This window comes from Oncorhynchus masou, chromosome 6, assembly GCF_036934945.1.
Source record: "Oncorhynchus masou masou isolate Uvic2021 chromosome 6, UVic_Omas_1.1, whole genome shotgun sequence".
NCBI classification, from domain to species: domain Eukaryota; kingdom Metazoa; phylum Chordata; class Actinopteri; order Salmoniformes; family Salmonidae; genus Oncorhynchus; species Oncorhynchus masou.
Genome location: NC_088217.1, coordinates 81,368,762 through 81,440,850, shown reverse-complemented (window position 1 = coordinate 81,440,850; position 72,089 = coordinate 81,368,762). Strand labels below are relative to the sequence as shown.

General features: G+C 44.2%; 3 protein-coding genes and 1 pseudogene across 3 annotated transcripts in view; 2 read left to right on the top strand and 2 right to left on the bottom strand.

Moving 5' to 3' along the window:
• Positions 1 to 1,614, top strand: part of LOC135542786 (angio-associated migratory cell protein-like) — a 9,161-nt gene extending 7,547 nt beyond the window's left edge. The window contains exon 11 of the mRNA XM_064969980.1: positions 1 to 1,614. This exon is cut by the window's left edge and continues 2,261 nt beyond it. The gene's annotated coding sequence lies outside the window, so the exon portion shown is untranslated.
• Positions 1,615 to 14,994: 13,380 nt separating this feature from the next.
• Positions 14,995 to 16,446, top strand: LOC135541226 (G-protein coupled bile acid receptor 1-like). Its single transcript, XM_064967326.1, has one exon. The coding sequence runs from the start codon at positions 15,086 to 15,088 to the stop codon at positions 16,157 to 16,159; it is 1,074 nt and encodes a 357-aa protein (XP_064823398.1). The 5' UTR covers positions 14,995 to 15,085; the 3' UTR covers positions 16,160 to 16,446.
• A 544-nt stretch (positions 16,447 to 16,990) lies between these two features.
• Positions 16,991 to 28,585, bottom strand: LOC135541715 (intermediate filament protein ON3-like; annotated as a pseudogene).
• Positions 28,586 to 39,124: 10,539 nt separating this feature from the next.
• Positions 39,125 to 62,359, bottom strand: LOC135542785 (actin-related protein 2/3 complex subunit 2-B). The gene is made up of 10 exons (XM_064969979.1): positions 62,129 to 62,359; positions 61,086 to 61,120; positions 60,850 to 60,962; positions 58,886 to 58,931; positions 57,671 to 57,857; positions 55,962 to 56,055; positions 53,425 to 53,551; positions 52,972 to 53,072; positions 52,442 to 52,542; positions 39,125 to 40,193 (listed from the first exon to the last, which is right to left on the bottom strand). Exons 1-10 carry the CDS (start codon positions 62,200 to 62,202, stop codon positions 40,172 to 40,174), a joined length of 900 nt encoding a protein of 299 aa, XP_064826051.1. The 5' UTR covers positions 62,203 to 62,359; the 3' UTR covers positions 39,125 to 40,171.
• Between the last annotated feature and the right edge of the window lie 9,730 nt (positions 62,360 to 72,089).

Here is a 72,089-nt window from a genome sequence, read left to right as displayed (position 1 = left end):
AGAAAATCACATTGTAGGATTTTTAATGAATTTATTTGCAAATTATGGTGGAAAATAAGTATTTGGTCAATAACAAAAGTTTATCTCAATACCTTTGTTGGCAATGACAGAGGTCAAACGTTTTCTGTAAGTCTTTTCACACACTGTTGCTGGTATTTTGGCCCATTCCTCCATGCAGATCTCCTCTAGAGCAGTGATGTTTTGGGGCTGTTGCTGGGCAACACGGACTTTCAACTCCCTCCAAAGATTTTCTATGGGGTTGAAATCTGGAGACTGGGTAGGTCACTCCAGGACCTTGAAATGCTTCTTACGAAGCCACTCTGTCGTTGCCCTGGTGGTGTGTTTGGGATCATTGTCATGCTGAAAGACCCAGCCAGGTTTTCACTCAAAATCTCACAATACATGGCCCCATACATTCTTTCCTTTACACGGATCAGTCGTCCTGATCCCTTTGCAGAAAAACATGTTTCCATGTTTCCACCCCCATGCTTCACAGTAGGTATGGTGTTCTTGGGATGCAACTCAGCATTCTTTGTCCTCCAAACACGACGAGTTGAGTTTTTACCAAAAAGTTATATTTTCGTTTCATCTGACCATATGACATTCTCCCAATATTCTTCTGGATCATCCAAATGCTCTCTAGCAAACTTCAGACGGGCCTGGACATGTACTGGCTTAAGCAGGGGGACTCGTCTGGCACTGCAGGATTTGAGTCCCTGGCGGCGTAGTGTGTTACTGATGGTAGGCTTTGTTACTTTGGTCCCAGCTTTCTGCAGGTCATTCACTAGGTCCCCCCCGTGTGGTTCTGGGATTTTTGCTCACCGTTCTTGTGATCATTTTGACCCCACGGGGTGAGATCTTGCGTGGAGCCCCAGACCGAGGGAGATTATCAGTGGTCTTGTATGTCTTCCATTTCCTAATAATTGCTCCCACAATTGATTTCTTCAAACCAAGCTGCTTACCTATTGCAGATTCAGTCTTCCCAGCCTGGTGCAGGTCTACAATTTTGTTTCTGGTGTCCTTTGACAGCTCTTTGGTCTTGGCCATAGTGGAGTTTGGAGTGTGACTGTTTGAAGTTGTGGACAGGTGTCTTTTATACTGATAACAAGTTCAAACAGGTGCCATTAATACAGGTAACGAGTGGAGGACAGAGGAGCCTCTTAAAGAAGAAGTTACAGGTCTGTGAGAGCCAAAAATCTTGCTTGTTTGTAGGTGACCAAATACTTATTTTCCACCTACAATGTGATTTTCTGTTTTTTTTTCTTCTTCTAATTTTGTCTGTCATAGTTGAAGTGTACCCATGATGAAAATTACAGGCCTCTCATCTTTTTAAGTGGGAGAACTTGCACAATTGGTGGCTGACTAAATACTTTTCCCCCCCACTGTAAATATATTGGGCGCTGTTGAAATACTTTAGAAATGCATCCGTCCTTCCTTTTCTGAAGTAATCACGAATCTGGATTGGTGGAAATAATGTGATAACTTTGCTTTCCCCTACCCCATCACTGACCTTAAGGAAACATTGAAGGAAGGGTGCATCTCTGAAGTATTGGGACAGAGCCATGGGCTTTGTTCTGCTGTTTGTTGGAACCATTAAAGACGTTTTCAACCCAAGTCTCTAGGTTGTCCTGGTTCATTCCCAGCACCAGCTCTGCCTGAGAAGGCTTTGTGCAGACCGTCATTCAGTCACATATTGTCTCTCAAATGGCACCCTATTCTCTATAGTGGTCTTCTTTTGACTAGGGCTGTGGTCAAAAGTAGTGCGCTATATAGGGAATAGGGTGCGATTTGTTACACACTGTAGGGACCAGAACACTGCTGTGATTAGAGGTATGATAAGCATACTACAAAGTCAACTGCATCATCAAGAGATTACCTAATTTGTTGTAAACTTGGATCTGTGTGCTTGATCTAATGCATTCAGCCACGCGACAGGGTGCCCTAGCCAAAATAGGTTCTAGGCTAATCTAACATTATACAGATATGACTCAGACACAGTGCATTTGGAAAGTATTCAGACCCCTTGACTTTTTCCACATTTTTGTTACAGCCCTTATTCAAAGATGTATTAAATAAAAAATGTTCCTCAATCTACCCACTACCCCATAATGACAAAGCGAAAACAGGTTGTTGTTTTTTTTGTGGAAATGTATTAAAATAAAACTGATACTGTATTTACATAAGTGTTCAGACCCTCTGCTATGAGACTCGTAATTGAGTTCAGGTGCATCCTGTTTCCATTGATCATCCTTGAGATGTTTCTACAACTTGATTGGAGTCCACCTGCGGTAAAATCAATTGATTGGACATGATTTGGAAAGGCACACACCTGTCTATATAAGGTCCCACAGTTGACAGTGCATGTCAGCAAAAACCAAGCCACGAGGTCAAAGGAATTGTTTATAGAGTTCTGAGACAGGATTGTGTCAAGCCACAGATCTGGGGAAGGGAACCAAAAAATGTATGCAGCATTGAAGGTCCCCAAGAGATGCTAAGCTACAGGACTGTCTGTAATACCAACATGTTTCAAGCAGACCACCATAGTCCCTGTGCTCAAGAACACTAAGGTAACATGCCTAAATGACTACCGACCTGAAGCACTCACGTCTGTAGCCATGAAGTGCTTTGATAGGCTGGTCAAGGCTCACATCAACACCATTATTCCAGAAACCCTAGACCCACTCCAATTTGCAAACCGCCCCAACAGATCCACAGATGATGCAATCTCTATTGCACTCCACACTGCCCTTTCCCACCTGGACAAAATGAACACCTATGTGAGAGTGCTATTCATTGACTACAGCTCAGCGTTCAACACCATAGTGCCCTCAAAGCTCATCACTAAGCTAACGACCCTGGGACTAAACACCTCCCTCTGCAACTGGATCCTGGACTTCCTGACGGGCCGCCCCCAGGTGGTAACGCTAGGTAACAACACATCCGCCACGCTGATCTTCAACACGGGAGCCCCTCAGGGGTGCGTGCTCAGTCCCCTCCTGTACTCCCTGTTCACTCATGACTGCACGGCCAGACACGACTCCAATACCATCATTAAGTTTGCCGATGACACAACAGTGGTAGGCCTGATCCCCTACAACGACGAGACAGCCTATAGGGAGGAGGTCAGAGACCTGGCTGTGTGGTGCCAGAACAACAACTTTTCCCTCAACATGATCAAGACAAAGGAGATGATTGTGGACTACAGGAAAAGGAGGACCGAGCACACCCCCATTCTCATCGACAGGGCTGTAGTGGAGCAGGTTGAGAGCTTCAAGTTCCTTGGTGTCCACATCACCAACAAACTAACATGGTCCAAGCACACCAAGACAGTCAGAAGAGGGCACGACAAAACCTATTCCGCCTCAGGAGACTGAAAAGATTTGGCATTGGTCCTCAGATCCTCAAAAGGTTCTACAGCTGCACCATCGAGAGCATCCTGGCTGGTTGCATCACTGCCTGGTATGGCAACAACAGTGTCCTCCATCATTCTTAAATGGAAGAAGTTTGGGAACCACCAAGACACTTCCTAGAGCTTGCCACCTGGCCAAACTGAGCAATCGGGGGAGAAGGGCCTTGGTCAGGTAGGTGACCAAGAACCCGATGATCAGTCTGACAGAGCTCCAGAGTTCTTCTGTAGAGATTGAAGAACCTTCCAGAAGGACAACCATCTCTGCAGCACTCAACCAATCAGGCCTTTATGGTAGTGGCCAGATGGAAGCCACTAAAAGGCACATGACAGCCCGCTTGGAGTTTTCCAAATGGCACCTGAAGGACTCTCAGACCGTAAGAAACAAGATTCTCTGGCCTGAATGCCAATTGCCACGTCTGGAGGAAACCAGGTACCGCTCATCACCTGGCCAATACCATCCCTATGGTGAAGCATGGTGGTTGCAGCATCATGCTGTGGGGATGTTTTGCAGAGACTGGGAGACTAGTCAGGATCGAAGGAAAGATGATCAGAGGAAAGTGCAAGATCTTTGATGAAAACCTGCTCCAGAGCGCTCAGGACCACCGACTGGGGCGGCGGTTCCCCTTCCAACAAGACAATGACCCTAAGCACACAGCCAAGACAACCCAGGATTGGCTTCGGGACAAGTCTCTGAATGTCCTTGAGTGGCCCAGCCAGAACCCAGACTTGAACCTCATCAAACATCTCTGGAGAGACCTGATAATGTGTGCAGCGACGCTCCCCATCCAACCTTACAGAGCTCGAGAGGATCTGAAGAGAAGAATGGGAGTAAAACATGTTTTATGTTTTGGGTTCTAATGGGGGAATGACAGTAGAACTAAGCTGATGGGGCATTTTAATTTATATTCTTCAAGAATCAGTGGCTATATATCTTGATTTTATTCATCAAATGTACTCTAGCTTTAAAAGTGGAAAGCACATAAAGTGTAGGAAAATCTAGGTGAGGATACCCTCCTTTCTAGGAAGAGGCAGTGGCCACTAGTCCAGTGTTTCCCAACTCCATTCCTCCAGTGCCCCCAAGTAACAATATATATTTCTGTTGTAGTAGACCTCATTCAACTTGTCAACTAATCATAAAGCCCTTAATGAGTTGAATCAGGTGATGTTTTTTTTGGGGGGGGGGGGGGCTACAACAAAAATGTGTGCTGCTGGTGGTTCTGGAGGACGAGTTGAGAAAGTTCGGCAACCATATTTTCCTGTGGAGCAGAGGGGATCAAATGATCTCCTGTGTCATGACAAGCCCTTTCCTCTAGGAAAAGCCTCATAAGCAGATGTTTATGTCCTGTAAGAATGTAATGATATTGCTGTTTTATTGCAGTGACCTATATATTCTACCCAGCAGGAAACGCATTAGCCAAGTAGCTACTGTTTTGTTGCTATGCCAATGCTTGTGAAATGTCTACCTCTTTACCAAACTGGTCTTTAGAGAGAGTGTGTGGGAGGGACAGAGCTAGTATAACAGAAAGACCAAGGCATTATCACATTTTATAGGTGGTTTAGTAGTTGTTTGTCGGGATTTGCAAGGGCCCAAGTACAGTAACACTAACTATCCTCATCTAATTCCTATTTAATCATGTGTGGGTTTTAATGTAGCTGAAGGATAGTGCTTTATCCTCTGTTGTAGTTGGTTGCCAGGCTCCAATGAGACAGGGACAATACAGGTCTGGAGAACTCTACAGTCAGATGCACAGGAAGCTACTGGGTATAATGTATGGCTTCCACCACCATCACTCCTCTCCTCTCATCCCTCTATAGTCTATACTACTTCCTCCTACATCATTCCACTCTCCTCCCAATCCTCCAATTTTATCTGTCTTCCTCGCTATTGCTGCCATCACTCCCTCCTCATGTCGGAATTCTCCCCCTCCTCATGTCGGAATTCTCCCCCTCCTCCTTCCATCACTCCATTCCATCCATAGCCTTCCTCCTTCCATCACTCCATTCCATCCATAGCCCTCCTCCTCCCATCACTCCATTCCATCCATAGCCCTCCTCCTTCCATCACTCCATTCCATCCATAGCCCTCCTCCTTCCATCATTCCATCCATAGCCCTCCTCCTTCCATCACTCCATTCCATCCATAGCCCTCCTCCTCCTTCCATCACTCCATTCCATCCATAGCCCTCCTCTTTCCATCGCTCCATTCCATCCATAGCCCTCCTCCTCCCATCACTCCATTCCATTCATAGCCCTCCTCCTCCTTCCATCACTCCATTCCATCCATAGCCCTCCTCCTCCCATCACTCCATTCCATCCATAGTCCTCCTCCTCCCATCACTCCATTCCATCCATAGCCCTCCTCCTCCTCCCATCACTCCATTCCATCCATAGCCCTCCTCCTTCCATCACTCCATTCCATCCATAGCCCTCCTCTTTCCATCACTCCATTCCATCCATAGCCCTCCTCCTCCTTCCATCACTCCATTCCATCCATAGCCCTCCTCCTCCCATCACTCCATTCCATCCATAGCCCTCCTCTTTCCATCACTCCATTCCATCCATAGCCCTCCTCCTCCCATCACTCCATTCCATCCATAGCCCTCCTCCTCCCATCACTCCATTCCATCCATAGCCCTCCTCCTCCTTCCATCACTCCATTCCATCCATAGCCCTCCTCCTCCTTCCATCACTCCATTCCATCCATAGCCCTCCTCCTTCCATCACTCCATTCCATCCATAGCCCTCCTCCTTCCATCATTCCATCCATAGCCCTCCTCCTTCCATCACTCCATTCCATCCATAGCCCTCCTCCTCCTTCCATCACTCCATTCCATCCATAGCCCTCCTCTTTCCATCGCTCCATTCCATCCATAGCCCTCCTCCTTCCATCACTCCATTCCATCCATAGCCCTCCTCCTCCTTCCATCACTCCATTCCATCCATAGCCCTCCTCTTTCCATCGCTCCATTCCATCCATAGCCCTCCTCCTTCCATCACTCCATTCCATCCATAGCCCTCCTCCTCCCATCACTCCATTCCATCCATAGCCCTCCTCCTCCCATCACTCCATTCCATCCATAGCCCTCCTCCTCCTTCCATCACTCCATTCCATCCATAGCCCACCTCCTTCCATCACTCCATTCCATCCATAGCCCTCCTCCTTCCATCATTCCATCCATAGCCCTCCTCCTTCCATCACTCCATTCCATCCATAGCCCTCCTCCTCCTTCCATCACTCCATTCCATCCATAGCCCTCCTCTTTCCATCGCTCCATTCCATCCATAGCCCTCCTCCTTCCATCACTCCATTCCATCCATAGCCCTCCTCCTTCCATCATTCCATCCATAGCCCTCCTCCTTCCATCACTCCATTCCATCCATAGCCCTCCTCCTCCTTCCATCACTCCATTCCATCCATAGCCCTCCTCCTCCCATCACTCCATTCCATCCATAGCCCTCCTCTTTCCATCACTCCATTCCATCCATAGCCCTCCTCTTTCCATCACTCCATTCCATCCATAGCCCTCCTCCTCCCATCACTCCATTCCATCCATAGCCCCCCTCCTCCCATCACTCCATTCCATCCATAGCCCTCCTCCTCCTTCCATCACTCCATTCCATCCAATGCCCTCCTCCTCCTTCCATCACTCCATTCCATCCATAGCCCTCCTCCTTCCATCACTCCATTCCATCCATAGCCCTCCTCCTCCCATCACTCCATTCCATCCATAGTCCTCCTCCTCCCATCACTCCATTCCATCCATAGCCCTCCTCCTCCTTCCATCACTCCATTCCATCCATAGCCCTCCTCCTCCCATCACTCCATTCCATCCATAGCCCTCCTCTTTCCATCACTCCATTCCATCCATAGCCCTCCTCTTTCCATCACTCCATTCCATCCATAGCCCCTCCTCCTTCCATCACTCCATTCCATCCATAGCCCTCCTCCTCCCATCACTCCATTCCATCCATAGCCCTCCTCCTTTCCATCACTCCATTCCATCCATAGCCCTCCTCCTCCTTCCATCACTCCATTCCATCCATAGCCCTCCTCCTCCTCCATCCCATTCCATCACTCCATTCCATCCATTCCTTCCATAGCCCCATCCATCCTCTTTCCATCACTCCATTCCATCCATAGCCCTCCTCCTCCTTCCATCACTCCATTCCATCCATAGCCCTCCTCCTTCCATCCACTCCATTCCATCCATCCATAGCCCTCCTCCTCCCATCACTCCATTCCATCCATAGCCCTCCTCTTTCCATCACTCCATTCCATCCATAGCCCTCCTCCTCCTTCCATCACTCCATTCCATCCATAGCCCTCCTCCTCCCATCACTCCATTCCATCCATAGCCCTCCTCCTCCCATCACTCCATTCCATCCATAGCCCTCCTCTTTCCATCACTCCATTCCATCCATAGCCCTCCTCCTCCTTCCATCACTCCATTCCATCCATAGCCCTCCTCCTTCCATCACTCCATTCCATCCATAGCCCTCCTCCTCCTCCATTCCATCCATCATCTCCATTCCATCCATAGCCCTCCTCCTCCTTCCATCACTCCATTCCATCCATAGCCCTCCTCCATCACTCCATTCCATCCATAGCCATTCCATTCCATCCATAGCCCTCCTCCTCCCATCACTCCATTCCATCCATAGCCCTCCTCCTCCTCCCATCCATCCATCCATTCCATCCATCCAGCCCTCCTCCTTCCATCACTCCATTCCATCCATAGCCCTCCTCCTCCCATCACTCCATTCCATCCATAGCCCTCCTCCTCCTTCCATCACTCCATTCCATCCATAGCCCTCCTCCTTCCATCACTCCATTCCATCCATAGCCCTCCTCCTCCCATCACTCCATTCCATCCATAGCCCTCCTCTCCATTCCATCACTCCATTCCATCCATAGCCCTCCTCCTCCTTCCATCACTCCATTCCATCCATAGCCCTCCTCCTTCCATCACTCCATTCCATCCATAGCCCTCCTCCTTTCCATCACTCCATTCCATCCATAGCCCTCCTCCTCCTTCCATCACTCCATTCCATCCATAGCCCTCCTCCTCCTTCCATCACTCCATTCCATCCATAGCCCTCCTCCTTCCATCACTCCATTCCATCCATCCATAGTCCCTCCTCCCATCACTCCATTCCATCCATAGCCCTCCTCCTCCTCCCATCACTCCATTCCATCCATAGCCCTCCTCCTCCATCCTCCATTCCATCCATAGCCCTCCATCACTCCATTCCATCCCTCCTCCTTCCATCACTCCATTCCATCCATAGCCCTCCTCCTCCTTCCATCACTCCATTCCATCCATAGCCCTCCTCCTTCCTCCATCACTCCATTCCATCCATAGCCCTCCTCTTCCATCACTCCATTCCATCCATAGCCCTCCTCCTTCCATCACTCCATTCCATCCATAGCCCTCCTCTTTCCATCACTCCATTCCATCCATAGCCCTTCTCCTCCTTCCATCACTCCATTCCATCCATAGCCCTCCTCCTTCCATCACTCCATTCCATCCAATGCCCTCCTCCTCCCATCACTCCATTCCATCCATAGCCCTCCTCTTTCCATCACTCCATTCCATCCATAGCCCTCCTCCTCCTTCCATCACTCCATTCCATCCATAGCCCTCCTCCTTCCATCACTCCATTCCATCCATAGTCCTCCTCCTCCTTCCATCACTCCATTCCATCCATAGTCCTCCTCCTCCTTCCATCACTCCATTCCATCCATAGCCCTCCTCCTCCTTCCATCACTCCATTCCATCCATAGCCCTCCTCCTTCCATCACTCCATTCCATCCATAGCCCTCCTCCTTCCATCACTCCATTCCATCCATAGCCCTCCTCCCATCACCTTCCTCCTGTCCTTTCTCTACTCCCCCTCTTCCACACCTCCATTTCTCATCTCCATCAGAGGGGAAACAAAACAACGGACTCCCAGGACAGTTTGCCCAAGCGCTTATTTCCTACATCTGGATATCTCAAACCAGCCCAACTGGGATGCCGTTGACACACTCGTTCTGAGTGCACCTGCACGCGCCGTGTGCCAATGTGCTTTAAATACCCAGTGTGGCATGACCTTCATTTTTCATGTCAGTCACACAACTAAGAGACCCCTTTTGCTACAAACATACAAACGTTCACACAACATCCTCTCAACATTACCTCAGCTTATGGGCATGGCTGGGGTAGGATGGAGCTGGCCTGGCGACCTGGTAAAAGTAACACCTGCGATGAGTGTAATTGGTCTTAGAGCGGTATGAGGATTTTATGTTTGTCTGTCACAGTGCCACTGCTAACATTAGTGTTTTTGGCCTCAAAGGTCAATGTGTGTGTGTATGTTTATCACAGAAGGAGCTGCCCAGGGATTTAGCACCAGCCTGTCTCTAAGGATTTACAGCCTGTGAGAGGTAGTTCGTGGAATTCAATAGGGGTCGACCACAAAGAGAGTATAGGCTACTGTAGCAAACCGATACAGTGAGAAAGAGGTGGTTATACTACATGTAAAAGTCAACACATTTATTATTACAGCATGCTTATTACCCTTTACTAAGTCAGTTGACTGAGAACACGTTGATTCGTGGAAGATGTGGGGAGAGTTGTGGCTGAGATTCTCCAAATAGCTTTGGAGAACCATATTATTTCGAGAAGTTTCTAGAGAACTAGATAAAAGGAGAATCATTTCTACTATTTTAGTTTTTTGCTCTTGTATTTCAGAAATCCTAAAAGACAGAAATCCTAAAAGTGAGGGAGACTTTTGGTTTATGTCTGAGTGTTCTCTGTCATCTTCCTCTTTCAACTGACTGATAAGCCTCCATATTGTGTTATATGTGTGTGTGTGCTTGTGCATGTTTGTATTGTGTGTGTGTGTCGTCCCTGCACAATGTCTTGTTAGCTAGCAGTCTTTGGAGAAGAGTTGTGTTTAAAAGCATTATAACATTGGAAGCTACGGGCCCCCAGTGCTACGGACCAATCCGTCTCATTGCCAAGTCCAAACTATTGCTGAGGGAGTCTGTGTTTATACAGCATAACTGGCAGACTGGAAGCCCAGCCGTCCAACTACAGAGATGTTTAAAGATGACGCTTATTTGACCAGCTCTATGGATTAATATACTGCATATACCATTAGGTGTAAATGTTTGCAAAGGACATATATTCATAGGAATATTGTGTTGGATACAGGAGCATCTGGGGTTGTGTATTGAGAAGTAAGGAATGTGTGCTTGCGTTGGGGGCTTGGTGGAAAAGGAACATACCGAAGAGGATCGTTGTAGACATGTAATTCATCACATGATCTTCATTCATAATGGCCAGTAATTTCTTCATTTAAGATGGCCAATAAGGCATCATTTCATATACACATCCGCAGTCCACACATTTCCCAAATGTATAATGTGAATACTCCCGTTAGCTCTGTTGTGGCACCTGACTGACAGCAACTCACTGCTTACAGGCAGTGCTCCCACTTCCCCTCTCTGAGTGTACTTCCCCTTTAAGACCCAGCATCTGTTAGGAAGCCCCTGCACTCAGCTCCTCTCTGCCTCACCACAAGGGCTTTCTGATGGGCAGCAGGACAGTTCTCTGTAGCGTTGGCTAGATTCACCACAGGGAGTGTGTGTAGTGTGACAAGTCATTTAGAGAGTGTGGAAGGTCACAGAGGAGAAAGGGTGTTATTTGGGATCTACAGGTTGTTGATATAAGCAATACCTGTCTGTGGCATCCACCTGTTCTCTAATCAAATGACGATAAGGCGTTTCTCCTTCACAGGGAACCGACGACTGAATCTCTTGTCCTACAAAGGTGAGCTTTGTCTTCAACACCATTTTCTTGTAATGGACATATGAATCAAGACTTATGAATCACATGAGCATTTAGGGTTCTTCAACCTCAGGAGTTGGAGCTCAGTTAAAAGTAGACTTGACTAAACCTTAATTATAAATCAAATCAAATCACATTTTATTTTAATTATCAAATTACTGTACAAATGAAAATGTACATTTTCCATTTTTACTGTAAAATGATCAAAAGTAAATGAGTATTTTGTTATAGGAGGATTTTCTAATAGGAGAAACACAGTTACATCTGGCTATAACCCAGTGTTTTGTAATCCTGGTCCTGTTTTAGCACTACACACCTGATTCAAATGATCAACTGATCATCGGGCTTTGATGATTTTAATCAGGTGTGTTAGTGCTAGGGCAAACACTAAAATGTGCACTCCTTTGGATCCACAGGACTAGGATTAAGAAACACTCCTCTCTAACCTACCGTTTCTCTGAGTAATGCATCTTATTCAGCGCTGGGCAACTCCAGTCCTCAGGGGTCGGAGTAGTGTCACACTTTATCCACATCCCTAGTAAACACAGCTGATTTAAACTAATTGAATTCTAAACTGAAGATCATGATGAGTTGATTATTGGAGTCAGGTGTGTTAGATGGGGCTGGGGCAAAAGTGTGACACCTATCAGGCCCCTGAGGACTGGAGTTGCCCATCCCTGATGGAAATGAACACTCCATTTTGAAAGAATGGAAGCCATTCATTTCACCCCTTTGTATAGGGTTGACAAGGGAGCACACGTTGTGCTTTAGTCCATTAACCCACTGTCTCTTACAAGGACATCTGTTACCACGCCACTGTCAAACTGCATGGAGCCTTTTCTCTGTCTGTGTTATAAAGCAGTTTTTTACTTGATCCTCTAAGCAGAGGAGTCAAAAGGTTGGCTTTGTACAAATCAAATTGTATTGGTCACATACACATGCAGATGTTATTGTGAGTGTAGCGAAATGCTTCTACATCCGACAGTGCAGCAGTATCTAACAGCTAATATCTAACAATTTCACAACTAAACCTAATACACACAATCTAGTAAAGGAATGGGATGAGAATATGTAAGTATAAAATATATGGATGAGCAGTGACAGAGTGGCTAAGATGCAATAGATAGTAAAGAATAGATAGTGAAGGATACAGTTTCTACATATGAGATGAGTAATGCGAGATATGTAAACATTATTAAAGGGGCGTTATTAAAGTGACTAGTAGTAATGATAATAGTATATGCCATTAAGCAGATGCTTTTATCCAAAGCGACTTGGAGTCATGCGTGTTCCCAGGTGGTCCCGGGAATCAACATATATTCTGGCATGTTGGTTTATTACCTTTAGGCACATTACAGCACATCATAAAGAACAGCTTCAACTCGTAAAATAGGGCTACAGATGTAGGAACTTAATCTGAGCCAATTTTCTACAGCAGGAGGAACAGGAAATGTGAATTATGTGGACTATAATGTAATTTAAAAATTAAATAAATGTAGAGGTTAGTACGTTTTTCGTTAGTATTTTATTAGGGTCCATGTTTGTTACAGCCAAAGCTGCAGCTCCTCTTCCTGGGGTCCAACACAAAACATAAAATATGACATAATACAGAACACCAACAGACAATTACAGCTGAAGGACAGAACTACATAAAATGACAATACATAGCATTAATAGACAGGTACAGAGCTACATTTTTAAAATAAGAATACACACTCATATTATTATGTCTTAGCAATCCATGTACACACAATAGTGGCTACACTGCAGTCATCCATTTTGTTACAGTTGCTTAACGTTACAATTGCAGCTCCTGATCCTGATCTCTCAGAACCAGTTGTTCTGTAAACACTAGCGAGAATCTCACAACATTAGAAACCACCCGTGTACAATATGATTCATAGATGCTACTGAATGCAAGTGCAACGAAAAAACAACAATGGAAAAGCAACGGTTCTTCCAGCTAAGGCTTCAACCACTGTTTTCACCATAGCAGCCGGGCCATTCAGCTCATAAATGAGCTACAAATGAAGTTGTCTCCCCACTAAGGCTTCAACCACTGTTTTCACTATAGCAGCCGGGCCATTCAGCTCATAAATGAGCTACAAATGAAGTTGTCTCACCTCTAAGGCTTCAACCACTATTTTCACCATAGCAGCCGGGCCATTCAGCTCATACATGAGCTATAAATGAAGTTGTCTCCCCGCTAAGGCTTCAATTTAATCCTTCACTTCAGCAATCGTGTTGGAGTTTTGAGGCTAAAGTTTCAATTTATTCCTTCACTTTAGCTGCATATGTGGTCTTTTTAGAGAGCCATCTGTTCAAATCAAGTCTGGCATTTTAAAGTGGAAATTACATACTTTAGAAGCCTTTTAAAACTTTGAATACACTACAGGTTTGCATTTCCTGCTTTGCAAGAAAATTCTCAGCTACAAATGCGTGATCAAATGAAGATCCAACATCTGTACATGAGGGTGTTACTGTATGTGAGACAATGCATCTCACATAGAAATGTGTCTAGGAACGCTTAGCTTTTTCCAGTGTGGTGTCACTTTCTACAACCCTGCATTAGTTGTGCTTGTCTAGATACTGGACCCTCAGCCAGCTCGGTCCAGAAATGACAGAAGCCTAAAGAAGGTGTTTAATAACTAACCACAGAGTCTGACCTGATGGGGTCTGTTCAGTACACTCTTGGAAAAAAGGGTTCCAAAAGGGTTCTTTGGTTGTCCTCATAGGAGAACCCTTTTTGGTTCCAGGTAGAACCCTTTTTGGTTCCATGTAGAACCCTCTGTGGAAAGGGTCTTACCTGGAAGCAAATGGGTTCTTCAAAGGGTTCGCCTATGGGGACAGTCCAATAACCCTTTTAGGTTCTAGATAGCACATTTCTTTCTAAGAGTGAAGTGTGCAAGCTTACAAAACAAATACATTTAGATAGACTATATGCAATTGCTTGTCATATAGAATATATCCATTATATTTTTATAAAAACATTCAGATAGAAATGTATAGCATATACAGTAATATAGGGCTTTCATTGTGTCAACTCCACCCCCCCAAATTATTACCTGTCATATACAGTAATATAGGGCTTTCATTTTGTCAACCCCCCCCCCCCCCCCAGTTGTTGTCCTTCTCTCTTCCTGCCTATTCAGACCAAAGGCTTGATATTACATTTCCTTTGGGATCAATCTACGTGAACCGCAGCAGTCTGCAGGAAGAAAACAAGGACACTCGTCTTTTAAACATTCCTCTCTCTTACGCTGGGGCAATGGAGAAGAAACAGCAATCCTGCGGCCATGATGACTGTTGTAATTGTGTTTAAAGAGATAACATCTACGTACATCTATCTACAAGTGGAGAGACAGAACACGAAGACACTGTGTTTTACCTAAATAGGCCATTTAACCAATAAACTGGGGTTATTCAATTACAGACCCTCAAGCCCTGATGTACTGCTGGGAATCTCTTCTGCCTGATTTGTTGATCAATTAATACCATTGATACGTGATGCAAGAGACAGAGGCTATTTCAGGGGTCCAAGGCTGTCTTCTTGACAAACTGGGTTTACAGCATCATATGGTCTCTAGACCAGAGAGCAGTTTGAGTTTACATTAACATGTCGGTCATTTAGCCAACATTCTTATCCAGATCGACTAACAGGCAGTTCGTTTTTGAGCTCTGAATATATCATGCTCCATGACCTCTGGTCTCACTGTATTCTGTCTATTTTCACCCAGGCTTCCTGCAGTTTAATGGGAGCTGTGGAAGTCTCCGTAGCAGTGGGGGCAAAGGTCTGGCACACTAAGGACAACTGTGGAGGAACACAACCACCACAAGCGCAGCCATGGATGACCTGGCCAATGACTCTGCTGTGCGGCCGCTGCTGTCGGAGGCACGTCTCATCTACGCCATCACCGTGCCCCTGTCCACCGCCATCATCCTGGCCAACCTGGTCATCATCCTGGGCATCTCCTGTAACCGTCAGCTCTACAACACCCCAAACTACTTCTTCCTGAGCCTGCTAGTGGCTGACCTGTGTACGGGCGTGGCCCTGCCGTTCATCCCCTGGATGGGACTCAACCGTCCGCTGAGTTTTAGCTCCTGTCTCCTGGTTCATATTTTTCCTAATTTCTTGTTCCTGGCGTTCCTGTTTAACCTGGTGATAGTTCATTATGAGAGGTACATGTGCATCATGAGTCCGTTACATTATAGTAGCTTCTGGGTTCACCGCCACTTCCCGCTGGTGCTGCTCGCCGTGTGGGCGCCGCCACTGCTCTACGCCTCCCTGCCCGCCTTCGGCTGGAACAACCGGGCCGGCCCAGGGTGGAACGGCTGCTGCTCGTTTAACGACACAGGCGCGCCGGGTGCGCCGGTGAACTGTTCCACCGTGGTGGCAGCGGTAGCGGCGCCGGTCGGCTCCGAGTGCTGCTCTTACAGACGGGTCTTCCCCAACGCCTTCATCTACCTCGAGGTGTACGGGCTGCTGGCGCCGGCCATCATGTCCATCGCGGGCATGACGGGGCGTGTGCTGTGGATCACCCGGGGCCAGATGAAGGACATCTGCCGGCTGCACCGCTCTGTGGCGACCAGGGGGGGCGGTCAGGCCTCGGAACGGGAGCAGCGGCTCAACCTCCGCTACACGCGGTGCGTGGCCGCCGTGTCACTGACCTTCCTGGCCTGCTGGGTGCCCTACATCATCTACATACACGTCTGCGTGGCGTTTCTGCTCAGCAAGGAGACGCGTGGGAACTCCACCACACACATCGTGCTGTCGTGCACGGGGATCGGGAGCATGGCAGTGATGCCGCTGGTCCTGGGGCTGGCCAACAGGCAATACACGGACCCGGTGAGGAAACTCCTCCATAAACTCCGAGACAGATGGAGGAGGAGACAGGACACTGAGGATATGGCTCTCTGAGTAGCCAGGACAGGACTGCTCTCACTTTGGGGATGGACGTGTGGGATTATAAATGGGGATTGTAGCATATGGATGATGAAGCATCCTCTGCTCCTGGATGAGGGCAGTGGCGCCCCGAGTCTGTGGACTCTAGCTGTAAGGGAGTAGCAGAAAGACCCCATTCGAGGTGCAGGACTGGTAGGGTTGTCCCACCTCTCCCATGTCTGTCAATTTATAGTCACAGCATTGAAAGCATGTGTGACTCTTGCCATTGGGGCCATTGAGTGCGTTATGTTTAAAGCCATCAGTATACATGTGTACACTACTTGGGTAGTCATAATAAATTCAAAACAATCACTGTAGAAGTCACCAATCTTTCTATTTTTCAAGTTGATTGAATCCATTAGAGAGAAACATAATGTTATGAATTATCAACAGAGACCTCTATGATGATGAACTGGTCTAATTTGGATATGAAATAGCAGATGGGACAAATTAAGATGGATCTAATTGACTACTCCATCAATCACTACAGCATCTCATCTCCTCACCCTCTCTTTCTCGCTCGCTCTCTCTTTCTCTCTATCTCCCTCTCTCTCTCTCTCTCCTCTCTCTCTCTTTCCCATCTCTCTCTCCCCCTCCCTCCCTCCCTCCCTCCCTCCCTCCCTCCCTCCCTCCCTCCCTCCCTCCCCCTCCCTCCCTCCCCCTCCCTCCCTCCCTCCCTCCCTCCCTCCCTCCCTCCCTCCCTCCCCTCCCTCCCTCCCTCCCTCCATCCCTCCCTCCCTCCCTCCCCCTCCCTCCCTCCCTCTATCTTTCTCTCTCTCTCACACACTTTCTCTCCCTCCATATTCTTCATCTGGTGTTGGTATGTGCTCTGAACAAGGGAGAGAGGGGTGTGCTCTGTGCTCCTCCGCAGTCCAAAATACATCTGGAACACAGGGGAGTGATTAGAACTCTGAGATTCTAACATTTAGATCACATTTGAAAAGAGCCAGACAGGAACTAAAGTTCTTTAGGTTACACCATATCTGGGAAGATAATCATCTTTCCAAAATTGAAGTGAAAACAAGAATGGTTCTTTCATTGTCTGCCTATTTGTAAGTCTGTATCAGTGTGCTAAGAATCCTTGAAGGAAGACTGTTTTATCTACTGATTTCTAATAGCCCTCAAACAGGGTTGGTCATATTCACAGTTTAATGTGCAAAGTTTATAACACTACTTTATTGCCTACTCGGCAAATCAAGTATACATTTTCTATGTTTTTGTTGAAACTATAACTCGTGCATATGGGGAAAACAAGAGAACTTTAGTGTGACTATTCACACTAACTATTTGACGTGTAAACATCTTTTCAAATAGACTAGAGCGTGAGAGAGAGTTAAGGGTAAGAGCCAGCCATGTGTAACTATAAAAGGTCTGAATTTTTACATGATGTTGAGAGAGACAGATTATTAACATGGGGTCAAAAAAATGTATGTACAATACTGTGTGTGTGCGTGTGTGTGTGTTGCATTTGTCTGAGTGTGTGTGCGAGAGAGGGAGGAGTGATGGAGTGAAATATGGTAAGAGACCGGGCAGTCTCCCAGACATCCTGCTATCCATCATATCCCTATCTCATCATCAGCTGGTATTCCCAACAAGCCTCTCTCTCTTTCTTTCTTTGTCTCTCTGTGTCTGTCTCTCTCTCTCTGTGTGTGTGTCTCCCACTCTGTGTCGCTCTCTCTCTCTCTGTGTCTCTCTCTCTGTGATGCTCTCTCTCTGTGTGTCTCTCTCTCTCTGTGTCTCTCTCTGTGTGTGTGTCTCTCTCTCGGTCGCTCTCTCTCTGTGTGTCTCTCTCTCTCTCTCTCTCTCTCTCTCTGTGTCTCTCTCTCTCTCTCTCTGTGTCTCTCTCTGTGTGTGTCTCTCTCTCTCGGTCGCTCTCTCTCTCTGTGTCTCTCTCTCTCTCGGTCGCTCTCTCTCTCTGTGTCTCTCTCTCTCTCTCTGTGTCTCTCTCTGTCTCTCTCTCTCTCTCTCTGTGTCTCTCTCTCTGTCTCTCTCTCTCTCTCTCTCTCTGTCTCTCTCTCTGTCTCTCTCTCTCTGTGTCTCTCTCTGCATGTGTCTCTCTCTCGGTCGCTCTCTTATCTCCATCCACCCAGAACAGTCTGTATACCACATGGAACTACAGTCTTTACTTTGAACACTAAATGAGAAAGGGTCCTCATGCTAGTGTTTAACATGACCATTGTCAAATTAGACAGTTGTGTTTAACATGACAGTTGTGTTTATCATGGCTGTTGTCAAATTAGACAGTTGTGTTTATCATGACAGTTGTGTTTATCATGGCTGTTGTCAAATTAGACAGTTGTGTTTATCATGACAGTTGTGTTTACCATGGCCGTTGTCAAATTAGACAGTTGTGTTTATCATGACAGTTGTGTTTATCATGGCTGTTGTCAAATTAGACAGTTGTGTTTATCATGACAGTTGTGTTTACCATGGCCGTTGTCAAATTAGACAGTTGTGTTTATCATGACAGTTGTGTTTATCATGGCTGTTGTCAAATTAGACAGTTGTGTTTAACATGACCATTGTCAAATTAGACAGTTGTGTTTAACATGACAGTTGTGTTTAACATGGCTGTTGTCAAATTAGACAGTTGTGTTTATCATGGCTGTTGTCAAATTAGACAGTTGTGTTTAACATGACAGTTGTGTTTATCATGGCAGTTGTCAAATTAGACAGTTGTGTTTAACATGACAGTTGTGTTTAACATGGCTGTTGTCAAATTAGACAGTTGTGTTTATCATGGCTGTTGTCAAATTAGACAGTTGTGTTTATCATGGCTGTTGTCAAATTAGACAGTTGTGTTTATCATGGCTGTTGTCAAATTCGACAGTTATGTTTAACATGACCGTTGTCAAATTCGACAGTTGTGTTTAACATGACCATTGTCAAATTAGACAGTTGTGTTTAACATGACTGTTGTGTTTAACATGGCTGTTGTCAAATTAGACAGTTGTGTTTATCATGGCTGTTGTCAGATTAGACAGTTGTGTTTATCATTTAACATGACCATTGTCAAATTAGACAGTTGTGTTTAACATGACCGTTGTCAAATTAGACAGTTGTGTTTAACATGACTGTTGTCAAATTAGACAGATGTGTTTAACATGGCTGTTGTCAAATTAGACAGTTGTGTTTAACATGACCATTGTCAAATTAGACAGTTGTGTTTAACATGACTGTTGTCAAATTAGACAGATGTGTTTAACATGGCTGTTGTCAAATTAGACAGTTGTGTTTAACATGACCATTGTCAAATTAGACAGTTGTGTTTAACATGACCGTTGTCAAATTAGACAGTTGTGTTTAACATGGCTGTTGTCAAATTAGACAGTTGTGTTTAACATGACCATTGTCAAATTAGACAGTTGTGTTTAACATGACTGTTGTCAAATTAGACAGATGTGTTTAACATGGCTGTTGTCAAATTAGACAGTTGTGTTTAACATGACCATTGTCAAATTAGACAGTTGTGTTTAACATGACTGTTGTCAAATTAGACAGATGTGTTTAACATGGCTGTTGTCAAATTAGACAGTTGTGTTTAACATGACCATTGTCAAATTAGACAGTTGTGTTTAACATGACCGTTGTCAAATTAGACAGTTGTGTTTAACATGGCTGTTGTCAAATTAGACAGTTGTGTTTAACATGACCATTGTCAAATTAGACAGTTGTGTTTAACATGGCTGTTGTCAAATTAGACAGTTGTGTTTAACATGACCATTGTCAAATTAGACAGTTATGTTTAACATGGCTGTTGTCAAATTAGACAGTTGTGTTTAACATGACCATTGTCAAATTAGACAGTTGTGTTTAACATGACCATTGTCAAATTAGACAGTTATGTTTAACATGACCATTGTCAAATTAGACAGTTATGTTTAACATGGCTGTTGTCAAATTAGACAGTTGTGTTTAACATGACCATTGTCAAATTAGACAGTTATGTTTAACATGACCATTGTCAAATTAGACAGTTATGTTTAACATGACCAATGTCAAATTAGACAGTTGTGTTTAACATGGCTGTTGTCAAATTAGACAGTTGTGTTTAACATGACCATTGTCAAATTAGACAGTTATGTTTAACATGACCATTGTCAAATTAGACAGTTGTGTTTAACATGGCTGTTGTCAAATTAGACAGTTGTGTTTAACATGACCATTGTCAAATTAGACAGTTGTGTTTAACATGACCATTGTCAAATTAGACAGTTGTGTTTAACATGGCTGTTGTCAAATTAGACAGTTGTGTTTAACATGACCATTGTCAAATTAGACAGTTGTGTTTAACATGACCATTGTCAAATTAGACAGTTGTGTTTAACATGACCGTTGTCAAATTAGACAGTTGTGTTTAACATGACAGTTGTCAAATTAGACAGTTGTGTTTAACATGGCTGTTGTCAAATTAGACAGTTGTGTTTAACATGACCATTGTCAAATTAGACAGTTGTGTTTAACATGACCATTGTCAAATTAGACAGTTGTGTTTAACATGACCGTTGTCAAATTAGACAGTTATGTTTAACATGACCGTTGTCAAATTAGACAGTTGTGTTTAACATGGCTGTTGTCAAATTAGACAGTTGTGTTTAACATGACCATTGTCAAATTAGACAGTTGTGTTTAACATGACCGTTGTCAAATTAGACAGTTATGTTTAACATGACCATTGTCAAATTAGACAGTTGTGTTTAACATGGCTGTTGTCAAATTAGACAGTTGTGTTTAACATGACCATTGTCAAATTAGACAGTTGTGTTTAACATGACCGTTGTCAAATTAGACAGTTATGTTTAAGGTCATGACCGTTGTCAAATTAGACAGTTGTGACCATTGTCAAATTAGACAGTTCAGACCATTGTCAAATTGTAGACAGTTGTGTTTCTCTGTCTGTGTGGTGACAATAGGTCATGACCATTGTTCAAATCTCTGTCTGTGTGGTGACAATAGGTCCATGTATACCTTGAGTTCAGGGGTTGTAGGAGGTCTATCTCTGTCTGTGTGGTGACAATAGGTCCATGTATACCTTGAGTTCAGGGGGTTGTAGGAGGTCTATCTCTGTCTGTGTGGTGACAATAGGTCCATGTATACAGTTGTATACCTTGAGTTCAGGGGGTTGTAGGAGGTCTATCTCTGTCTGTGTGGTGACAATAGGCCCATGTATACCTTGAGTTCAGGGGGTTGTAGGAGGTCTATCTCTGTCTGTGTGGTGACAATAGGTCCATGTATACCTTGAGTTCATGGGGTTGTAGGAGGTCTATCTCTGTCTGTTCAGGGGGTTGTAGGAGGTCTATCTCTGTCTGTGTGGTGACAATAGGTCCATGTATACCTTGAGTTCAGGGGGTTGTAGGAGGTCTATCTCTGTCTGTGTGGTGACAATAGGTCCATGTATACCTTGAGTTCAGGGGGTTGTAGGAGGTCTATCTCTGTCTGTGTGGTGACAATAGGTCCATGTATACCTTGAGTTCAGGGGTTGTAGGAGGTCTATCTCTGTCTGTGTGGTGACAATAGGTCCATGTATACCTTGAGTTCAGGGGGTTGTAGGAGGTCTATCTCTGTCTGTGTGGTGACAATAGGTCCATGTATACCTTGAGTTCAGGGGGTTGTAGGAGGTCTATCTCTGTCTGTGTGGTGACAATAGGCCCATGTATACCTTGAGTTCAGGGGTTGTAGGAGGTCTATCTCTGTCTGTGTGGTGACAATAGGTCCATGTATACCTTGAGTTCAGGGGGTTGTAGGAGGTCTATCTCTGTCTGTGTGGTGACAATAGGTCCATGTAGGGGGTTGTAGGAGGTCTATCTCTGTCTGTGTGGTGACAATAGGTCCAGTTCCTTGAGGGGGGTTGTAGGAGGTCTATCTCTGTCTGTGTGGTGACAATAGGTCCATGTATACCTTGAGTTCAGGGGGTTGTAGGAGGTCTATCTCTGTCTGTGTGGTGACAATAGGTCCATGTATACCTTGAGTTCTGTAGGAGGTGTCTGTGACAATAGGTCCATGTATACCTTGAGTTCAGGGGGTTGTAGGAGGTCTATCTCTGTCTGTGTGGTGACAATAGGCCCATGTATACCTTGAGTTCAGGGGGTTGTAGGAGGTCTATCTCTGTCTGTGTGGTGACAATAGGCCCATGTATACCTTGAGTTCAGGGGGTTGTAGGAGGCCTATCTCTGTCTGTGTGGTGACAATAGGTCCATGTATACCTTGAGTTCAGGGTTGAGTTGTATCTGGTGACAGACATACTCCTGAAACAAACCATACACATATTTGGTTCCTTAATATTTTCTCTTTTTATTTTGGACCTGGTTCAGTGACATTCAAGCTTTGGAGGACATGGCCTTCCCAGTCACACGAGCACAAGAGAGCACAGATAAATTCTCCCACCACAAGCGTAATGAAAAAGAGCACAGGACACATTTTGTAAGAGTTCCTGTTACTGTTGCACATGGTCTTCGAACTTCAGTTGAAAACAAAGTTTGTAAGTTTAACACCGTAGCTTATTAAACGATGACCTTAACGTAAAACAAAAGACTCAGCAATGTTTTTTAGATGGTAAAGAGAGAGAGAAAGTGGTACAACACCGTGTTACTATAGCAACAGCAGAGTGACGGTGGACTTGGACTCGCCTCCACCTCAATTCTGATCAGCAGACGCTTCCTGGGGCTGGTTGGGGGGCCACCGGCATCTAATGGGAGGGGCTTCAGAGTCAGGAGGGGCTTCGATGGCAAATCAATGTCTACATGCAAGCAAGGACTGGTATTAGTCGGTTTGTTTTAGTAATCTGAGCAAAAGAGATATGATTTGATTATAGTTGGACACACAGACCATGACACAACACAGGTCACAGTTCCTTCCTATCGGATCTTTCTCTTCTTACCCACCCTTCTACACATGTACTCAGTGGTGGGCCGTCAGGGCCAGCAAGGCCTTCTCTGCTGTCCTAAACATCATCAGAATATAATTTTTTTTTAAATATATTTTCCCACAAATATGTATTAAATTATTCCCCAGAGTAAGAGTTACACTCTTCATTTCATAGCGTTCCTCTTGGTTGCACTGCTTCCAGCCCCAGGTTGAGATTTGGAGGGCTGGTCTTTATGTTAGATATTTTATCCAATCATATTCAGCCATCATGTGTTGCCAGGGGTCTAAAATCTGCCCTCAGGCCTTCAGAATCAACAGTGCGGGCGTTTGTAGCTTAAAGTGAATGGAAATTAAAATTTAGTGTCAACCAATCAGCTTTAGAGTTGGCTATTGTACGCCTGCTGGCTGGCTCCAGTGTTACACAGGAGCCATGCTAGCAGGCATAGTGCCTGCACGTCTTTTGATTGGATTACCAATATTGAGAGGCAGGTCCTATATGGGCAGGTCTCAGAACTAGGAAACTGAAATTGGTCAACAAATTAATTTGCGCACTACTAAACTGTTTTTTCAACACACAATGGCGGAAGGAGAAGATATTGATTTGGTCGAGGATATAATTATAACGCCATTCTCAAGACAAACTTTTCAAGAAAAGTTAGACATTGTCAGGAGAGGTAGACGCCGACGCTACAAAGCCGACGCTACAAAGACAGGCTCCGAGAAGCACTGCAAACTGTACTGCTGGGAATGCCTATTATTTGCATGTGAGCGATTTGGTGTTTGGAGCCACACTGGCTTTGCAAACCTGAGTTGTCTAACCAAGGCAGCATCGAGACACCAAAGTACGGCTGGGCACTTACAAACAATGGTGCTTTTGAAAACTTTTGGGGACACCCGAATGGATCTACAGCTCAACGAACAAGAGCGCAGGGCAGCGAAGCTGCACAATGAAAAGGTATTGTACTCTTCCCCTGCAATTCTCTGAATAAAAAGGTCAATTTCAAGGTGACGTTATCCTGCGTTTCTGTCTAAATGTATAGTGTCTAGAGCCATGGCATCATAATGATGGTAATAAGAGGTGGATTAATTCGGGTGGGACTGTGTAGGACTTCACTGAAGGCCCAGGCCCCAGAACCACGGCACGCTACTGGATTTACTGAGGATGGGAAAGAACTACTCAGCAGTGGTGTAAAGTACTTAAGTAAAAATACTTTTAAGTACTACTTAATTAGTTGTTTGGGGTATCTGTACTTTACTATTTCTATTTTTTTTACAACTTTTACATTTACTCAACTACATTCCTAATGAAAATAATGTACTTTTTACTCCTTACATTTACCTTGACACCCAAAAGTACTTGTTACGTGTTTAATGCTTAGCAGGACAGGAAAATTGTCTAATTCACGGATTTAACAAGAGGACATCCCAGGTCATCCCTACTGCATCTGATCTGGCAAACTCACTAAACACAAATGCTTTGTTTGTAAATTATGTCTGAGTGTTGGAGTGTGTGTCTGGCTATCCGTACATTTTAAAAACAAGAAAATCGTGTTGTCTGGTTTGCTTAATATAAGGAATTTTAAATGATATATACTTTTACTATTGATACTTAAGTACATTTAAAACCAAATACTTTAAAATTTTTACTCAAGTAGTGTTTTACTGGGGGACCTTTACTTTTACTTTAGTTATTTTCTTTTAAGGTATCTTTACTTTGACTCAAGTATGAAAATGTGGAACTTTTTCCACCACTGCTACTCTGAAGAGGAAAGTATCATGAAGATGCTACCTAGAGGTTCGAAGGTTAAATAAACTAATGAAGAAGATAGTGAATCACTGGAGGGAATAAGAAGAGCTCCTTCCTTGCTGACATATATGGTCATTCATTCTGAAATGACAGAGAGAATACGGGCTAAGTATAAGCAGGATACTACAGTAATCTCTCTCTCTCTCTCTCTCTCTCTCTCTCTCTCTCTCTCTCTCTCAGACACAAACACACCCCTGACCCCACCCAATTACACATAACCCACCTACATCCCCCATCACCACACACACTTCTCTCCCCCGGTCCCACCGCTCCACTGTGCCACTCACCTAATCTCCTCTCCCTCCAGTAGCTTCCAGTAGGTGGCGATCTCGATGTCCAGGGTTCATCAGTTCCAGGTAGTCCCTGACGGGTCATGTCCTGCTTGGCCCTGCGGAGAGCGTCTTCCAGCGCAACAATATTATCCCTGGCCTGCTCCAACGCATTCTGCTCATCCACCTCCACATCCTCAATGTCCATCTCAACAACTATTTTCTGAACAGGGGACGAGAGGGAGTGAGGGAGGGAGGGAGGGTCAGAGGGAGAGGGAGGGGGAGGGTTAGAGGGAGAGGGGGAGAGAGAGGGGTAAAGGGAGGAGGGGAGGGTCAAAGGGAGAGTATCAGGGAGGGAGAGGGTCAGAGGGAGAGGGTCAAAGGGGAGGGAGAGGGATAGGGTCAAATGGGAGAGAGCACGTCAGAGGGGGGGGGGAGAGGGTCAAAGGGAGGTGGGGAGAGGGTCAGAGGGATAACGAAAGTAGAGAAGGATATAGAAATATAGGAAACATTGTGTGTGTGTATGCGTGCAAGAGCGTTTCACCTGCTTCTTGAGGGTCTCCAGCTCGGCCTTCAGTCTCTGTATTAGACGAAGCATGTCAGCAATCTCCTTCTTCACATCACGTACATCCTGCTCATACTGCTCTGCTGTCAGCACTATGTCATCCATCTGAGAGGGGGAAGAAAGGGAGGGAGAAAGAGAGAGGGAGGAGAGGGGAGGGAGGGAGAAAGAAAGAGAGAGAGAGGGAGGGAGAAAGAGAAAGGGAAGAGAGGGGAGGGAGGGAGTCAGGGAGGGAGAAAGGATAGAGAGGGAATCAGTGACCACTCACCACCACCACCACTCACCACTCACCATTCCCACCACCTCCGCCACCCTTCACCCCCACCACTCACCACCACTCACCACCACCCACTCCTCACCACCACACCACTCATCCCCACCACTCACCCCCAGCACTCACCACAACCACTCCTCACCACTCACCACTCACCACCACCGCTCACCCTCACCACCACCACCACTCACCCCCACTCGCCACTCACCCCCACCACAACCACCAGTCACCCCCACCACTCCTCACCACTCACCCCACCACTCCTCACCACTCACCACTCACCCCACCACCCCTCACCCCTCACCACTCACCCCCACCACCACTCACCACCACTCATCACCGGTTGAGAGCGTTGGGCCAGTTACCGAAAGGTTGCTGGTTCAAATCCCAGAGCCGACCAGGTGAAAAAATCTGCCAATGTGCCCTTGAGCAAGGCATTTAACCTTAATTGCTCCTGTAAGTCTCTCTGAATTAGAGTGTCTGCTAAATGACCTAAAATATAAAAAATCCTCACCTTTTTCTGGTTCCACAGCTCTGCCTCCTCTCTGGCACGGGAGGCCATGTCCGCGTACTGTTTCTTGACGCTGTCGATGATCACGTCCATGTCTAGAGATCTCTTGTTGCTCTCCTTCATGACCACCGTCTCATTCTGGATATGAGACTCCAGTTCCTCCAGCTCCTGTCACACCACAGCCAGGACAACAATACTACATTAGACAAGGAGATCAGGAGACACATTAGACAAGGAGATCTGGGCATCCGACTTCTTCTGGATCTCATCCTGGTACCTGGAGAACCACAGATTGGATAATGAAGAGGATGTTGTTTTGATATTTGACATTTTAGTCATTTAGCAGATGCTCTTATCCAGAGCGACTTACAGGAGAAATTAGGGTTAAGTGCCTTGCTCAAGGGCACAGACAGATTTTTCACCTAATTGTCTTGGAGATTCAAACCAGCAACCTTTTGGTTACAGGCCCAATGCTCTTCACCTCTAGGCTACCTGCCGCCCAGGTATGATATGACTGAGATGGGAGCTCAGGTGAGCGCACACACCTGCGCGCACGACACACCACGACACGACACACCATACCAACACACACCACACCACGACACACCACGACACTCCACACGCATCCCCAAACCCTTTTGACTGACATGTCAATTTATCATCCTACTGTCAGACCATCTGCAGCTTTGTTTCCCTCTCACACCCTAGCATAGCATGCCTGTGTTGAGCTGATCCAGACTGGGTAAGAGCCCAGGATGGATGGGATGAATGGGCCCAGGTCCCTAAAGGTTCCACATTTTCTCCACTCTCAGAGCCATGTCTGTGGGTACTGTGTAACACAGAGGTCCATGGTTAGGGGGTAGAGTGGAGTAGAGGGGCTGAGGAGTGTACACTGACTACAGTACATTTACCTCTCCCCACAGACATAGTGCAGGGCACACCAGAGCTCCCCTGTATATACTTAACTCAAACCAGTGGACAGAGGCTTATGTAAGGATAAAGAATTAGCACCTCTGACTCTTGAGGCCTGGGGACCCAGGTGGAAAAATGCTCCGTAGCCTAGCGTGAGAAAACACTGTTTGTCACTTTAGACTGATGAGGTTCCTGTTGTGGACTGTGGCATTTCCTGGAGGCCTGGTGACCTGTACAATATCTAAACTCTGATGGATATTCTACCATTGACTGTCCTAGTTGTCTCCCTAGGTCTGCTTCACAGGAATCAGGTGTGGGGTGGTTTGTTAAGGCTTTCTGAAATGGTCGATACATTCATCATTTAGATCTATCTCTTGCAGTGCATGTTGTCCAATTCAATGCCATCCTATTGTATTGCACTGTATTATTTTCTATTGCATTCCATTCTATTCTGTTCTATTTGATTCTATTAACTCTTAACTACGAAAGACTCTGTGAAGGCTCTGTGAAGTCACTGTGAAGGCTCTGTGAAGTCACTGTGAAGGCTCTTTGAAGTCACTGACTTGTTGTGTGTCTGGTCCACTTTGTCCTGGCAGCGGGCCAGCTCCTCCTTCAGTTTCTGTTTGTCCCTGGCCAGTTTCTGTTTGTCCCGGGCCAGTTTCTGGATCTGCTGCTGCAACTCATTGGCCAGCTGTGGGACCAGTGCGTCCACGTTGCCTTGGTAGTCCTCCTGCTCCTTCAGGATCTTCAGACTCGTGTCCAGGACCTTGTTCTGCTGCTCCAGGATTTGCACCTAAAGGGAGAGGGAGAGAGAGGATATTGGATCAGAAACTCAATCAAGGTTGTTGCATCTGAAACCAGTCAGAGTAAACTACAATGAGTTATAGAAGGAAAAAACTATACATTTTTATTCATGTCACTGGGGGATTGTGGGTTAAGATTTGTAAGCCTCCACTTCTCTGCTAGCAGGAATTGAACAGATATTGAAAAAGTGACTCTACAAACTGTTGGTCTTGTGGGCTGCCATTGTGTGTGTGTGTGTGCGTGTGCGTGCGTGTGCACATATGTGGAGCCTCAGTGATAAAGGGTCTCATTACACTAACTGGGCAACACCAGATCTGCCCACAGCTATAATTCCACTGTGTGGGTTTGTGTGTGTGTGTGTGGCAAGCACACCTTCTGGCTGCTTGGTGGCAGCAACATGCATTAGGTTTACACCCAGACTCTCATGGCTGTTAAATATAGAACCTATGTGTGATTCACTACAACACACAACATATGTCTGTTAACAACAAATAGGCCCCCACACTCACAAATGTAACCCAACAAAAATATGATATAATATTGACTAAATCCAAGTCCAAAAATCTATATAAGAAAATAGGATAATCTCTGGAGGGGCTACAGAACGCCATGCGTTCTGACCCGGAGAATTCGAAGGAGGTCTCTCCTGCCCCCGGGCCCGCCCCGGATGATAAGAAGACCATGAAGGGTCTCAACGACTGTCTGTCCGGCTACCTGGGCAGGGTCAGGAACCTGGAGGAAGCTAACAAAGATCTGCAGGACCAGATCCCACCCTGAAGCACTACTTGTGTACTAATTAAAACTCTAAACAATCACAACACAGTCACTATTGGTCACTCTATTATGGATTATTATTGTACTATGTATTCATTATAGAAGGTTGTCAGTTACAGTTCCTTGCGAAAGTATTCGGCCCCCTTGAACTTTGCAACCTTTTGCCACATTTAATGTTTCAAACATAAAGCTATAAAACTGTATTTTTTTGTGAAGAATCAACAACAAGTGGGACACAATCATGAAGTGGAACGACATTTATTGGATATTTCAAACTTTTTTAACAAATCAAAAACTGAAAAATTGGGCGTGCAAAATTATTCAGCCCCCTTAAGTTAATACATTGTAGCGCCACCTTTTGCTGCGATTACAGCTGTAAGTTGCTTGGGGTATGTCTCTATCAGTTTTGCACATCGAGAGACTGACATTTTTTCCCATTCCTCCTTGCAAAACAGCTCGAGCTCAGTGAGGTTGGATGGAGAGCATTTGTGAACAGCAGTTTTCAGTTCTTTCCACAGATTCTTGATTGGATTCATTTTCAAGTCTTGCCATAGATTTTCAAGTAGATTTACAGTACCAGTCAAAAGTTTGGACACACCTACTTATTCAAGGGTTTTCTTTAATTTGACTATTTCCTACATTGTAGAATAATAGTATAGACATCAAAACTATGAAATAACACATATGGAATCATGTAGTAACAAAAAAAAAGTTAAAGAAATCAAAATATATTTTATATTTGAGAATCTTCAAAGTAGCCACCCTTTGCCTTGATGACAGCTTTGCACACTCTTGGAATTTCTATTAACCAGGAACTATTTGTCTGGTCGGGCAAACATACAGGGCCTTCGGAAAGCATTCAGAACCCTGGACTTTTTCCACATTTTGTTAGGTTACAGTCTTCTTCTAAAATGTATTCAATTGTTTTATTCCTCATTAATCTACACACAATACCCCATTATGAAAAAAGCAGAAGCGGGTTTTAAGAAATTTCTGCGAATTTACATATTTTTTTTTTAAACGGAAGTATCACATTTAGTTAAGTATTCAGACCCTTTACTCAGTACTTTGTTGTAGTACCTTTGTCAGTGATGACAGCATCGAGACTTCTTGGGTATGACGCTACAAGCTTGGCACACCTATATTTGGGGAGTTTCTCCCATTCTTCTCTGCAGATCCTCTCAAGCTCTGTCAGGTTGGGTGGGGAGCATGGCTGCACATCAATTTTCAGGTCTCTCCAGAGATGTTTAATCAGGTTCAAGTCCATGCTCTGGCTGGGCCACTCAAAGACAGACTTGTCCCGAAGCCACTCCTGCATTGTCTTGGCTGTGTGCTAAGGTTTGTTGTCCTGTTGGAAGGTTGAACTTTCACCCCAGTCTGAGGTCATCAAGGATCTCTCTGTACTCCATTCATCTTTGTCTCAATGCTGACTAGTCTCCAGTTCCTGCCTTTGAAAAACATTCCCACAGCATGATGCTGCCACCACCATGCTTCACCGTAAGGATGGTGCCAGGTTTCCTCCAAACGTGACGCTTAGCATTCAGGCCAAATAGATCATTCTTGGTTTCATCAGACCAAAGAATCCTGTTTCTCGTGGTCAGAGTCTTTCGGTGCCTTATGGCAAATGCCAAGCAGGCTGCCATGTACCTTTTACTGAGGATTGGCCACTCTACCGTAAAGGCCTGATTGGTGGAGTGCTGCAGAGATAGTTGTCCTTCTGGAAGATTCTCCCATCTCCACAGAGGAACTCTTGAGTTCTGTCAGATTGACCATCGGGTACTTGGTCACCTTCCTGACCAAGACCCTTCCCCCAATTGCTCAGTTTGGTTGGGCGGCCAGCTCTAGGAAGAGTCTTGGTGGTTCCAAACTTCTTCCATTTAAGAATGATGGAGGCCACTGTGTTCTTGGGGACCTTCAATGATGCATAAATGTCTTGGTATCCTTCCCCAGATCTGTGCCTCGACACAATCCTGTCTCGGTGCTTCACGGACAATTCCTTTGACCTCATGGCTTGGTTTTTGCTCTGACATGCACTGTCAACTGTGGGACCTTATATAGACAGGTTCCTTTCCAAATCATGTCCAATCAATTGAATTTACCACAGGTGGAATCCAATCAAGTTGTTGACACATCTTAAGGATGATCAATGGAAACAGGATGCACCTGAGGTCAATTTTGAGTCTCATAGCAAAGGGTCTGAATACTTATGTAAATAAGGTATTTATGTTTTTATACACATTTTCAAAAATGTAAAAGTTTTTTTTGTTGCTTTTTCATTATGTGGTATTGTGTGTAGATTTAATCCATTTTTGAATAAGGCTGTAACATATAAACAAATGTGGAAAAAGTCAAGGGGTCTGAATACTTTTAGCTTTCTGGCCAGCAGGCTGGACCTAGCTATCATGTTTTCTCTTCATCATAACTAATGACGTTATGTATGGTTTGAAGTAGATTTGGTGGTGTTATTCCACTGCATTCTTCCTCAGATGTTTATCTACAAAATAAATACTTTCAACACACTATTCTTGACTCTGTATTCATCAATGCCTTCCAGTTGTCTTGTTCAAGACATTGAAAATGTTTTTTCTTACCAATAAGTTGTGTAATATTCCCTGGGTAGTTAGCGTATTGTTGTAGTGGTGGGCCTAAAACTGTTGGACTGAAAATAGTGACTGTGTGTTTACTGTTCACCCACAGAAACATTGACACTGATCTGAGGAAGTGAGGGCTGGAGTTCTGAGGAATTGGATCTAAGGGTGATTCTGCAACTTCGGGCAATTTGACAGTGCAAACTTTCAGAAATTAAAACACCATTTTACCAGTACTGTATTTGTCTTTGATTTTTCTAGAAACTATATTTGATAATGGCTGTGATCATACTATTCAGGAATGTATATATTTTTTGTCATTTTTCCCAGACAGCCATAGACAAATGTCATTTCCATCACATCATTAAACATCAATTTTAGTTGAAAATTTCTTATACATTTGTACTTGACCTACAGTGCCTTGCGAAAGTATTCGGCCCCCTTGAACTTTGCGAACTTTGGCCACATTTCAGGCTTTAAAGATAAAGATATAAAACTGTATTTTTTTGTGAAGAATCAACAACAAGTGGGACACAATCATGAAGTGGAACGACATTTATTGGATATTTCAAACTTTTTTAACAAATCAAAAACTGAAAAATTGGGCGTGCAAAATTATTCAGCCCCCTTAAGTTAATACTTTGTAGCGCCACCTTTTGCTGCGATTACAGCTGTAAGTCGCTTGGGATATGTCTCTATCAGTTTTGCACATCGAGAGACTGAAATGTTTTCCCATTCCTCCTTGCAAAACAGCTCGAGCTCAGTGAGGTTGGATGGAGAGCATTTGTGAACAGCAGTTTTCAGTTCTTTCCACAGATTCTCGATTGGATTCAGGTCTGGACTTTGACTTGGCCATTCTAACACCTGGATATGTTTATTTTTGAACCATTCCATTGTAGATTTTGCTTTATGTTTTGGATCATTGTCTTGTTGGAAGACAAATCTCCGTCCCAGTCTCAGGTCTTTTGCAGACTCCATCAGGTTTTCTTCCAGAATGGTCCTGTATTTGGCTCCATCCATCTTCCCATCAATTTTAACCATCTTCCCTGTCCCTGCTGAAGAAAAGCAGGCCCAAACCATGATGCTGCCACCACCATGTTTGACAGTGGGGATGGTGTGGTCAGGGTGATGTGCTGTGTTGCTTTTACACCAAACATAACATTTTGCATTGTTGCCAAAAAGTTCAATTTTGGTTTCATCTGACCAGAGCACCTTCTTCCACGTTTGGTGTGTCTCCCAGGTGGCTTGTGGCAAACTTTAAACGACACCTTTTATGGATATCTTTAAGAAATGGCTTTCTTCTTGCCACTCTTCCATAAAGGCCAGATTTGTGCAATATACGACTGTTTGTTGTCCTATGGACAGAGTCTCCCACCTCAGCTGTAGATCTCTGCAGTTCATCTAGAGTGATCATGGACCTCTTGGCTGCATCTCTGATCAGTCTTCTCCTTGTATGAGCTGAAAGTTCAGAGGGACGGCCAGGTCTTGGTAGATTTGCAGTGGTCTGATACTCCTTCCATTTCAATATTATCGCTTGCACAGTGCTCCTTGGGATGTTTAAAGCTTGGGAAATCTTTTTGTATCCAAATCCGACTTTAAAATTCTTCACAACATTATCTCGGACCTGCCTGGTGTGTTCCTTGTTCTTCATGATGCTCTCTGCGCTTTTAACGGACCTCTGAGACTATCACAGTGCAGGTGCATTTATACAGAGACTTGATTACACACAGGTGGATTGTATTTATCATCATTAGTCATTTAGGTCAACATTGGATCATTCAGAGATCCTCACTGAACTTCTGGAGAGAGTTTGCTGCACTGAAAGTAAAGGGGCTGAATAATTTTGCACGCCCAATTTTTCAGTTTTTGATTTGTTAAAAAAGTTTGAAATATCCAATAAATGTCGTTCCACTTCATGATTGTGTCCCACTTGTTGTTGATTCTTCACAAAAAAATACAGTTTTATATCTTTATGTTTGAAGCCTGAAATGTGGCAAAAGGTCGCAAAGTTCAAGGTGGCCAAATACTTTCGCAAGGCACTGTATTTGAAGTGATTTTTAATATTAATAATTCAACATGACACCTGAATGTATAAACTTGCCTGGTGACAGCTGAAAACATTTATCATGAAAAATAAGAGATTTCCACCCAACCTTTTTGTGAGATTATGATAACAACCATATGATTTCCATATCAAAAACAAATAAATGTATGTAAATTATACATATACTCATTTACCTCAAATATGGGTTGAGATGGAAATGACAAGGTGTGGTAGAAATTACATATATGTAAAAGACAAACATGAAAACAATATTTTATTGCAAACATTTTGAACAACAATCATTGTTAAACATTTCATTACTATAAGACAAAGATTCCAAAACACTGGAACTTGCACCTTTCAACATGAAAATAATGTGTTGTCCTTGACTAGACTTAGATGTTACAAATAGAAATTTAACACATACAATTGAAATTGGAAGTTTACATACACCTTAGCCAAATACATTTAAACTCAGTTTTTCACAATTCCTGACATTTAATCCTAGTAAAAAGTCCCTGTCTTAGGTCAGTTAGAATCACCACTTTATTTTAAGAATGTGAAATAATAGTAGAGAGAATTATTTATTTCAGCTTTTATTTCTTTCATCACATTCCCAATGGGTCAGAAGTTTACATACACTCAATTAGTACTTGGTAGCATTGCCTTTACATTGTTTAACCTGGGTCAAACGTTTCGGGTAGCCTTCCACAAGCTTCCTACAATAAGTTAGGTGAATTTTGGCCCATTCCTCCTGACAGAGCTGGTGTAACGGAGTCAGGTTTGTAGGCCTCCTTGCTCGCACACACTTTTTCAGTTCTGCCCACACATTTTCTATGGGATTGAGGTCAGGGCTGTGTGATGGCCACTCCAATACCTTGACTTTGTTTTCCAAGCCATTTTGCCACAACTTTGGAAGTATGCTTGGGGTCATTATCCATTTGGAAGACCCATTTGCGACCAAACTTTAACTTCCTGACTGATGTCCTGAGATGTTGCTTCAATATATCCACATAATTTTCCTACCTCATGATGCCATCTATTTTGTTAAGTGCACCAGTCCCTCCTGCAGCAAAGCATTCCCACAACATGATGCTGCCACCCCTGTGCTTCACAGTTGGAATGGTGCTCTTCGGCTTGCAAACATCCCCGTTTTTCGTCCAAAAATAACGATGGTCATTATGCCAAACAGTTCCCTTTTTGTTTCATCAGACCAGAGGACATTTCTCCAAAAAGTACGATCTTTGTCCCCATGTGCAGTTGCAAACCGTAGTCTGGCTTTTTTATGGAGGTTTTGGAGCAGTGGCTTCTTCCTTGTTGAGCGGCCTTTCAGGTTATGTCGATATAGGACTCATTTTACTGTGGATATAGATACTTTTGTACCTGTTTCCTCCAGCCTCTTCACAAGATCCTTTGCTGTTGTTCTGGGATTGATTTGCACATTTCGCACCAAAGTACATTCATCTCTCGGAGACAGAACGCGTCTCCTTCCTGAGCGGTATGGCGGCTGCGTGGTCCCATGGTGTTTATACTTGCGTACTATTGTTTGTACAGATGAATGTGGTACCTTCAGGCGTTTGGAAATGTCTCCCAATGATGAACCAGACTTGAGGTCTACAATTATTTTCTGAGGTCTTGGCTGATTTCCCCATGATGTCAAGCAAAAAGGCACTGAGTTTGAAGGTAGGCCTTGAGATACATTCACAGGTACACCTCCAATTGACTCAAATGATGTCAATTAGCATATCAGAAGCTTCTAAAGCCATGACATGGTTGAGGCCAACACAACTCAGGGTTTTCACAAAAGCACCACTCTCTGCGTGAACGTCTCGCACGTGTCGTGGAGAATTGTCTCAGAAATATAATACTCTTACAAGAACTTGTGAATTCAATATACACTTTAATACAAAGTAGCAAAACTGAGCCCTTCCATGGAAGGACCCTATCACAAACACAACAGAGCTGAGCCCCTCCATGGAAGGACCCTATCACAAACATAACAGGGCCGAGCCCCTCCATGGAAGGACCCCATCACAAACACAACAGGGCCGAGCCCCTCCATGGAAGGACACTATACAAACACAACAGGGCTGAGCCCCTCCATGGAAGGACCCTATCACAAACACAACAGGGCCGAGCCCCTCCATGGAAGGACCCTATCACAAACACAACAGGGCTGAGCCCCTCCATGGAAGGACCCTATCACAAACATAACAGGGCCGAGCCCCTCCATGGAAGGACCCCATCACAAACACAACAGGGCCGAGCCCCTCCATGGAAGGACCCTATCACAAACACAACAGGGCTGAGCCCCTCCATGGAAGGACCCTATCACAAACATAACAGGGCTGAGCCCCTCCATGGAAGGACCCCATCACAAACACAACAGGGCCGAGCCCCTCCATGGAAGGACCCTAACACAAACACAACAGGGCTGAGCCCCTCCATGGAAGGACCCTATCACAAACACAACAGAGCTGAGCCCCTCCATGGAAGGACCCTATCACAAACACAACAGGGCCGAGCCCCTCCATGGAAGGACCCTATCACAAACACAACAAGGCTGAGCCCCTCCATGGAAGGACCCTATCACAAGCACAACAGAGCTGAGCCCCTCCATGGAAGGACCCCATCACAAACATAACAGGGCCGAGCCCCTCCATGGAAGGACCCTATCACAAACACAACAGGGCCGAGCCCCTCCATGGAAGGACCCTATCACAAACACAACAGGGCCGAGCCCCTCCATGGAAGGACCCTATCACAAACACAACAGGGCCTCCATGGAAGGACCCTATCACAAACACAACAGGGCCAAGCCCCTCCATGGAAGGACCCTATCACAAACACAACAGGGCTGAGCCCCTCCATGGAAGGACCCTATCACAAACATAACAGGGCCTCCATGGAAGGACCCTATCACAAACACAACAGGGCCAAGCCCCTCCATGGAAGGACCCTATCACAAACATAACAGGGCCTCCATGGAAGGACCCTATCACAAACACAACAGGGCCAAGCCCCTCCATGGAAGGACCCTATCACAAACACAACAGGGCTGAGCCCCTCCATGGAAGGACCCCCTCACAAACATAACAGGGCCGAGCCCCTCCATGGAAGGACCCTATCACAAACACAACAGGGCCGAGCCCCTCCATGGAAGGACCCCATCACAAACACAACAGGGCCGAGCCCCTCCATGGAAGGACCCCATCACAAACACAACAGGGCCGAGCCCCTCCATGGAAGGACCCTATCACAAACACAACAGGGCCGAGCCCCTCCATGGAAGGACCCCATCACAAACACAACAGGGCCGAGCCCCTCCATGGAAGGACCCTATCACAAACACAACAGGGCCGAGCCCCTCCATGGAAGGACCCTATCACAAACACAACAGGGCCGAGCCCCTCCATGGAAGGACCCCATCACAAACACAACAGGGCCGAGCCCCTCCATGGAAGGACCCCATCACAAACACAACAGGGCCGAGCCCCTCCATGGAAGGACCCTATCACAAACACAACAGGGCCGAGCCCCTCCATGGAAGGACCCCATCACAAACATAACAGGGCTGAGCCCCTCCATGGAAGGACCCTATCACAAACACAACAGGGCCGAGCCCCCCCATGGAAAGACCCTATCACAAACACAACCGGGCCGAGCCCCTCCATGGAAGGACCCCATCACAAACATAACAGGGCTGAGCCCCTCCATGGAAGAACCCTATCACAAACACAACAGGGCCGAGCCCCCCCATGGAAGGACCCTATCACAAACACAACAGGGCCGAGCCCCCCCATGGAAGGACCCTATCACAAACACAACAGGGCCGAGCCCCCCCATGGAAAGACCCTATCACAAACACAACAGGGCCGAGCCCCCCCATGGAAAGACCCTATCACAAACACAACAGGGCCGAGCCCCCCCATGGAAAGACCCTATCACAAACATAACAGGGCCGAGCCCCCATGGAAAGACCCTATCACAAACATAACAGGGCCGAGCCCCCCCATGGAAAGACCCTATCACAAACATAACAGGGCCGAGCCCCTCCATGGAAAGACCCTATCACAAACATAACAGGGCCGAGCCCCTCCATGGAAAGACCCTATCACAAACATAACAGGGCCGAGCCCCTCCATGGAGAGACTAAATTCTCATATTACAGAGTCCTGCCTTCATAGGATTCGGTCTTTGCATAACATAGAGTCCCCTCCCTCTATATGAAAATAGCTTCCCTTGACCTTTCTCCATTATTTTCGTCTCATCTCAGAGCTAGTTCACGCCCACTAACGCTCATATCTGCTTTTGGTTAGGTTATAACGATGGTAGAACCCTTTCCACATCCTAAAAATAATGTATGCATTGCATGCTTATATTTCACGTGTTAGTCATCAGTTATCTTGCTTCCATCCTTCTTCCTGTATCATTCTGACCATAGTTCATCCAGTTGTCATAAATTTACATATGGTCTTGGTTATTGTACTGTTTCAAAAATAGAGTATAGCCTGGGTGTCATCTTTTCTTAATGTGCATGTCCTTGCTACTTCAGCCTGGCAACTAGACCTATTTAATGCTCAGCTCTCTAATGGTTCGCTCCAACACACGATAACAGGGCAAACGTCCTGATCATACTCCCCCACACACCACTGGATAAACAGAGCTGTTTTCAGTGAAGCTAAAGTGAAATCAAAGACAACAGTAAAAATGTCGTCTCCCATGAATGACAACTTCAGTTGAAGTGTAAGACGTGTAGCATGACAGTTGGCAAGAGCACAAGCAAACAGATGTACCGTTTCTGCTGTACTGATAAAATAAAGTAGGCAGGCCTCTCCACAGTATTACTCCACACCAGTTTGACAGATCTACATAACATTCCACCAATCCCTCAGTGGTGCCAACTTGTAATGAGTGCAACTTGACTGAACTCTCTCAAATCTCCACCATTGTCATGTTCCCTAGCAACAGGTAAAATGTCATGTTTTTGTTATCGCAAGATAATGGGTTGTCAAAGGAGATGCAGCTACCCCTGGAAAAGAAAGTCATGGCTGACAATGATCTAAGGAAACAAGGTCTGGAGTTCTAAGGAACGTGATCTAGATGAAACGGCAAAAAAGAAAACAACTTTGGTTAATGTGAGATGAATTTGTCAAACAAGGACTGAAGTTGTAAAGAATTGTGACTAGGACATGGCAGGTATCGACAGGTAGCCTAGCGGTTAGAGAAGCCAGCAACCGAAGGGTTGCCAGTTCGAATCCCGGGTCTTAAGGGAAAAATCATGCAGGACGTTAGCTGGCAATGGGAGGATTGCAGGTATCAAATCCTAGATGCCATCGCCTGCTGTTGCGCCCTTGAACAGGGCACTTAACCCCCACAATTGCGCCGTAGTATGGCAGCCACCTTCTCCAACCTGTATGTGTACCTTTTTGTCTTTCGGAGGAGTTGGGATAAAGTGCAAGTCACATTTCCGTGGACAAATAAAGTAATGTTAATGTGAGATTAAGGACTGTGAAACCACAACACAGAAAATAAGGATTTTTATAAGACTGGTTTATTTTTCCAATGACAATGGTACAGACAACATGGCAGCATAGAGAGGAAGGAAGGAGAAAGAGAGGGGTTCTGAAGTCATGGACACCCCCAGGGAGGGAGGGAGCAAGGAGGGGTTCTGAAGTTATGGACACCCCCGGGGAGAGAGGGAGCAAGGAGGGGTTCTGAAGTTATGGACACCACCAGGGAGGGAGGGAGCAAGGAGGGGTTCTGAAGTTATGGACACCCCCAGGGAGAGAGGGAGCAAGGAGGGGTTCTGAAGTTATGGACACCACCAGGGAGGGAGGGAGCAAGGAAGGGTTCTGAAGTTATGGACACCACCAGGGAGGAAGGAAGGAGAAAGAGAGGGGTTCTGAAGTTATGGACACCACCAGGGAGGAAGGAAGGAGAAAGAGAGGGGTTCTGAAGTTATGGACACCACCAGGGAGGGAGGAAGGAGAAAGAGAGGGGTTCTGAAGTTATGGACACCCCCAGGGAGGGAGGAAGGAGAAAGAGAGGGGTTCTGAAGTTATGGACACCACCAGGGAGGAAGGAAGGAGAAAGAGAGGGGTTCTGAAGTTATGGACACCCCCAGGGAGGGAGGGAGCAAGGAGGGCTTCTGAAGTTATGGACACCCCCAGGGAGGGAGGGAACAAGGAGGGCTTCTGAAGTTATGGACACCCCCAGGGAGGGAGGGAGCAAGGAGGGGTTCTGAAGTTATGGACACCACCAGGGAGGGAGGGAGCAAGGTAAAGAGTACCAAATGGAGTAAAAGATATCGTATCAAAACATCATATTTTTTTAATATATATATATATATATTTATATAGGACTAATAATTATCTTTTAACTATGCAAAGCAAGGAATGCCCTTTTTATTTGTTTAAGCCTCGATTTCTACTAAGAGACAACTTTATTTAAAAAAGACAGGATGTACACGCGCTGGGCGGGGCTTTCGGGGCCTGTGAATCTGTCCAATGTGGAGTCGAGTCTCAGTGTGGCACGATTGGGCATGTCCAGGGGTCAGAGTGCGCGTGTGGACCAGCCTCAGCGGGAGAACGTCTTGCCCCTGAAAACAGACATAAAAAACAGTTAGCCAGAAATCAATTAAAACGTCTTGCCACACAGACACTTTATTGGCAGCTCGCCCTGAAGCCTTTTCTACAGAGGGCTTGGCATTACTGCTTCTAGGTTTTATTCCGTCAACGTTTGACAGGAAAACCCTCTTGCCACGAGGTCCAAGGTAGGCTCCTCGCTGGCGCTGACTAGGTGACAAACTTGTTGAAATGTTGCAGTTGAAAGATATAGTTGATAGCTGAAGGTACATACAGTGCCTTCATAAGGTATTTATACCCCTCAACTTGTTCCACATTTGTTGTGGTGCAGCCTGAATTCCAAATATAATTCCCCCCCTCGATCTACACACAATACCCCATAATGTCAAAGTGAAAACATGCTTATTTTACACATGTATTGAAAATGAAATACATGGGGCCTCCCGAGTTGCGCAGTGGTCTAAGGCACTTCATTGCAGTGTTTGAAGCGTCACTACAGACCCGGGTTCAATCCCAGGCTGTGTTACAACCAGCCGTGACTCGGAGTCCCAAAGGGTGGCACACAATTGGCCCAGTGTTGGGGAGGGTTTGGCCGGGGGAGCTTTACTTGGCTCATTGCGCTCTATAGCGACTCCTTGTGGCGGACCGGGCACCTGCAGGCTGACTGTCAGTTAACCTTTTGCGTGTAGGGGACAGTATTTTCGTTTTTGGCTAAAAAAACGTACCCATTTAAAACTGCCTATTTCTCAGCCCCAGAAACTAGAATATGCATATAATTGTCAGATTAGGATAGAAAACTCTAAAGATACTGTCTGTGAGTATAACAGAACTGATATTGCAGGCAAAAGCCTGAGGAAAATCCAATCAGGAAGTGCCTCTTATTTTGAAACCTCTCTGTTCCTATGCATGCCTGTCCTCCATTTAAAGGGATATCAACCAGATTCCTTTTTCTATGGCTTCAGTCTTTAGACAGTTTCAGGCTTTTATTTTGAAAGATGAGCGTGAAGGATCACATTGCGTAAGTGGATAGGTAGGGGCTCTGAGTGAGTTTTTGCACAACTGAGTAAAGCCGCCATCGTTCCTCCCGCTGTTCTTAAAAAACCTACACAGTCGGTTGATATATTATCGAATATATATTTTAAGAACATTGAACATTGATTATAAAAAAGTTTGACATGTTTCTGTGGACATTATGGATATTATTTGGAATATACATCTGCATGGTCGTGACCGCTCTTTCCTGTGGATTTCTGAACATAGCGCGACAAACAAACGTCGGTATTTTGGGTATAAAAATAACCTTTATGGAACAAAAGGAACATTTGCTGTGTAACTGGGAGTCTCGTGAGTGAAAACATCCGAAGATCAAAGGTAAACGATTCATTTGATTGCTTTTCTGATTTTCGTGACCAAGCTTCCTGATGCTAAGTGTACATGATGTTATGCTATCGATAAACTTACAAACACTTGGATTGCTTTCACTGTAAAGCATAATTTCAAAATCTGAGGCGACAGGTGGATTAATAAAAGGCTAAGCTGTGTTTTGCAATATTGCACTTGTGATTTCATGAATATTTTTTAGTAATATTATTTGACTGTTGCGCTATGCTATTTGCTGACAAAAATGATCCCGCTAATGGGATGGGTAGCACCAAGAAGTTAGTGTGTTTCCTCCAACACATTGATGCAGCTGGCTTCCGGGTTAAGCGGGCGGGTGGAAGCGTGGTTTGGCGGGTCATGTTTTGGAGGACGCATGACTCGACCTTCGCCTCTCCCGAGACCATTGGTGAGAAAAGGGGGGTAAAATAAAGAAAAAAACATATACAGTACCAGTCAAAAGTTGGGACACCTACTCATTCCAGTTTTTAAAAAAACAAAATTTTTCTAAAAAGGTACTATTTTCTACATTATGGAATAATAGTTTAGACATCAAAACTATGAAATAACATAGAATCATGTAGTAACCAAAAAAAAAAGTTTATATATATATATATCAAAATATATTTTATATTTGAGATTCTTCAAAGTAGCCACCATTTGGCCTTGACAGTCTTTGCACATTCTTGGCATTCTCTCAACCAGCTTCATGAGGTAGTCACCTGGAATGATTTTCAATAAACAGGTGTGCCTTGTTAAAAGTAAATTTGTGGAATTTCTTTCCTTCTTAACCCTCCTGCTCGAATTGGACTGTTTTACAAATTCTCTCTGAAAAATGTTGTTCATTTAACCTGATTCTCATAAGGTTCCATGACTTCGTCCATATAGGGCATCTGAACACACAAAATACTTGTTGACCCAGAGTTACCTTTGCTGCAGAGGATAAGTTCATTAGAGTTACCAGCCTAGGAGCATTGTGGGTGTTTAATTGAACTTTTGTACACCTATGGCGTTTCCCGGTCAAATTTGACCAGTCATTACACCATAGTACCCTCCAAGCTCGTCATCAAGCTCGAGACCCTGGGTCTCGACCCCGCCCTGTGCAACTGGGTACTAGACTTCCTGACGGGCCGCCCCCAGGTGGTGAGGGTAGGTAACAACATCTCCTCCCCGCTGATCCTCAACACTGGGGCCCCACAAGGGTGCGTTCTGAGCCCTGTCCTGTACTCCCTGTTCACCCACGACTGCGTGGCCACGCACGCCTCCAACTCAATCATCAAGTTTGCGGACGACACAACAGTGGTAGGCTTGATTACCAACAACGACGAGACGGCCTACAGGGAGGAGGTGAGGGCCCTCGGAGTGTGGTGTCAGGAAAATAACCTCACACTCAACGTCAACAAAACTAAGGAGATGATTGTGGACTTCAGGAAACAGCAGAGGGAACACCCCCCTATCCACATCGATGGAACAGTAGTGGAGAGAGTAGCAAGTTTTAAGTTCCTTGGCATACACATCACAGACAAACTGAATTGGTCCACTCACACAGACAGCATCGTGAAGAAGGCGCAGCAGCGCCTCTTCAACCTCAGGAGGCTGAAGAAATTTGGCTTGTCACCAAAAGCACTCAAACTTCTACAGATGCACAATCGAGAGCATCCTGGCGGGCTGTATCACCGCCTGGTACGGCAACTGCTCCGCCCTCATCCGTAAGGCTCTCCAGAGGGTAGTGAGGTCTGCACAATGCTTCCCCGGGGGCAAACTACCTGCCCTCCAGGACACCTACACCACCCGATGTCACAGGAAGGCCATAAAGATCATCAAGAACAACAACCACCCGAGCCACTGCCTGTTCACCCCGCTATCATCCAGAAGGCGAGGTCAGTACAGGTGCATCAAAGCTGGGACCGAGAGACTGAAAAACAGCTTCTATCTCAAGGCCATCAGACTGTTAAACAGCCACCACTAACATTGAGTGGCTGCTGCCAACACACTGACACTGACTCAACTCCAGCCACTTTAATAATGGGAAATGATGTAAATATATCACTAGCCACTTTAAACAATGCTACCTTATATAATGTTACTTACCCTACATTATTCATCTCATATGCATACGTATGTACTCTACTCTATATCATCGACTGCATCCTTATGTAATACATGCATCACTAGCCACTTTAACTATGCCACTTTGTTTACATACTCATCTCATATGTATATACTGTACTTGATACCATCTACTGTATCTTGCCTATGCTGCTCTGTACCATCACTCATTCATATATCCTTATGTACATATTCTTTATCCCCTTACACTGTGTATAAGACAGTAGTTTAGGAATTGTTAGTTAGATTACTTGTTGGTTATTACTGCATTGCCGGAACTAGAAGCACAAGCATTTCGCTACACTCGCATTAACATCTGCTAACCATGTGTATGTGACAAATAAAATTTGATTTGAAAAAAGAAATGAATGGGTGAGACTACAATTAGTGTATAAAATTGAGTTCAGGCACATGCCCATTCATCAGATGGACACACTTCCTATCCCAGAACCCCACATGCATGTATGTTTGAGCACACACACACACCTCACTCCCCTTCTTGGCTTCCATGGCAACCCCCACAGGAACCTTTCCCCAACAGATATCTTTCTCCCATGGGAACCACACTTGTTGGCATTCTCACAAACAATCGCAACATTGTTTCAATAATGTATAGAACTTCTCACAGCTCTGGTATATAAAGCTTTTGAGGCCTTGCTCACAATCCATTCTGTGGCAGCACAATGACCAAACGATATACTATGTGAGGTTCTTGATCATAGCTTTCATCATGACACTGGTGAGGAGAGTCCTTGTTAAAGTTTGACACAAAGTAGTCTGTGATAAATAGCACAATATGTTTCATCTGAATATTTGTTAGTCAAAATAATCCATACATTATGCTTTTTTTTAAACTCAAATGAGTTGTATGAGCTCAGGTCAATGAGGCCTTACAGGCCATAAATTGCAAATAGAAGTTCAAAACGTGTAATGTTCACAAGAACTTTAGTTGATAAAAAGATCCAACAACATCAGGTGATAATAAATGTATTATTATTGATTCATAATCCACTATAAATGGGGACGGTTGTTTTGGACTGGGAAAACAGAATTAATTAACATGAAATGAACACAACAGGAGGGTTAAGGCCCTTGAGCCAATCAGTTGTGTTGTGACAAGGTAGGGGGATATACAGAAGATAGACCTATTATGGCAAGAACAGTTCACATAAGCAAAGAGAAATGACAGTCCATCACTACTTTAAGACATGAAGGTCAGTCAATGCGGAACATTACAAGAACTTTGAACGTTTATTCAAGTGCAGCCGAAAAAAAACATCAAGCACTATGATGATACTGGCTCATGAGGACCGCCACAGGAAAGGAAGACCCAGAGTTCTCTGCTGCAGAGGATAAATTCATTACAGTTACCCGCCTCAGATTGCAACCCAAATAAATGCTACAGAGTTCAAGTAACAGACATCAACTGTTCAGAGGCGACTGAGTGAACATGGTTGAATTGTTGCAAAGAACCCACTACTAAAGGACACCAATAAGAAGAGACTTGCTTGGGCCAAGAAACACAAGCAACGGAAATCTGTCCAAATGTGAGTTTCTTTTTTCCAACCACCGCGTCTTTGTGAGACGCAGAGTAGGTGAATGGATGATCGCCGCAATGACTGACCTTCATGTCTTATAGTAATGAACTGTCATTTCTCTTTGCTTATATGAGCTGTTGTATTGCCCCAAACATAACACTTTTTTTGTATTCAGGACAAAAATGGAATTGCTTTGCCACATTTAAGCATTACTTTAGTGCCTTGTTACAAACAGGATGCATGTTTTAGAATATTCTTATTCTGTACAGGCTTCTTTCTTTTCACTCTGTCATTTAGGTTAGTATTGTGGAGTAACGACAATGTTTTGATCCATCCTCACTTTACTCCCATCACAGCCATTAAACTCTGTTTTAAAGGCACCATTGGACTCACTGTCATATCCCTGAGCAGTTTCCTTCCTCTCTGGCAACTGAGTTAGGAAGAACAGCTGTATCTTTGTAGTGACTGGGTGTATTGATACGCCATCCAAAGTGTAATTAATAACTTCACCATGCTCAAAGGGATATTCAATGTCTGCTCTGTACATTTAAAGCCATCTACCAATAGGTGTCCTTTGCAAGGCATTGGAAAACCTCCCTGGTCTTTGTGGGTGAACCTACGACTGAGGGACCTTACAGAATTAATTGTATGTGGGAAGTACAGAGATTAGGTAGTTATTTTAAAAAATCATGGACTAAGCACATTTCTACTCATGAACTTTTAGGCTTGCCATAACAAAGGGGTTGAATCCTTATTGACTCATGACATTTCAGCTTTTCATTTTTTATTGTAAAATAATAATTAAAAACATAATTCCACTTTGACATTATTGGGTATTGTGTGTAGGCCAGTGACATTTAAAAATATATATATTTTTGCAATTTAATCCATTTTAAATTCAGGCTGTAACAGAAGATAGGGGCGGCAGGGTAGCCTAGTGGTTAGAGCGTTGGACTAGTAACCGGAAGGTTGCAAGTTCAAAACCCCGAGCTGACAGGGTACAAATCTGTCGTTCTGCTCCTGACCAGGCAGTTTATTTATTTTTTATTTCACCTTTATTTAACCAGGTAGGCTAGTTGAGAACAAGTTCTCATTTACAACTGCGACCTGGCCAAGATAAAGCATAGCAGTGTGAACAGACAACACAGAGTTACACATGGAGTAAACAAGTCAATAACACAGTAGAAAAAAAAGTCTATATACATTGTGTGCAAAAGGCATGAGGAGGTAGGCAAATAATTACAATTTTGCAGATTAACACTGGAGTGATAAATGATCAGATGGTCATGTACAGGTAGAGATATTGGTGTGCAAAAGAGCAGAAAAGTAAATAAAAACAGTATGGGGATGGGGTAGGTAAATTGGGTGGCTATTTACCGATAGACTATGTACAGCTGCAGCAATCGGTTAGCTGCTCAGATAGAAGATGTTTGAAGTTGGTGAGGGAGATAAATGTCTCCAACTTCAGCGATTTTTGCAATTCGTTCCAGTCACAGGCAGCAGAGAACTGGAACGAAAGGCGGCCAAATGAGGTGTTGGCTTTAGGGATGATCAGTGAGATACACCTGCTGGAGCGCGTGCTACGGGTGGGTGTTGCCATCGTGACCAGTGAACTGAGATAAGGCAGAGCTTTACCTAGCATGGACTTGTAGATGACCTGGAACCAGAGGGTCTGGCGACGAATTAGTAGCGAGCCCCAGCCGACTAGAGCATACAGGTCGCAGTGGTGGGTGGTATAAGGTGCTTTAGTGACAAAACGGATGGCACTGTGATAAACTGCATCCAGTTTGCTGAGTAGAGTGTTGGAAGCTATTTTGTAGATGACGTTGCCGAAGTCGAGGATCGGTAGGATAGTCAGTTTTACTAGGGTAAGTTTGGCGGCGTGAGTGAAGGAGGCTTTGTTGCGGAACAGAAAGCCAACTCTTGATTTGATTTTCTATTGGAGATGTTTGATATGAGTCTGGAAGGAGAGTTTACAGTCTAGCCAGACACCTAGGTACTTATAGATGTCCACATATTCAAGGTCGGAACCATCCAGGGTGGTGATACTAGTCAGGCGTGCGGGTGCAGGCAGCGAACCGTTGAAAAGCATGCATTTGGTTTTACTAGCGTTTAAGAGCAGTTGGAGGCCACGGAAGGAGTGTTGTATGGCATTTAAGCTCGTTTGGAGGTTAGATAGCACAGTGTCCAAGGACGGGCTGGAAGTATATAGAATGGTGTCGTCTGCGTAGAGGTGGATCAGGGAATCGCCCACAGCAAGAGCAACATCATTGATATATACAGAGAAAAGAGTCGGCCCAAGAATTGAACCCTGTGGCACCCCCATAGAGACTGCCAGAGGACCGGACAACATGCTCTCCGATTTGACACACTGAACTCTGTCTGCAAAGTAGTTTGTGAACCAGGCAAGGCAGTCATCAGAAAAACCGAGGCTACTGAGTCTGCCAATAAGAATATGGTGATTGACAGAGTCGAAAGCCTTGGCAAGGGCGATGAAGACGGCTGCACAGTACTGTCTTTTATCGATGGCCGTTATGATATCGTTTAGTACCTTGAGCGTGGCTGAGTTAACCCACTGTTCCTAGGCCGTCATTGAAAATAAGAATTTGTTCTTAACTGACTTGCCTGGTTAAATAAAAGGTTAAAAAAAATAATATAAAGAAAGGTGGAAAAAGTGAAGGGAATACTTTCAGAAGGCACTATAGATTAGGGCCGACAATAGTCGACTGGTCAATTGTTTGGTTGATAGTATTGAAATACAGGCCTAAGTAAGTTACGGTATTAAGACTAAACAGGATGGGCTGTTAGTCGACCTTGATTTCTTTAGTCGAGCAGTAGTAAAACATTATTTTAAATCATGGTGTACAAGACACCCGTCTGATTGGTGCCTGTCTGGGTGGACTGATCCATTGTGGAGGCCTTGGGGATGGCACAGTCCAGGACGTGCTACTGGAATTGTATATGGTTACATTATGTAAGAACGGTGCAACAGAAAATAAAAAGATCATTTTATAACAAATGTGCTTTCTCCCGTGTTGGATAGTGGTCATGGTTGTGAAACACAGTGTGCTGTATCTACAGAAATATGACAATAAGACAGAAATAAAATAAATACTTATGTTGCCTGTGAGTGTAAAAACCGACTGACACCGTGAGCACCAAGCCTCACATAACAATTTCACAAATTCAGCTGTTTTTAATCTTTGCTATGCTGAAATAAAGGCTATACACTTTTCATTTACACCAGCCTCTAGTATTACTTAGGGTTGTTTACACGGTTACAAATTGCCTGAAATTATATTTCCAATAACCCTCCTTTCTCTTATTGTTATTATAATAATTTATGTCTATCATTAGTAGGCTTAGGATAGCAGCCTTGTATAACCACCATCAGACCTGTAGGCCTAAGAGCTTATCCTGTTTAGTCTTAATACCGTAACTTGCCTGTATTTCAATACTTGAATAGGCTACTGTATCAATCATTTATTCTTTCATGTCATGACACAGCAAACCATTCCATTTCGGAAATTGCATTCACGAATACAACTGTTTAGTCCTTGCTGCAATAAAGACTTTACAAAAAAAAAGTTGGCACACAGATCTAATATGGACGCAGAGCTTCCTAACCACCATCCAATAGGTCCCCTCTCCAACCCTGTTCCCGGAGAACTACCATCCTATAGGTCCTCACTCCAACCCTGTTCCCGGAGAACTACCATCCTATAGGTCCTCACTCCAACCCTGTTCCCGGAGAACTACCATCCTATAGGTCCTCTCTCCAACCCTGTTCCCGGAGAACTAGCATCCTAAAGGTCCTCTCTCCAACCCTGTTCCCGGAGAACTAGCATCCTAAAGGTCCTCTCTCCAACCCTGTTCCCGGAGAAATACCATCCTATAGGTCCTCACTCCAACCCTGTTCCCGGAGAACTAGCATCCTATAGGTCCTCACTCCAACCCTGTTCCCGGAGAACTAGCATCCTATAGGTCCTCACTCCAACCCTGTTCCCGGAGAACTAGCATCCTATAGGTCCTCACTCCAACCCTGTTCCCGGAGAACTAGCATCCTATAGGTCCTCACTCCAACCCTGTTCCCGGAGAACTAGCATCCTATAGGTCCTCACTCCAACCCTGTTCCCGGAGAACTAGCATCCTATAGGTCCTCACTCCAACCCTGTTCCCGGAGAACTAGCATCCTATAGGTCCTCACTCCAACCCTGTTCCCGGAGAACTAGCATCCTATAGGTCCTCACTCCAACCCTGTTCCCGGAGAACTAGCATCCTATAGGTCCTCACTCCAACCCTGTTCCCGGAGAACTAGCATCCTATAGGTCCTCACTCCAACCCTGTTCCCGGAGAACTAGCATCCTATAGGTCCTCACTCCAACCCTGTTCCCGGAGAACTAGCATCCTATAGGTCCTCACTCCAACCCTGTTCCCGGAGAACTAGCATCCTATAGGTCCTCACTCCAACCCTGTTCCCGGAGAACTAGCATCCTATAGGTCCTCACTCCAACCCTGTTCCCGGAGAACTAGCATCCTATAGGTCCTCACTCCAACCCTGTTCCCGGAGAACTAGCATCCTATAGGTCCTCACTCCAACCCTGTTCCCGGAGAACTAGCATCCTATAGGTCCTCACTCCAACCCTGTTCCCGGAGAACTAGCATCCTATAGGTCCCCACTCCAACCCTGTTCCCGGAGAACTAGCATCCTATAGGTCCTCACTCCAACCCTGTTCCCGGAGAACTAGCATCCTATAGGTCCTCACTCCAACCCTGTTCCCGGAGAACTAGCATCCTATAGGTCCTCACTCCAACCCTGTTCCCGGAGAACTAGCATCCTATAGGTCCTCACTCCAACCCTGTTCCCGGAGAACTAGCATCCTATAGGTCCTCACTCCAACCCTGTTCCCCGGAGAACTAGCATCCTATAGGTCCTCACTCCAACCCTGTTCCCGGAGAACTAGCATCCTATAGGTCCTCACTCCAACCCTGTTCCCGGAGAACTAGCATCCTATAGGTCCTCACTCCAACCCTGTTCCCGGAGAACTAGCATCCTATAGGTCCTCACTCCAACCCTGTTCCCGGAGAACTAGCATCCTATAGGTCCTCACTCCAACCCTGTTCCCGGAGAACTAGCATCCTATAGGTCCTCACTCCAACCCTGTTCCCGGAGAACTAGCATCCTATAGGTCCTCACTCCAACCCTGTTCCCGGAGAACTACCATCCTATAGGTCCTCTCTCCAACCCTGTTCCCGGAGAACTACCATCCTATAGGTCCTCTCTCCAACCCTGTTCCCGGAGAACTACCATCCTATAGGTCCTCTCTCCAACCCTGTTCCCGGAGAACTACCATCCCAGCGCTCCATAACATTTCTTGATCTCCAGTATTTACTACAACTAGTCAAATTTATTCCAGACATCTGACTTCCCTTTTATCTCCTGCACAACCAGTAAACATTCCCATTTCCAGTTTGTCACATCCTCGGCATCCATTTTGCTGTCAAGTGTGTTATGGTGTTCAGAGTTTGTTAGAACCAATTTATTGATGTGGTTATGATATGCTATAGGTCAGGCCCTATTGGTCACGTGCATGCAAAGCATACATGTGTCACGTAAAGAGAGCAAGGGTTGAGGGAATAAGCAATATACACAGTGTTGATGTGTGGTGGTTGCTGCAGTAGAGAGGATAGAGAGAGAGAGACAAAGGGTGTTCGTCAGTTGCTCAATGTTTTTTGTTTTTTTAACAGAGCAAGTCTGAACCAGGCCCGGCACAATCAAATCAATTGCGGTCGGACTCCCTCTAGTCATTTGTGTCTTAATTATTTAATCAAACAGTTTGCGTAAAGCATTAGACAAGCTCAATATATATAGTTGATTTGATTAAGACATTTGATGAGTCTATATGGAAAAATACACGTTTAAAAATGTTGACCAATAGATTGGTCAAAAGAACAGACAACTCTTGGTCAACACACAAAAAGGTCAGCACATATGGCCTCCATGCAGGAGTAAAAAATACAGATACCACACCTTCCAACTAAATGTTGACCCAACTATGTCAACTACCGCTGACTAAATCCCAGATTGTGAAACAAGAGTACACCCCTGCTTCCTTCCACCCAAAGCGGAGCTCCCTGAGGAACAGTGGCATAGAATTCCCCGGAGTCACAGTTAAATATTCACATTTAGACAAGGCCTCTTCTGTTTCAGACAGAGAGGGGGAGTGCTGGTCAGATCCACAGATCCCACACAGCAATAGGGACCAAACTGAGTGTGTGAGTGAAGGGAGCTTGTAAAAATTCCACCTGAGCCCACTTCAAAAACAGCACTGCTCGTGTCAAAGCAGTTCTAGTAGTACACACACAATGAACACAACTGTTGAAACAAGACAGCCCTCACAAACACCGTAGCCTACAGACAAGAACATTACTGGAGGGTTCTAAGGAATCTGTAGAAGCTATTATTTTATCAGCTTCTAAGGAATCTCTACAATCCATTATCAGTTGTGGTTTGGGTGAAGGCTGCAACTTGGTACCAGAGACATAGAGAGAGTACACACTTCCACCCTGGCTCTCTCTCTTCATCTGACTGCTGTTCACCACACAGGCGCTGCTGAGTGTGTTCGGTGTTGGTATTTAATTAAGAAAGGAATGTCGAGGTGGGCGAGGGACGTGAAAACATTTCACACAAACTAAAATAATGCATTATCAGGGACAATAAGATCTGGGGACATGGTGAAAGTAGCCAGTGTGCTTCAATAAATGATAACAGATTAACTGATCTCTGAGAACAGGCTACACTCACAGGCACACACAGCAGGGTGAACTTCCCATATGACTTGTTTTTAAGGACAGAAGTGTCCTACAGGCAGTGCTGCTCGAGTCAACGTTAGGTCACCCACATCCCAGTGAACCCAATGGCTGGCAGTGGAATAAGTCAGACCTGGGTCCAATTAGTATGTTAATTTTTTCAAATACTTTGAGCGTTTTGTTCGAGCATTGGCTGGAGTGCCAGGTGGGCGGGGCATGCACTTTTGGGACTATTCCATTTGTTCCAGACAAGCTCAATTAAGCACAGTCCAGGTATGGGACCATATTCTAAAAGCATCCGAGAGCAGGTGTGCCGATCTAGGATCCCCTCCCACATAAACATGTAATACCATTCATAGTGAGCTAAAAGGCTAAACTGATCCTAGATCAGCACTCCAACGCTGGAGTGCAGAGCAGCAGTAACTTACGACATGGTCTTCATCTCCTTCTTCTCAGCGTCGGGTCGAGCCCTGTTCAACACCTTGAGGAAGTCAGAAGTCTTAGCCCTCATACGTGTGTGGATGTAGGCCTGGAAGGGGGGGGGGGGGTGGACGACACAGGGACATACCTTAATACACACCTACTGAACCAACAGCTCACTGACATGCACACTAATTGACCTCAACTCATACCGTGCAGGAATCTGAAAAGCACATATTTACACGCCCGTAACTGTTTACGATGGAAAGCCCATCAGATACCTTTATGATCACAGACTGCAGGGTTTTACCATGCTAGTGCCCGTAAAGTTATTCCCTCAACCGTTGCTTCATCTATGTCCAGAAAACTGGTCCTTTACTACCATGTAAAGGTATGGTAGGGCCCTAGTAAGGGCAATAGTTAGTGCTCATCAAGGAGCACTATATTGGGTAGTGCAGGTATAGTAGTGTCCTAGTTAGGGCAGTGCAGAAGTTGGGACTAATAGGGTCCTAGTTAGTATACTAGTTAGGGAAGTCACCTTGGAGCACTTTATGTGGTAGTGCAGGTAGTCCCTGAAGGTGTGGATGAGGTTGATGGTGTTGTCTCTGGCGTTGGCGTTGGTGTGACGTGGGAACAGGACTGAGAGGACAGGATAAATAACACACATTACCACACAGACATTGGAATTAGGCTGATGACTGACCTGATATTCAAGCTAATGTTTGTGTATGATCATCCACTGACTACTTTCTATCATGTCACTAGCGTTGGAAAACAACTAATTAATTGCATGTCTAGTTTAAGTTAAAATATATATATATTTAACAGTCACAATTCAGCTCTAGGCACCTTCTTGTACAGTAAACCCATGTAACCACAGGAAGGCCCAACATCCCATTTGGAAGATTCCAGGAATCAGAATAGAATAAGCAGAAAATGCAGAATCCTCCAACCAGGATTTCTGGAAAACCTGGGAATGGTTGGTACAGACCGAAGGTGATGTAGCCGATGTTGTCTCCAACGGCGGCGTCAGTGTCCTTCAGCTCCAGGGGCGGCTCCCGGTGGCTGAATAGAACCTGGGGGGCAGTGTGACTGGCTCGCCGACCCTCCTTAAACTCCTACACACAGAGACCGAGAGCGCAACACAGACAGACAGTGAGACACATACAGAGTGTGACACAGACTAAGGTTGTCCATGACAAATACCTAATAGTGTAGAAAGTAAATAAGGTATTTCATAAATCATTTGCACAGACATGGAGGTGATGGGGTTTCTGCATTACTGTAGTGAACTACCTTTAGGCAACAGTGCAAAGATACTTTGGCAACCTTTCTCCTTTCCACAACCATATGGACAACTACATACTGTATTGTAATTACATCACTTTGTACCGTACATAGTAGAGGTCGACGGATTATGATTTTTCAATGGCGATACCGATTATTGGAGGATCAAAAAAGCCGATACCGATTAATCGGCTCATTTTTTTTACATGTATTTGTAATAATGACAATTATAACAATACTGAATGAACATTTATTTTAACTTAATACATCAATAAAATCAATTTAGCCTCAAGTAAATAATGAAACATGTTCAATTTGGTTTAAATAATGCAAAAACAAAGTGTTGGAGAAGGAAGTAAAAGTGCAATATGTGCCATGTAAGAAAGCTAACGTTTAAGTTCCTTGCTCAGAACATGAGAACATATGAAAGCTGGTGGTTCCTTTTAACATGAGTCTTCAATATTCCCAGGTAAGAAGTTAAGTTTGAGTTATTATAGGAATTATAGGACTATTTCCCCCTATACCATTTGTATTTCATTAACCTTTGACTATTGGATGTTCTAAAAGGCACATTAGAATTGCCAGTGTAACAGTATAGCTTCCGTCCCTCTACTCGCTCCTCCCTGGGCTCGAACCAGCAACACAACGACAATTAGAGCGTGTTAACTAGCTAGCCATTTCACTTACACAAGCCTCATCTCGGGAGTTGATAGGCTTGAAGTCAAAAACAGCGCAATGCTTGACGCACAACGAAGAGCTGCTGTCAAAACACACGAAAGTGCAGTTTGAATGAATGTTTACGCGCCTGCTTCTGCCTACCACCACTCAGTCAGATACTTGTATGCTCAGTCAGATATGCAACACAGGTTACGCTAGATAATATCTAGTAATATCATCAACCATGTGTAGTTAACTAGTGATTATGATTGATTGTTTTTTATAAAGAAGTTTAATGCTGTAAGGTTGCAAAATTAGATCCCCTGAGCTGACAAGATGAAAATCTGTTGTTCTGCCTCTGAACAAGGCAGTTAACCCACCGTTCCTAGGCCATCATTGAAAATGTGTGGATCGAGCACTCAACAAGACGAGCAGTCATTTGAAAGAGTAACAACATTTCAGCGAGACAACTCAATGGCCAAATCCATTAACGCCAAGATAATGGAATTCGTTGTCCTTGACAACCATTCTCTGTCGTAGGTGATGCTTTCGCCGACTGGTCGAGCACCGATACACACTACTAAGTGTGCTATTTTTCAGATGTTGCCCTACAGGAGTTACACAGTAATCGCGTCACTGCTATTAGCTTCACGACTGACATTTGGACCAGCGATATCAGCATATTGAGTCTGACAGCACAGTGGGTCGACGAGGATTTCAGCATGAGGAAGGTCATATTTCATGCTCATGAATGTGCTGGTTGTCATACTGCTGCTGCCATTTCAATGGCATTGAGAACATGTTTGAAACATGGAAACATGAACACACTAGCTAGCTCCATTCAAAACAACTGACTGGAGAAATAAGCTGATCAACTGCAGCCGTGAAACCCTCTGTCACGGCATTGAAACGCCTGCTCAACAAAACTGCCGACACAGGCTGTGAACAAGCGAGTCGTGGCATTCTCTCTTTACTGTGTCGCCACCATGCTCGATGCCATGTACAAGGATCACTACTTCCATGCAGACAAGAGACAGGGTTTATGTGAAATGTTACACAGCTGGACAAGATAGAGACAGTGACAGTGCGCACCGAGGAAGAGAGGCCACAGACAGAGCTGAAACTTCACTGCTTGACATGTATTATGAAATCATGGTTGAGAATGAAACGACTGAACAAATGAACAACGAAACAGCACAGCAAGTAAGTGAAATAAATTAGTTTTGATTATGTTTTACTGGTAATGGGGACATAAGTACAAATCGTTATTTACAATGACGGCCTATACCGGATAACGCTGGGCCAATTGTGCACCGCCCTATGGGACTCCCAATCACGGCCAGATGTGATACAGCCTGGATTCGAACCAGGTACTGTAGTGACGCCTCCTGAACTGAGATGCATTGCCTTAAAAACACACATGGATGCAGCATTCTAACTAATTAATTAACTGTACTAGAATGCTTAAAAGGCCACTAAAATGTTAAATATCGGTATTGGTTTTTTTTGGCAAGGAAAATATAGGATATCAGCCAAAAATGTCATATTGGTGCATCACTACTTGAGAGAGAAATATTGTTTCACCTGCATGAACACTTTCCCAAGGATGACATCATCGTCGTCTTTGAACACAGTGCTGAACACCACCGTCACTCTGTCCTTCTTGGCCTCCAGATACCTGAGGACAAACACAGAAACATGTCAACAACCAGTAGTCAACTTGGTGACATGGAATACTGGCAGTAAAAAAAGGTTTCTTGGATTTAAAAATATATACAGTACCAGTCAAAGGTTTAGACACCTACTCATTTAAAGGTTTTTCTTCTCTTTTTACTATTTTCTACATTATAGAATAATAGTGAAGACATCAAAAATATTACATAACACATATGGAATCATGAAGCAAAAAAATCAAAATATATTTATATTTGAGATTCTTCAAAGTAGCCACCTTTTGCTTTGAGGACAGCTTTGCACACTCTTGGCATTCTCTCAACCAGCTTCATGAGGTAGTCACCTGGAATGCATTTCAATTAACAGGTGTACCTTGTTAAAAGTTCATTTGTGGAATTTCTTTCCTTCTTAATGCTTTTGAGCCAATCAGTTATGTTGTCACATGGTACGGGTGGTATACAGAAGATAGCCCTATTTGGTAAAAGACCAGGCCCATATTATGGCGAGAATAGCTCAAATAAGCAAAGAGAAATGACAGTCCATCATTACTTCAAGACATGAAGGTCAGTCAACACGGACATTTAAACTTTGGAAGTTTCTTCAAGTGCAGTCGCAAAAACTATCAAGAGCTATGATGAAACTGGCTCTCACGAGAACCGCCACAGGACAGGAAGACCCAGAGTTACCTCTGCTGTAGAGGATAAGTTCATTAGAGTTACCAGCCTCAGATTGCAGCCAAAATAAATGCTTCAGCGTTCAAGTAACAGACATTTCAACATCAACTGTTTAGAGGAGACTGTGTGAATCAGGCCTTCATGGTCGAATTGCTGCAAAGAAACCAACTAAAGGACACCAATAAGAAGAGACTTGCTTGGGCCAAGAAACACGAGCAATAGACTGACCTTCATGTCTTAAAGTAATGATGGACTGTCATTTCTCTTTGCTTATTTGAGCTGTTCTTGCCAAATATGGCCATCTTTTGTATACCCCCCCCCACTCACTACCTTGTCACAACACAACTGATTGGCTCAAATGCATTATGGAATGAAATTTCGCAAATTAACTTAAATAGGCACACCTGTTAATTGAAATGCATTCCAGGTGACTACCTCATGAAGCTGGTTGAGAAAATGCCAAGAGTGTGCATAGCTGTCATCAAGGCATAGGGTGGCTATTTGAAGAATCTCAAATATAACATTTGTTTAATACCTTTTTGGTTACTACACGATTCCATAGGTGCTTTTCATAGTTTTGATGTCTCCACTATTATTCTGCAATGTAGAATATAGTACAAATAAAAACCCTTGATTGAGTAGGTGTTTCTAAAACTTGACCGGTATGTTTTATGTGTTACTCAGTGTTTTCATGGGCTATAGCAGTAAAGGCAAAATTATATATTTCAACAAGTAATTGTTTTGATACCCTACAGGGGTCCTAAAATTCCAAATCAAATAGCTAAATGATCTATGTCATGACCACCTTAAAACAATTCCATGTTTTAGTAGAACCCCCCCACCCAAAGCCTCAGACTTTTTTAGTAGTCAACAACAAATAGCATCCTTGTTTTGTCTATGGTTACTTCTATACATTTTCACCCAGGCAGTGCAGCGGCCACCTACATGGACTCGTCGTCTCTGTAGTGGACCACGGCCCTCGTCTCTCCCTCCTTGCCCTCCTCCTGGAACTTGAAGTACTTCTCAAACACCGAAGCGAAGCAGTTCCTCTTCAGCATGCCCGCCTGGTGGATCACTTCCTCCTTGTTGGCCGGGACCGCATCCAGGTCAAAGAGCAGGGACACGTTGTAGCCTAGGAGACAGCCAATTACAGACAAGATCAGCTATTGTTCGATAGAATTATTAAAACGCTAGAAAACTTCTTAGTAGGAGGTTTACTAACTATGACATGGTGTCAATCTCTGAGGGGAATGGGGGTCAAAACCAGCCTATAGCAAATGACAATAAATACTAATAAAACCCCAATTCTGCATAGACTTTCCAACAAAGTAAACTAAGCAACAAAAAAAAAACAACGTTTTGGCCTAAATGCAAAGTGTTAGACCTGGTGCCAACCAAAGACAGCGTATCTATAGTTTCAATCATGGAGGAGGATATGGGTGCATGATGTTATTTTAATTGAATGTGTCTAAACTTCAGGCTGTGGAAAAAACTAAAGCAGGAAAACAAGAAGCAGTTTCTTATTTACACAGTGATTTACAGTCCCAGCTAGGTGGTGGGACAACCACATATGCTGTATCTCAGTCCCAGCTAGGTGGTGGGACAACCACATATGCTGTATCTCAGTCCCAGCTAGGTGGTGGGACAACCACATATGCTGTATCTCAGTCCCAGCTAGGTGGTGGGACAACCACATATGCTGTATCTCAGTCCCAGCTAGGTGGTGGGACAACCACATATGCTGTATCTCAGTCCCAGCTAGGTGGTGGGACAACCACATATGCTGTATCTCAGTCCCAGCTAGGTGGTGGGACAACCACATATGCTGTATCTCAGTCCCAGCTAGGTGGTGGGACAACCACATATGCTGTATCTCAGTCCCAGCTAGGTGGTGGGACAACCACATATGCTGTATCTCAGTCCCAGCTAGGTGGTGGGACAACCACATATGCTGTATCTCAGTAATAGTTAGCTACATTATTCAGGAAAAATGTACTATCAGCGAAGTCAGTGGTAGTAATACAAGTGTGGGTGTTGGACCTCCGTAAGGGATAGGCTATATGACGCGCTGTCGATAATTCTCTGAGTAGTTGGAGTCATTAACATGGTGACAGTGGAAACTTACATAGGGAGAGTGGACCGTAGTTACATAATACTTACACGCCTCGGGTGAAACCAGGAAGTTCCCATAGACCCGCTTCAGCAGCTGAAAGGAGGGAGGGATTTGGTGTGTTATTATGGACAGTAACAGATAAATGCCCCGACGGAGTCCGACACCAGCTATGCAACATCAGAGAGCCAGAGTGGACTGGTAGAGGTGGATGTCTCAGTGTAGATAATGGTAAGAGGAGATCATAATCCGTCCCCTAAAACAACCCGTCAATGTGGAATCACTGGAACGCAGCCCGAGTTCTGAACAAAAAAGGCAATAATATGCAAATCCAGCGTACACATGTCAAAACAGAGATTACACAACTTCTATTATAAGAAGATGTACTGCAACTCAGTTTCCTCTACAGTAAAACTGCAAGAGTGCACCATTGTGACATGTATTGTGTAAATCTATTATGTAACACGTAAAGCGGAACATTTCTACACGAAAATGTGTTTTGTGGGTTAGTGAAGAAAGGTGACAAGGTGTACCAAATTTACATTGAGTGACTGAAAAGGACAAGGCTTGATTACTTGAACATGTTCTCATAAGGCCACTGTTTTTGCAGTAGTTAAACTAGCTTTCTATACCACTACAATGAAGAACGGAGCTGGAAGTAGGACACAAGGCAATGAAGGTAGACATTCATTTTCTATGGTCAGGTGACAGGACTGGGACATGATTTGGTCCTTTAAAAACACGCCACTGTGCAGCAAGTGATATAGGTGTTCCTTTCCACAGCTCTTTCCCTCCATGATCTTCAAGTGCTTGACAGGTAAAAGCAATACTGTTAAAACCTATCCAGTCCTTTGATTCAGTAGTGCTCACAGAGTGTAAGAAAACAAGGACTGGTAGACTACAGGAAAGCAGTCATGGTGTTCATTAGGCAACATTTAGCTGTCTCAGTCAGCACTTCCTCCTTATAGGGTGAGTCAGAAAGCACTTCCTGTTTCTATAAGAAACCACTGCTGCTGCTTTCTTCTATACATGGTGAGGATGTACAAAGCCCTGACATCCTGTTTTACAGACATTCTCCTTTTCAACAACATCTACTCTGACACATTTTAAACCACAATTGAAGCTATGAGTGCCATGGGTTAGTTTACAAGCATCACATTTTTGTAATTTAGCAGACGCTCTTATACAGAGCAACTTACAGTAGTGAATGTATACATTTTCATCCTTATATATAACTCGTTTCAGGAAACTAGCTGTATGTCGCACGTCACTACTTCACAAGACCGCCATTTGAACATAAAAAAATAATGTATTTTTAGCAAGAAATGCATTCTGGAAGAATGCCTTAATAACAAACTTGTATGCCATATATAAAAACAAATAAAGTTGTTAAATTACGAGCCTTGTTGGTTTAGTCATGGAAAGATACAGCATCCTTCCTGCTAGCAATGATTGGCTGAGAAAAGGAGTGGGCTGGACATGCTGCGAGACGAGTTCGGATTGGTCTGGCATTTGATTGCAAATATGCAGAGGGAGTCCAAAAGTTAAATCTTTGGTTATTTAGTACATAGCCTCACATGTGAATCATTAAAGAGATGGGTGGGGCTAAAGCTTAAAAGGGTGTGAACGATGCTGAATGGGTCTAGACAAAGAAAAGCTCTCTGGTAGGTACCAAAATATTCAAGAGCCATTTTCTCAAAAGTGAGGTTACATGTTTATCAACTTTCAAAGCAGAATTACTTTCCCAATGCTCCTCAGCTGTAGTGTATGATATACCATTTTCTAGCGCCGAGTCTCTACCTTTATCCAATGTAAAAAATGTAAAAAAATCAAATTTTGCTACATAAGACCGAATCGAGCCAGTCGGTCACAAACTGCCCCCCCCCCCCCCTTGGGAATCGAACCCACAACCCTGGCGTTGCAAGCACCATGCTCTAACTGAGCTACACAGGACATATCCATAGGTTGAATGAAGGGCAAGGGAGGTACAGATGCTGGTGTGTGTGTGTGTCACCTCATCAGCTCCGTGCTCCTGCAGCTCCTTGTAGAACTTAAGGGAGATGCTGACCATCAGCTTAGTCTTGTCCCCATCGGGGTTGGAGATGTGGTAGAGGACACCATCGAAATCTACAGTTCAGAGAAAAGCCATCAGTTACAAACAAGCACCCACCTGGACACCTGAAAATAGCATAATATTGTTAAAACTGCATGGTACGGCACAGAAATATTAACCACTAGTCCTTAACTCACCTGCAAATGTCACCTCCACTGCCTCTGGTTTAGTCCTACAAATAGAGGATTATATGTCAAATATGTATAAAACTGAATGCATGATAATATAACAAATTCGGCCATGTTTTGTTGAGTAGGCTTAACTATAGACAACGCTTAATTTGCTGCCAGTATAATAATATTCTGTAGCAGCAGTTACCATGTTGGCATATTTGTGTAAAACCATTTTGGTTTTCGTGAAACTTGCAATTGTATTTCAAGAAACCACTCCTTGGGGTTTAGAAGTTGTCTATAACAGCAGTTCCTCTCCCCAGAGAGTTGCACTGACATGACCCAACTTGGGGATGCTGGAATGCGGAAGAGGCCAGCAACGCGATGGCTAATATATTGCTAGCTATACTCGTTAGCAGCTATCTAGTCTGATTATTCTCTATTCATTTCATTGAACGACTCTAGCTAATACAAGGTTAACCCATAACGATACGTTCACTTTCTCAATTCAAAGCGAGGAGAGATGAAAGCAAACTAGTTAGCTAGCTACTATACTATGAACTAGAAAAGCAGGTTCCCTTTTACTGCGGTGATTAGCATAGCAGCCAGTGATGGGTATAGTTAGCTAGCTAACAATACGGCTGTACATATTTTATGTGAAAGCCACCATCATAATTTAAACATTGGCAGTTCATTGGGACAATAAATGAGAGGATGCCGACAAGCACACGTAAACTATAGTTCGCTTAGCGTTACCCCCTTATTGGGGCTAGACAGTTATTAGATTGGCTTCACCTGCCCAACTAGCCAAAGCTAACCAGTGACAAGACACACCCCATTATTCCGGCTAAGCGATGCCTCTTGCAGAGGCGCGTGCCACTTTATTCAATTACCAGAATATTACTGTACGTGTCAAATATATAGTCCCTGTTCTGTCAATTCCACCAGCCACACATTTTCCATCCATAATTCATTCATTGTCGAGCAAATAATACTGGCCAGACATTAAGATACGGCTACTGTTAGCTATTCGGAAGCTAGCAAGCTAGTCTGGAACAATGATTTCTCACCCATTGGATGCGCCGTCAAATTTCAACGTCAGCGTCTCTTCTATAATCCGGTTGTTGATTTCTAGCAGAATCATTGCAGCGGACTGGGGAATACGTTTTTATCGAAATATAAAATGTTTTAGATCCTTAGGCTTCTTTGTGTCAAATTCTGCAAATGTTTCTTCCCTGACAGACCGCTTCCGCCGAGTCTTCCGTCTGTCGGCTCTTCCGCTTATTTCATTCCGGACCCCAAAGCAAGGTTGCTCACAGCACAGCCTGTAAAATTGTGGCTGATATTGGTCTAGATATAAAATGTGCACAGTGATTGCTTCAATTTTTTTATTATGAACTGGGTGGTTCAAGCCCTGAATGCTGATCGACTGAAAGCCGTGGTATATCACACCGTATACAACGAGTATGACAAAACATTTTTTTTACGCTCTCATGACATTGGTAACCAGTTTATAATAGCAATAAGGCACCTCGGGTGTGTGTGTGGTATATGGCCAATATATCACAGCTAAGGACTGTATCCAGAAACTCCACGTTGCATTGTGCATAAGAACAGCCATATCCCACACCACCTCGGGCCTTATTGCTTAAATAACTGCTCACCTTCATTGTGTGTTTTTGTCAGATAACAAAACACATTTAAATCGTTCATGGTTCCTTCTTACTCCTAGTAATAGACCAACCACATGTTTGTAATGTAGTAGGCTATGTAATGCATATATGAAATATACTGTATATATACAGTATATTTCAAACTTTTGGAAACAGCTACTCATTCAATGGTTTTTCTTTATATTTACTATTTTCTACATTGTATAATAATAGTGAAGACATCAACACTATTAAATAACACATATGGAATCATGTAGTAACCAAAAAATTGTTAAACAAATCAAAATATATTTTATATTTGAGATTCTTCAAAGTAGCCACCCTTAGCCTTGATGACAGCTTTGCACACTCTTGGCATTCTCTCAACCAGCTTCATGAGATAGTCACCTGGAATGCATTTAAATTATTTTGTGTAATTACTGAGCCAATCAGTTGTGTTGTGACAAGGTAGGGGTGGTTTACAGAAGATAGCCCTGTTTGGTAAAAGACCAAGTCCATATTTTGGCAAGAACAGCTCAAATAAGCAAAGAGAAATGACAGTCCATCATTACTTTAAGACATGAAGGTCAGTCAATGCAAAACATTTCAAGAACTTTGAACGTTTCTTCAAGTGCAGTTGCAAAAACCATCAAGCGCTATGATGAAATTAGCTCTCATGAGGGCCTCCACAGGAAAGGAAGATTTACCTCTGCTGCAGAGGATAAGTTCATTAGAGTTAACTGCACCTCAGATTGCAGCCCAAATAAATGCTTCACAGAGTTCTAGTAACAGACACATCTCAACATCAACTGTTCAGAGGAGACTGCATGAATCAGGCCTTCATGGTCGAATTGCTGCAAAGAAACCACTACTAAAGGACACCAATAAGAAGAGACTTGCTTGGGCCAAGAAACACGAGCAATGGACATTAGACTGGTGGAAATCTGGTCCGATGAGTCCAAATTTGCGATTTTTGGTTCCAACTGCTGTGTCTTTGTGAGATGCAGAGTTGGTGAACGGATGATCTCCGCATGTATGGTTCCCATCGTGAAGCATGGATGGGGAGGTGTGATGGTGTGGGGGTGCTTTGCTGGTGACCCTTTACTTGCTTAAATAGCCGACCAATCAGCATGTTACCAACCCGTAGTCAACTTCTGGAAAAAATGGTGTTTGACCAGATACAATGCTATTTCACAGTAAACAAATTGACAACAGACTTTCAGCATGCTTATAGGGAAGGACACTCAACAAGCACAGCACTTACACAAATGACTGATGATTGGCTGAGAGAAATTGATGATGAAATTATCATGGGGGCTGTCTAGTTAGAGTTCAGTGCAGCTTTTGACATAATCAATCATAGTTTGCTGCTGGAAAAACATATGTGTTTTGGCTCTACACTCCCTGCTATAATGTGGAGAAAGAGTTACTTGTCTAACAGAACACAGAGGGTGTTCTTTAATGTAAGCCTCTCAAACATAATCCAGGTAGAATCATGAATTCCCCAGTATAGCTGTTAAGGCCCCTTGCTTTTTTCAATCTTTACTAATGACATGCAACTGGCTTTGAGTAAGGTCATTGTGTCTATGTATGCGAATGACTCAACACTATACACGTCAGCTACTACAACGGCTGAAATGACTGCAACACTTAACAAAGAGCTGCAGTTAGTTTCGGAATGGGTAGCAAGGAATAAGTTAGTCCTAAATATTTTCAAAACTAAAAGCATTGTATTTGGGACAAATCATTCACCAAACCCTAAACCTCAACTACATCTCGTAATGAATAATGTGGAAATTGAGCAAGTTGAGGTGACTAAACTGCTTGGAATAACCCTGGATTGTAAACTGTCATGGTCAAAACATATTGATACAACAGTAGCTAAGATGGGGAGAAGTATGTCCATAATAAAGCACTGCTCTGCCTTCTTAACAGCACTATCAACAAGGCAGGTCCTACAGGCGCTGGTTTGTTGCACCTGGACTACCGTTAAGTAGTGTGGTCAGGTGCCACAAAGAGGGACTTAGGAAAATTGCAGTTGGCTCAGAACAGGGCAGCACGGCTGGCCCTTAAAAGTACACAGAGAGCTAACATTAATGACATGTATGTCAATCTCTCATGGCTCAAAGTGGAAGAGAGATTGACTTCATCATTACTAGGTTTTGTAAGAGGTGTTGACAAGCTGAATGTACCGAGCAGTCTGTTTAAAATACTAGCACACAGCTCGGACACCCATGTATACCCCACAAGACATGGCACTAGAGGTCTCTTCACAGTCCCCAAGTCCAGAACAGGCTATGGGAGGAGCACAGTACTACATAGAGCCATGACTACATGGAACTCTATTCCACATCAGGTAACTGATGCAAGCAGTAGAATCCGTAGAATTTAAAAAGCAGGTACAAATACACGTATGGAACAACGGGGACTGTAAAAGACACACACAAAGGTACAGACACATGCATATGCACACATTGTGATATTGCTGTATGGTGGTATTGAACATTTTGTGTTGTGGATAGGTGGTGTATAGATGCTATATGATGTACAGTTTCATCTTTAGCTTGTTCAGTACAAACATAGTTCACTGTTTTATATTTTGTTTTATACGTAATGTGGGACCCCAGGAAGAGTAGCTGGCAAGGCAGCAGCTACTCTTCCTGGGGTCCCACATTACGTATAAAACAAAATATAAAACAGTGAACTATGTTTGTACTAATGGGGATCCCTAATAAATACAAATACACTGTCAGCGATTTATTTAGAATTCAAGGCACACTTTACCAGCATGGCTACCACAGCATTCTGCAGCGACATGCCATCCGATCTGGTTTGTGGGACTATCATTTGTTTTTCAACAAGACTATGACCCAAAACACACCTCCAGGCTATGTAAGGGATATTTGACAAAGAAGGAGAGTGATGGAGTGCTGCATCAGATGACCTGGCCTCCACAATCACCCGACATCAACCCAATTGAGATGGTTTTGGATAAGTGTGGAGATGTTGTTACCTACCCTCACCACCTGGGGGCGGCCCGTCAGGAAGTCCAGTACCCAGTTGCACAGGGCGGGGTCGAGACCCAGGGTTTCGAGCTTGATGACGAGTTTGGAGGCTACCATGGTGTTAAATGCTGAGCTGTAATCGATGAACAGCATTCTTACATAGGTATTCCTCTTGTCCAGATGGGTTAGGGCAGTGTGCAGTGTGGTTGAGATTGCATCGTCTGTGGACCTATTTGGGCGGTAAGCAAATTGGAGTGGGTCTAGGGTGTCAGGTAGGGTGGAGGTGATATGGTCCTTGACTAGTCTCTCAAAGCACTTCATGATGACGGAAGTGAGTGCTACGGGGCGGTAGTCGTTTAGCTCAGTTACCTTAGCTTTCTTGGGAACAGGAACAATGGTGGCCCTCTTGAAGCATGTGGGAACAGCAGACTGGGATAAGGATTGATTGAATATGTCCGTAAACACACCAGCCAGCTGGTCTGCGCATGCTCTGAGGGCGCGGCTGGGGATGCCGTCTGGGCCAGCAGCCTTGCGAGGGTTAACACGTTTAAATGTTTTACTCATGTCTGCTGCAGTGAAGGAGAGTCGGCATGTTTTGGTTGCGGGCAGTGTCAGTGGCCCTGTATGTGGGAACTCCTTCAAGACTGTTGGAAAAGAAGTCCTCGTGAACTTAGATGTGAGAATGCCAAGAGTGGGCAAAGCTGTCACCAAGGCAAAGGGTGGCAACTTTGAAGAATTTAAAATATTGTAATGAACACGAGGGGAGACAGAGAGCTGGTTTCATTCGCAGGGTGCAGAAGGTGTTTATTGCAAAAGACCACAGGAGGAGGCAGGTAGCTGTGTCCAGGGGCAGGCAGAAGGTCATACACAGGGGGTCCAAAAGGGCAACAGTACAGGCAGGGAAAAGGCTAGTAATGTAGTTCGGGAGATCGGGCAATAGGTAGATAGCAGGAAATCCGATAGGCTAAAGTACAGGCAGGGAATAGGCAAAAACTATCATACACGGAAGGTGTAAATCACGGGACACAGCGCGCTCTGAAAGACATGTCACAAAACAAACAATATCTCACAGTGATGGAGTGCAAAGAACTGAACTAAATAGTGTGTGATAATGACATACAGGTGTGTGAAAAGGTGATTAGAATGCAGGTGACTGGGATCTGGAGAGTGTGGCCTGGAAAGTGAGCTGCGTTCAGGGGATCTAAGTGTTTGAGGGTGTGAGTTGGAAGCAGACGTTACACATTTAGTTGTTGTTTAACACTTATGGTCACTACATGATTCCATATGTGTTATTTCATAGTTTTGATGTCTTCACTATTATTCTACATTGTGGAAAATAGAAAAAATAAAGACCCTTGAATGTGTCCAAACCTTTGACTGGTACTGTATACAGTATATAAAACTAATGCATGCTATATGTAGGCTTATGCAAATGGATGCAACTTCATGTATCCGAGTATCTGTCTCAAAGAAAATGAATGAAGATAAACATACATTTTTTTGGTTGAGGACAGCCATCTGGTTGATGACTGCCATATTTTATAACTGAGGAAACATTTTTTCTCTTGCAAATGTAACAGTCAATGGTAGGGGTTCATGTGGTTGATTTGAAAATACAAACAATCAGCATGGCCTAGCTAGAATGAGGAGGCATGTGTAGCCAATACTACCCCCACGTTAAACATGATTTTATGGGCAAGGACCTTCTGATGGTACAGTGCGCCGCAATTGTTGCAACCCCTATTACTAGCCTGTTCAACCTCTCTTTTGTATCATCCGAGATCCCTAAAGATTGGAAAGCTGCCGCGGTCATCCCCCTCTTAGACCCAAACTGTTACAGACCAATATCTATCCTACGCTGGCTTTCTAAAGTCTTCGAAAGCCAAGTTAACAAACAGATTACCGACCATTTCGAATCCCACCGTACCTTCTCCGCTATGCAATCTGGTTTCCAAGCGGGTCATGGGTGCACCTCAGCCACACTCAAGGTCCTAAACGATATCATAACCGCCATCCATAAAAGACAATACTGTGCAGCCGTCTTCATCAACCTGGCCAAGGCTTTCTCTGTCAATCAATTCTTATCGGCAGACTCAACAGCCTTGGTTTCTCAAACGACTGCCTCGCCTGGTTCACCAACTACTTCTCAGATAGAGTTCAGTGTGTCAAATCGGAGGGCATGCTGTCCGGTCCTCTGGCAGTCTCTATGGGGGTGCCACAGGGTTCAATTCTCGGGCCGACTCTTTTCTCTGTATATATCAATGATGTTGCTCTTGCTGCGGGCGATTCCCTGATCCACCTCTACGCAGACGACACCATTCTATATACTTTCGGCCTGTCATTGGACACTGTGCTATCTAACCTCCAAACGAGCTTCAATGCCATACAACACTCCTTCCTTGGCCTCCAACTGCTCTTAAGCGCTAGTAAAACCAAATGCATGCTTTTCAACCGATCGCTGCCTGCAACTAGCATCACCACACTGGATGGTTCCGACCTTGAATATGTGGACACCTATAAGTACCTAGGTGTCTGGCTAGACTGCAAACTCTCCTTCCAGACCCATATCAAACATCTCCAATCGAAAATCAAATCAAGAGTCGGCTTTCTATTCCGTAACAAAGCCTCCTTCACTCACGCTGCCAAGCATACCCTAGTAAAACTGACTATCCTACCGATCCTCGACTTCGGCAACGTCATCTACAAAATTGCTTCCAACACTCTTCTCAGCAAACTGGATGCAGTTTATCACAGTGCCATCCGTTTTGTCACTAAAGCACCTTATACTACCCACCACTGCGACTTGTATGCCCTAGTCGGCTGGCCCTCGCTACATATTCGTCGCAAGACCCACTGGCTAAAGGTCATCTACAAGGCCATGCTAGGTAAAGCTCCGCCTTATCTCAGTTCACTGGTCACGATGGCAACACCCATCCGTAGCACGCGCTCCAGCAGGTGTATCTCACTGATCATCCCTAAAGCCAACACCTCATTCGGCCGCCTTTCGTTCCAGTACTCTGCTGCCTGTGACTGGAACGAATTGCAAAAATCGCTGAAGTTGGAGACTTATCTCCCTCACCAACTTCAAACATCAGCTAGCTGAGCAGCTAACCGATCGCTGCAGCTGTACATAATCTATTGGTAAATAGCCCACCCATTTTCACCTACCTCATCCCCACAGTTTTTATTTATTTACTTTTCTGCTCTTTTGTACACCAATATCTCTACCTGTACATGATCATCTGATCATTTATCACTCCAGTGTTAATCTGCAATATTGTAATTATTCGCCTACCTCCTCATGCCTTTTGCACACATTGTATATAGACTCCCCTTTTTTTCTACTGTGTTATTGACTTGTTAATTGTTTACTCCATGTGTAACTCTGTGTTGTCTGTTCACACTGCTATGCTTTATCTTGGCCAGGTCGCAGTTGCAAATGAGAACTTGTTCTCAACTAGCCTACCTGGTTAAATAAAGGTGAAATAAATAAATAAATTAATTAACTTAAGGGGGCTGAATAATTTTGCACGCCCAATTTTTCAGTTTTTGATTTGTTAAAAAAGTTTGAAATATCCAATAAATGTCGTTCCACTTCATGATTGTGTCCCACTTGTTGTTGATTCTTCACAAAAAAATACAGTTTTATATCTTTATGTTTGAAGCCTGAAATGTGGCAAAAGGTCGCAAAGTTCAAGGGGGCCGAATACTTTCGCAAGGCAGTGTATTTTATCAATGCATTGAAGATATACTGTTGTCGTAAATGTGTTTGTAGACCATTGATATCTGAAATATTTGTGACTGCTTTTTTGTGTGCTTTTTTTCGGATTGGGTGGTACAGATATCCAGGGCCGACTGTAGCCTTTTGGGGGCCCTAAGCAAGATTTTAGTGGCCTGCAACGCAGTGGTCTAGGGCACTGCATCTCAGTGCTTGAGGCATCGCTACAGACACCCTGGTTAGAATCCAGGCTGTATCACAACCCAGCCATGATTGGGAGTCCCATAGGGCGGCTCACAATTGGCCCAGCGCTGTCCGGGTTTGACCAGCGTAGGCCGCCATTTTATATAAGAATTTGTTCTTAACTGACTTGTCTAGTTAAATAAAGGTTAAAAAAATACATTCTTGAGAAAATGTTGCCGTTTTAAACCATTTTTTTTGCAGTTCTACACATTATGCCATTTTTAGATGTTATAACAAATTTCATACTATTCAACTAATTTTGCCATGGGGCAGAGATACTTTTTTTCAGTTCCTGTAACGCCTCTCGTGGGTTGAAGAAGGAGACCAAGGTGCAGCGTGGTAGGCGTTCATGATTTTTAATAAACTGAACACCGCAACAAAATAACAAAGTAGGAAAACCAAATGCACAGTTCTGTCAGGCAACAAAACAGCTAAACAGAAAATAACTACCCACAAAACACAGGTGGGAAAAGGCTACCTAAGTATGATTCCCAATCAGAGACAACGATAGACAGCTGCCTCTGATTGGCGACCACACAAAAACAAAGAAATAGGAAACATAGAATGCCCACCCTAATCACACCCTGACCTAACCAAAGAGAGAAATAAAACGTCTCTCTAAGGTCAGGGTGTGACAGTTCTAGAGCTATTTCCTGCAATTCTACCCATTTTTCTATGGGGTGGACCGAAATGTTTTAAAGCTAATTTCCTGAAATTCTACACATTTTGCCATGACTTATGCCATGTTAATGATAGCTCAAAAATCAATTGGAGCCCCCTGTAGGTCAGGGCCCCCGGGCCATGATTACTACAATTTTATATTATACTAACTTACCAATCAAAATATTTTTAGCTGTCATGGCTAATTTAGTGACTGTCATAACATGAGAAAAATTGCTGATGCACAACCAAATTTCCAACACTTTGTGTATTCTACTATTCTAACTCAACAGTAAGTTGAGACTGACTGAGTTCCATATAAAAAATAAATACATATTTAGGGGGGTCGGGCCCCCTAGTGGCCTGGGATTCAATCAACCACTTATCGCTGATGCTTTAGATAAACAAATAGCAATTAAACAATATGCAGAAATTCACTATCTCGGTGGACATCAAACACTCTTTTACTCCTTGAGGAGCATAGTTCATCCACAAATGTCCTCCTGCTAGCTTGTTATTGTTCAATTTAGCAGGAAGACATTTGTGACTTCCATCAAAATAGTTAATTTCGTGCAAATTGTTGAATTGCTATTTGTTTATATAAATTAGAGCAGTGGTTCCCAACCAGGGGTACTAGGTTCCCTGGGGGTACTTGGCCAATCCACAGGGGGTACTTGAGAAGACTCATGACACCATAGGCCTACTGATAAAATACGCATGAGGGGGTACTTCAGACAATGCAACATGTTTGTTTAGCAAAGGGGGTGGGGCCTTGCCAGGAGTGACAATTACCAATTACTAGTTCTGGTCATGCAATAGTTCCAGAATGGGAGGTGGGTTAGTGTAATCAATCACCTGCTATTTGAGATTCCTGTAGCCCATAATTCAACTTATATTTCTAACCAATACAAATTCTTTATTTTATAAAATATGGGGGAAAATGATACACTAAGAAAATGTGTAATGAGTGTGTCACGTTGTTAAGAAGAAATTCAGGAGACAGGTGCAGGAATGCGTAATAGTTTTTAAAATTAAGACCAAATAATGGCGTGCCGTCTAAAGGCACAGGGACGAAGACCAAACAAACATGTAACAAAAACAGAGTTGAAACCCAAACAAAAGAGCAAGAAGTACCTCGGATACACAATTATTAACACACAGGACTAGACCCGTAATCATCTGCGCAATCCACAAGGGCACGAAATCCCAAAACACACAGCACAGGTCCTCACAGCACCAACGGACATTGTAACAATAATCGACAGCCCAATGGAAACCAAAGGGTACACTTATACAAATACTAATCAGAGGGATCCGTGACAGAGTGCATCATAAAAAAAGTTACATTTGTCAATTAATTGTCAATTAATTGAATACCTGAATTTCTACCAAAATGCCTCAACTCAATTCATTACTTGTCTGTGCCTGTACAAAGTTTTATGTGCTATAATTCAGTTATTATCCGATGGATTTAAAAGATTTTGGAAAAAGTTTGGAGTATCTTCATCCATTGTCCAACAGTTAAATTGATCAGAATTTAATTTTTTACTTTGTAACAATTTTGATGACCGTTGCTACACACATTGATGGAAAACATACAGTATGTAGGGATTCTGAGTTCATTGCTTGAGAACAACATATTTCCACATTCTAAGAAGCTTAACACTTGATGGGCCGGAAAAGCATAATGTTGTAAGGTACCCAGCCATCTTACCTCACTTCCTACCCTGTACAAAGAGCTTGCAACACTGAC

Bases quoted from the DNA above. Each gene is read 5' to 3' on its own strand.
- LOC135541226 (XM_064967326.1), top strand. From the start codon at position 15,086: ATGGATGACCTGGCCAATGACTCTGCTGTGCGGCCGCTGCTGTCGGAG.
- LOC135542785 (XM_064969979.1), bottom strand. From the start codon at position 62,202: ATGATTCTGCTAGAAATCAACAACCGGATTATAGAAGAGACGCTGACG. The intron at 61,121-62,128 runs GTGAGAAATCAT...CTCTATTTGTAG, and splicing joins TTTGACGGCGCATCCAATGG to GACTAAACCAGAGGCAGTGG. The intron at 56,056-57,670 runs GTAGGTGGCCGC...GTTTGTCCTCAG, and splicing joins TACAGAGACGACGAGTCCAT to GTATCTGGAGGCCAAGAAGG.